General features: G+C 23.7%; 2 protein-coding genes across 2 annotated transcripts; both read right to left on the minus strand.

Moving 5' to 3' along the window:
• Positions 1-24,762: 24,762 nt before the first annotated feature.
• LOC122501073 (transcription factor Sox-21-B-like) lies at positions 24,763-27,017 on the minus strand. The gene has a single exon (XM_043610322.1). The coding sequence runs from the start codon at positions 26,559-26,561 to the stop codon at positions 25,587-25,589; it is 975 nt and encodes a 324-aa protein (XP_043466257.1). The 5' UTR covers positions 26,562-27,017; the 3' UTR covers positions 24,763-25,586.
• A 19,954-nt stretch (positions 27,018-46,971) lies between these two features.
• LOC122501071 (peroxisomal multifunctional enzyme type 2) lies at positions 46,972-58,723 on the minus strand. Its single transcript, XM_043610319.1, has 16 exons — positions 58,291-58,723; positions 57,774-57,911; positions 57,546-57,698; positions 54,625-54,897; positions 54,338-54,454; positions 54,140-54,270; positions 54,010-54,066; positions 53,820-53,877; positions 53,587-53,750; positions 53,260-53,383; positions 52,836-53,008; positions 51,385-51,561; positions 50,630-50,747; positions 49,893-50,090; positions 47,867-47,961; positions 46,972-47,770 (listed from the first exon to the last, which is right to left on the minus strand). Exons 1-16 carry the CDS (start codon positions 58,346-58,348, stop codon positions 47,651-47,653), a joined length of 2,154 nt encoding a protein of 717 aa, XP_043466254.1. The 5' UTR covers positions 58,349-58,723; the 3' UTR covers positions 46,972-47,650.
• Positions 58,724-60,948: the final 2,225 nt, after the last annotated feature.

The following is a 60,948-nucleotide window of genomic DNA, read 5'->3' on the forward strand; positions in this document are numbered from 1 at the left end:
ACTAACTTGTGTTATATATTGTGACTCTGAGCACTTCACCTGCTCTATTCGATATTATAGGTATAATTTCTTCAACTCTACTCTTGTGATTTTGGATCTTCCCCTAAATATATACACACTAAGGAGAAAATTTTATTCTACATTTCAGAATTTATCTTGAGTTCAAGAATTGAATTCAATTTTGAAGAATTGTAATTTATTTATGTACTGCCCATGGAAAAAGCTCTTCTTTAATAAAAAAAAACTCCAATTTGATGAAGAAAAGCCTAAATTTGATATTCGACTTTAAAAATTGTGAAAATAAATTTACAAGACCGCAGCGTCGTTTTTCAAGATACCTTTCTGAATCGGAAATAAATTTTTAAAAAATTCTGAGTACCTCCGTGTTTCGGAAAACTCTCTTATTTAATAAAAAAAGCTCCAAATTGATTAATAAAAGCCCAAATTTGATATTCGACTACAAAAGTAGTTTTAAAAAAGTTTACAAGACTCAGAAACTCCGTGTTTCAGAAAAAGCTCTGATTTAATAAAAAAAAGTTCTAAATTGATGAAAAAAGTTCAAAATTGATATTCGACTCCAAAATTTGTTAAAAATATTTGTCAAGACCAGCGTCGTTTTTTAAGATAGCAATTTTTTCTAAATCGGAAATAAGTCCCAAAAAAAGTTCTGAATAGTTTAATAAAAAAAGCTCCAATTTTATGAAGAAAAGCCCAAATTTGATATTTGACTCAAAAAATTTTGAAAATAAATTTACAAGACCAGTGTCGTTTTTCAAGATATAAATTTTTTCGGAATTGGAAGTAAATTCTAAAAAAAGTTCTGAGTACCACCGCCTTTCAGATAAAGCTCTTCTTTAATAAAAAAAAACTCCAATTTAATAAAAAAAAAAGCTCAAATTTGATATTCCACTTCAAAAATTGTTTTTAAAACCATTATTAAAACCAGCGTCATTTTTCAAGACATAAATTTTTCTGAATCGGAAATAAATTCTAAAAAAGTTCTAAATACCTCCGTGTTAGTCTATAATTTTCAACTAAAATTCTTCTTCCATTAAATTTTTTTTTAAATAATTTTTGAAAAAGATCTTTGTAAATTTTCAAATTCTTTTGTTTCTTTTGTTTAAAAGTTCTAATAAAAAGTTAAAATTTTCAAAAATTTTAACTTGAAATTCATTTTTAAATCAATATTTATTAGAAAATTCTACAAGAATTCAATTATTTAACTATAAAAATAAATATTTTATTAAACAATTAAATGTTTCTTAAAATTGAATTTTCATAAAGAATGTTATCAACAAATTTTTAAATACTTGATTTCTCTTGACAAATTTAAATTTTAATAAAATTTTTAATGATAATTGTATTTTTCGAGAAATTTGATGAAAATTGTATAAAAAATAATTGAAAATCTGCCAAAAGTTTTATTAAAATTTTTGAAAATCATTGAATTTCGGAGCAAAATTTTAATATTTAAAAAGATAATTGATATTTTGACGAGAATTTTCGTAAATTTTTTAACATAATTGGATTTTTGCGAAGAATTATATTACTTTTGAAAATAATTGAATTTTTGATACGAATTTTACTAAAATTTCTTTTTAAATAATAGAATTCTTTTAACGAATTTTAATAACATTTTTAAGAATTTTACATATTTCCAAGAATTTGATTAAAATTTCATAAAAAATAATTGAAATTCTGAGATAAGATTTATTATTTTTGAAAATAATTGAATTATTGCAAAGAAATTCAAAAAAAAATTGTAAATAATTGACTTCCTGTAAAATATTTAATATTTACGAAAATAATTAAATCTTTGAGTAGAATTTTATCAAAAATTTTTAAAAATAATTGAATTCTTGAGATGAATTTTACTAAAATTTATTTTTAAATAATTGAAAAAATTTAAATTAAAAAAAAAAATTGAAATTCTGCCAAGAATTTTATTAAAATTTTTAAAAATAATTGAATTTCTGAGAAAAATTTTAAAATTTATAAAGATAATTGAAATTTTGACGAGAATTTTTGTAAATTTTTTAACATAATTGGATTTCTGCGAAAAATTTTATTAAAATTATTTTGAAAAAAATTGAATTGTTACGCAAAGAATTTCATTAAAATTTTTGAATATAATTTTATTCTTTAAAGAAATTTAATTAAAAATGTATTGAAAAATAATACTTAAATAAATTCTAATAAATAAACTGTAGCAAAGGTTATTAAAATAATTAAATTTCTTTGATAAATTTTCATAAAACTAATATTCAATATTCTTTTAGGAATTTTTATTAAAGTAGTAGATATTAAGAATCATTGAATTGAGGAAAGTTTTTGAAAATAATTAAAATTTTGTTAAGAATTTTATTAAAATTTTTGAAAATAATTGAATTTGTGAGAAGAATTTTACTACTTTTGAAAGTAGGTAATTGGATTTCTGCAATTATTTGTAATTGCTTCAAAATTCAATTTGTTTTAGTGTTTTTAACTAACATTCTTCTATAAATCCATTATTTTTAATAATCAATTAAATATATATGTATATTAAAAAATGTAACTAATTTCAAAAGAATTTTAGTTTTAAAATTTTTTTTTAAATCTAAGTTTTTTTATATTTCTAATTAAATTCATTTAAAATTGAAATTTTACAAAATTTTAAATCAAAATCTTTCGAAATTCATCTACTTATGAAAAGTGTAAACGCAATTCTTTTAAAATTCAATTATTTTTGAAATATTTAAATGAAATTAGATTTCAAGAATACTTTTGAAAACAACAATAAATTTTCCAAGATTTTGATCAAAATTCTCTGACTTTTCCAGGTTTTTTCAAAGTTTATAAAATTCCTTGACATTTCCAAGTTTTCAGGTTGCGTAGAAACCCTGCTTGTTTAATAAAAAAAAACTCCAATTTGATGAAAAAAAGCCCAAATTTTGACATTTGATTCCAAAAATTGTATATTAAAAAATGTAAATATATTTGTTTAAATAGTTTTTGTTTCAAATTATTTTTATTTAAAACTGTTAACTTGGAAGTATCAAATTTCAAGCCTCGGGTTGCATTTTGCATTTCCCTGACCTTTCACTTTGTATCGAGAAGTCAATTATTTAATTATAAAAATTAATTAAATCAAAAAGTATTTTCCTACTGAAAATAGAAATATTAAAATTCTTTTTTCTAAATCAACTTGTTTTTGAAATTGTACAATATTTCTATTATTATACGAAAGGGTTAGTGCTGTATATTTTGTCTATTTAAATTTACAAAAATGACTTTTATACCCTGTGGTTTTCCATACACATAATATGCAGAATTGTTGAAAACCTTAAAGGATAATAATAAATATTTATGTAAATTTCTATTCAATTATTTCTACGAATTTTTCTCGAAAACGACTAAAATCATAAATTATGGTAAATATATTTTTTTTCTATGAAAACGTATATATATGTATAGAATTTAATAATTCCTCCTACGCTTATATTCTATTGTTGCATTTAAATTTTATCTAATATATATGAAAGAAAAGAAATCAGCCATATATACTTCTCCGAAAATTATCATCTAGAAAGTTTTAAAGGGACTATTTTTACAAATATTATATAGACGCATTCACAAAATGTAATTCTAAGTTAAAATTGATCACCCATTGTTAGACTGCGCACAAACAATACAGAAGGAACAATGCGGAAAACTCTTTAAAATTGTAGACATTGAAATTAAAAGAATAGGTGTGACAAATTTGTTTGGAACATTATTCGCATATCTATTATGTATGCGCGTTAGGAAGTCTTTATTTAAATATGGGTGGATATATTTTAGACCACATTCTTTAAAAAAGATGTATACATTATTTTAAATATAATTTTTTTAATTTTTGTAGTTTTGTTCTTATTTATTATTACTACAGTTTTATTTTTTTATAGTTTTAATTTTCAAAATTGAAATTGACTCGGAGTGATCGCTTTCTTCATGTTTTATAATAATTAAAACTTGCTACTTAGTCACTATAACTTCTTCAAAAATTATTTCCATCATTATACGATTATTAATTTCTAGAATTATCAACTAAAATTATTCTTTAAATCAATTTTTTTTAATAATTTTTGAAAAAGTTCTTTGAGAATTTTCAAATTCTTTTTCTTATATTTTGATTATGGACATTCTTCAACTAAATATAGATATATTTGAAAATAAAAACTAAAAATAATAAAAAAAAAAAAAATTCAATTAAACTTTTAAAAAAAAATTAATTCTACAGAATTGTTAGATAAAAGTATGAAAAGTTCAAATTTTCAAAGATTTTAATTTAAGATTTTAATTTTTAACCTTTTAGAAATTTCAATTATTTCTAAGAATTCACACTATAATGCTTTTAATATTCAATTATAATAAACAATTTTAACTGACATTCATTATTAAATCAATATTTAATAGAAAAATCTACGAGAATTCAATTATTCAAATTCAAAAATAAATGTTTTATTAAATAATTGAATGTTTCTTAAAACTGAATTTTCATAAAGAATGCTATCAACAAATTTTTAAATAATTGAATTCTCTTGACAAATTTTAATAAAATTTTTAAGAATAATTCTATTTTTCAAAAAATTTGATTAAAATTGTATTAAAAATAATGGAATTTCTCCAAAGAATTTTATAAGTGTTTTAGAAATTAATTGAATACCTGTAAAATTTGTTATTATTTATGATAATAATTAAACGTTTGCATAGAATGATATTCAAAATTTTTTTTAAATAATCGAATTCTATTGGGAATTTTTTTTAAAGTAGTAGATATTAAAAATTATTGAATTTAGGAAAGTTTTTGTAAATAATTGAATTTTGACAGGAATTTTATAAAAATTTTTGAAAATAATTGAATTTCTTTTTAAATAATAGGATTCTTTTGACGAATTTTACATTTTTCCAGGAATTGGATTAAAATTTTTTAAAAAATAATTAAAATTCTGCAATAACTTTTATTATTTGTAAAATTAATTGAATTCCTCATTAGAATTTTCTTATTACTGAAAATAATTGAATTATTGCCAAGAAATTTATTAAAAATTTGTAAATAATTGAATTCTTGTGTAATTTTTAATATTTATGAAAATAATTAAATGTTTTAGTCGAATTTCAACAAAATTTTTCTAAAATAATTGAATTTTTTAGACGAATTTTACTAAAATTTATTTTTAAATAATTGAATTCTTTTGTAAAATTTCATTGAAATAGTTGACATTAAAAAATAATTGAATTTTAACAAATTTTTGAAATTAATTTAAATTCCACGAAGAATTTTATTAAAATTATTTTTAAAAAAATTGAATTGTTACAATCAATAATTTCATTAAAATTTTCGAAAATAATTTAATTCTTTGAAGAAATTTGATTAAAAATGTATTGATAATAATACTTAAATTCTATATAATAAATAAAATGTAGGAAAGGTTTTTCAAATAATTGAATTTCTTTGACGAATTTTAGTAACATTTCTTAGAATAATTACGTTTATCAAGGAATTCAATTAAAATTGTATTAAAAATAATTAAAATTCAACAACAAGTTTTATTAATTATTAAAAAAATTGAATTTCTAAAAAGAATTTTATTATTTATGATAATAATTGAATTATTGTTAAGAAATTTATAAGAAATTTGTAAATAATCGAATTACTGTGAAAATAATTAAATGTTTGCGCCAGAATTTTATTAAAAATAATTTGAAATAATTGAATTCTTTTGGAAAACTTTATTAAAATAGTGGATATTAAAAATCATTGGAATTAAGGAAAGTTTGGAAAATAATTGAAATTTTGACTGGAATTTTATTAAAATTTTTGAAAATAATTGAATTTCGGAGAAAAATTGTATGATTTATAAAGATAATTAAAATTTCGACGAGAATTTTTGTAAATTTTTGAACATAATTAGATTTCTGCGGAGAATTATATTATACTTTTGAAAATAATTGGATTTTTGAGACGAATTTTACTAAAATTTCTTTTTAAATAATTGAATTCTTTTGTAAAATTTTATTGAAATAGTAGACATTAAAAAATAATTGAATTTTGACAAATTTTTGAAATTAATAAATTTCTACTAAGAATTTTATTAAAATTATTTTGAAAAAATTGAATTGTTACAATGAATTTCATTAACATTTTCGAAAATAATTTAATTCTTTGAAGAAATTTAATTAGAAATGTATTGAAAATAATACTTAAATTTTATAATAAATAAAATATATTAAATTGTATTAAAAATAATTGAAAGTAGGGTCATTTGGGGTAAATGTAAACAAGGGGTAAATGTAAACAGTAGATGTTTCAGCTAAATTTACAAATTTAAAAATAAGTACGACGTCAATATTTTTACCTCAGCTCACCTACAAGATGTTCTGAGTATTGCCAATATTTTATTTTGACAATTGGCAATGCCATAGTGTAAGTTATTTTTTAATGCAAAAAAGATTGAAAATCAAAATTTTACTGTTTCAGTATTTTGTCTCGCATTTGCATAAAAATAAATTTAGAAATCAAACAAAAATATGTAATTCTTCCTTATTAATGCCCTAACAAAAATTGACTTTGATTTTTGATTTTCGTCAATTTAGTTAATAAATAATTAAGTGTTTACATTTACCCCGAGAATTCGAAAACTCGGGGTAAATGTATAAACAGAACTTGAACTACATTTTAAAAGAAAATAATTGAATAAATTTGCTTCTATTTCACAATTTCATTAATTTGGCAATGTAAATATTACATAGAAAAGGAAATTAGGTCCTCTTTGAAAAAAAAATTTGATAAAAAAAAAAAATTTTTTTTTTTTAAATTTGATCAATTTTTAAAAATATTTTTAGGTTCATCCGCCATTTTGAAAATTTAAAATTTGACTTCAAATTCGTATTCAGCGACCTCAAAAATCCCCTAGTAACCAGATTCAAACAAATTTGATATCAATTTTTAAAAATATTATTTTTAGGTTCATCCGCCATATTGGATCCACCATTTTGAAATTTAAAAATTCGATTTTAGATTCTTATTGAGCAACCTTAAAAACTTCTTTTTACCAAGTTGAATGAAAATCTATTAAAATTTGTTCAAGTTATTCAAGTTTTTACATTACTAGTTTTGTAATGGTTGATTGTTTATTTATATGATACATTATCAGTCAACTGGTTGATTTACTATACATCTACGAAGAATTTTTTTTCAGTTTTTCCATCCCTTAAAACAGTAGTATACTTGAAATAACTTGTTTCTTAAACCTCGCTTAACTACAGTGGTGTTTACATTTACCCCGAATTTTAGGAAAATTTGAAAATCTCGGGGTAAATGTAAACAGTCAGTTTTAGGCGATTCAGGTGCATCAATATTTCTTTGTACCTCATAAAATTTTTCTAGGAAACACTAGCAACAAGTTCATGCAAAAGAAATCCGTCCGTTTTACCTTTTAACAAAAAAAACTAAAGTTTTTGGTGAAACATAGATATTTCGTTTACATTTACCCCAATTGACCCTAATTGAATTCATGTCAAATTTTTATTATTTATGAAAGTAATTAAATGTTTGCTGGGAATTTTATTAAAACTTTTTTTAAATAATTGAATTCTTTCGGGAAATTTTATTAAAATAGTAGATATTAAAAATCATTGAATTGAGGAATGTTTTTGAAAATAATTGAATTTTGAAGAAGAATTTTTTTACTTATATAATAATTGGCATTTTGTCGAGATTTTTTTTGTAAATTTTGAAATTTTGAATGTAATTGAATTTTGAAGAAGAATTATACTACTTTTCCCTAAACAATCTCTCTAAACCCTTCCCAATTTGTATATGATAACAATTAATTATATCGACACCAGCAGCAGCAGGTAAAGACGCCATAGTATCAAACTCGAAAATTTATTGCAATTTTTCGGCATGGAGAAAAAAGTAAAGAATAATTCCCTGTGTACATATACAATCTCAGAAGGGTGACAATATGATGCGCAACTAAGCATTTGGAAAATTAGCGGAAGAATAGTATGGGGTGATAGTGGTATATGTATATATATTTTTGGAGGGTGAGGAACTCACGTTTTGTCTCCGTCTATAGGGCGATGATTAATGATGTGGTTAATGGCATTTTATTATTAGGGACACTTGAAAATTTCAATATGCGTCGCTCGACTATGAATTATAATTCTATTCCAATGTTACTTATTAAAATTACATATCATTGTCTCGATTCTCTTCTATATGATCATTAGCAATATATAATATATGACTTTTGTGTTTTGCTTTATAACGTTTAGACTATTGTTATTATCTATTGTTCTCAATGATTATTTCCTGTGTATTATTCTCTGGTTTCTAGTTAAGTGCGAAATTTTAATCTATATTTGCAATAATAGAATCAAAAAATTTGTATAATACTGGTTTCTTTTTTTTATTTTTCTCTTTTATTTACTATTTTAATTTTCCTTCTTTATTTTCTATTTTGATTTCCTTTGTTGCCTATACTATTTATTTATTTTATCTACGATTTTTAATTCCTTTCGCATTTAATTTTTTGATTTTCTTTTTTTATTTCCTTTCTTACTTATACTTTCGGATTATTATTATTTTATTTTTGTTTCATTATATAAATTACTCTTTCAGTACAAAAAAAATAAAATACTTATAGTGCCAATATTGTAAAATAATTCTTTATTTAATTCTAGGTGATAATTATTTCTAAATGTAATACGAAACAAAATAAAAAATGTTTCTAAAAAAAATTTAGAATTTTTTTTGAACTTGAGAATTATTACTGGGTGACTTGTACAACAATTTGTTAATATATACAGCAGAGAAAAGTATTCAGTCCGTCAAATGAAAGGAAAGTATTCAAAAAAGTTGTCTACATTTTTAAGTTCTCTTTTCTTCAGTACTCGAATAATTTTTTTTTTTTTGTTTGAAGCAATGATGATGAACTACGTTATGAATAGCGGATGGCTTTTATTTTTTTTCCTTTTTAAATATATAATCACCACATTTCTTTCATTCTTTCTTCGATAAACATCATATAAATGTTGATTCTCCATTCAGTATAAAGAGAAAGAGAAAAAAACTTGACTTCTTCTTTATAAAACTCCCATGTATAGAGAGAAAAAGTTAAATAATGACGATTTTGAGTGAACGAAAAAACGCGGACACTTGTAGCATTTCTTATATAAATTCGTGAATGCAGCATCCTTTGACCCTTGAAAGTGCGCGAGAGAATCTTTTAATGGGGGTCTCTTCCGTATAAAGAGAATATCTTTTTTTTTATTCAGAATTTAAATTTACGAAAAGAGAAAAATTTCCCTATGGAAATGAATTTTTTTTGTATTTTAATTTTCTTTCTCTTATTCTTCTTCTTGTTTTAATTTCAGGCCTCGGACTCACGCGACAATTGATACTTTTTGACAATTTTTTTCATCACATACAACTATTTAACTTTTTCTTGAATAACTTAATTCTTCAAGAACAATCATAAAATTATTACTTAGAAATTATTTAATAAATAATTGACTTTTCTTCTCCAAAATTCAATTATTTTCAAAATTCAAAAAAAAATTCTTGGCGAAATTTCAATTATTTTCAAAAATTTTGCTTAATTCAATAAAGTTTAATATCTACTATTTTAATAAAATTTTCGAATTTTCCAAAAGAATTCAATTATTTAAAAAAAATTTTGATAGAATTCAACGCAAACATTTAATTATTTTCATAAGTAATAAAATTTTGACAGGAATTCAATTATTTACAATTTTTTTTATTAACATCTTCCCAATAATTCAATTATTATCATAAATAATACAAATTTTTAAATAGGGATTCAATTATTTTTATAAATAATACAAATTGTTATAATATAACAATAATAATTGAATCCCTATACCTATTATTGGGATTCAATTATTTTCATGAATAATAAAATTCTTTTTAGGAGTTCAAATTATTTTCATAAAATAATTAATAATTAAATTATTTACAATTTTTTTATGAATTTCTTTGCAATAATTTAATTACTTTCAAAAAATTTTATTAAAATTCGTCAAAAGAATTAAATTATTTGAAAAGAAATTTTAGTAAAATTCGTCTCAAGAATTCAATTATTTTCAAAAGTAATATACCTAATTCTTCCCAAAAATCCAATTATGTTCATAAATTTACGAAAATTCCCGTCAAAATCTCAATTATATCTTTATAAATAATACAATTTTTCTCCAAAATTCAATTATTTCCAAAAAATATAATAAAATTCCTGTAAAAATTTCAATTATTTTCAAAAACTTTCTTTAATTCAATATTTATTTTTAATATCTACTACTTTAAAAAAAATTCCCAATAGAATTCAATTATTTAAAAAAAAAATTTGAAAAAAATTCTATGCAAACATTTAATTATTTTCATAAATAACATAAATTTTACAGGTATTCAATTATTTTCAAAAATACTTATAAAATTCTTTGGAGAAATTCCATTATTTTTAATACAATTTTAATCAAATTTCTCGAAAAATGAAATGATTCTTAAAAATTTTATTAAAATTTGTAAAGAGAAATCTATTTTTTCTATTATTTAAAAATTAGTTGATAACATTTTTTAGGAGAACTCAATAATTGTCAGACACATTTAGTTATTAAATAAATTATTTATTTTTCTATTTCAATATTTAAATTCTCGTTGAATTTTCTAATAAAAAATTGATTTAAAAGTGGATTTTAGTTAAAATTTTAGTTAATAATTGAATATTAAAGGCATTACAAACTGAATTTTTAGAAATAATTGAATTTTGAAAAGGTTTTATTTTAAATCATTGAAAATTTGAATTTTTCATATTTTTAACTAACAATTCTGTAGAATTAATTTTTTTGAAAAAGTTTAAACGAATTTTTTTAAAAATTATTTGAAGGTTTTTGTTTTCTAATATATATTTAATGGAAGAATTTACGAATAATCGAAATTTAATTAAAATTTGTAAAGAAATGGATTTGAAAATTCTCAAAGAACTTTTTCCAAAATTATTCAAAATATAATGGATTTAAAGAAAAATTTTAGTTAAAATTTCTAGAAAATAATAATTGAATGTAAATTATAAAAATAATTTTGAAGAATTTATATATAGTAACAATATTTTTGTAATATAAAATAATGATTTAATCACTCGGTCATCTTTAAATATTATTATAAGTTATTAAATTTCAAAAATGTTTTTCATTTCAATTATTTTACAATGTAAATATAAAATCTGAAACCTAACTATATTTTCCTTCTGTGTTCTTAAATATTTCTTTCTTAAAAAAATATAGGAATTTTCCTGTAATTTTTATTTATTTATTTTCTGTTTAAATTATTTCTTTTTATTATTTTCTTTTGCTTAATTGGATAAAAATTGCTTTTGAAATTCGCCGACAGAAAATTTTTTCTTCCGCATAATAAGTTAAAAACATAACTTTTCCAAACGATTTGATAAAATCAAAAATGCAGACCGTGTTGGGTGGGGGGGGGCGAGGGGGAATAATGTTTGTTGTTAAATACAGAAATAGGTATTTTCATACGTGCCAGGTACTTGTTCAAAAGCCTTTTCTTTTCAGGCGACTAATTAGTTTCGCAACGTTTCACTTTACATCAGAAGTACGTGTATAGCTACTCGGGTAGTTTCTCGCGTCGCAACCCTTTCAGTGCCTTTGAAGCTGCGGTGGACCAAGGTCCTGAATTAAGGACAAAAACAAGTATTTATAAGCAACCCCCTCCCACCCTCTCCAATTTAACCACTGAAGCCCTTCGCGTGTCGGCCCGAACGTTGTTAATTGAAAAACCATGAAAATGAACAACTGCCTATTAAATAAATTAAAAGTCGCGTATTTATATACAATTTGAATTGCGCACACGTATTGTGTCTTAAAAGCAATTACTCTCGAATGAAAAAAAAGAATTTTTTTCCGAATTTAATTACAGGGGATTTTTATGTATATATATATGAGAAACGATGTTTTTGTTTGTTTCTTTTTGTCGAATGGAATTAAATAACAATTTAATTTAAAATTATGAATTATTTATTATTGATTACCTGATTTGAATTATAATCGTTTTCAATGAGAATAATTAATTTAAATAATTATTATTTTTACCGATAGTTAATTTAAATAGGTAATTATTTTTTTACCGATAGTTAATTTAAATAATTATCCAGTCCGTTATTTTCGCAATTTATTTCTGTACTATTTAACACTTTGTCTGAGGTTCACCCATATATATTATACGTTATTGAGTCAAAAGAAACTTATTCTTGAATGAAAATGGAAAAAGCTTGTTTTTAAGTTAAAGACTCGGTGAGTCTCGAGTAAAAAGTGGTTTCTGATTTTCGCAGAAAGTTCCCTAATCAAAGAAACAAGCTTGATAAATGTGATTCATTGTGATGCGTCCACAAGAGTAAGTGGATTTCTTAATTAGTTCTTCTTGATTGTCGAACTGTTTTTCTTAAATAAAGAGAAAAAAAACTTTTCTTTTCACAAAAGAAAAAATGGGAACATTCTTTGATAAATGCTATTACTGCAATTAAAACAAGTATCTTTCGCTTTAATTAGTAACTGCATACAAATTAAATTACTAAACTATATTCCTATTAATATACATTAATTATAAAATTACCGCTTTCTTAGATAATAATAATAATATAATAATAATAATTTTAACTGGAAACATTCGAATTAGACAAATATTTTGTAATCAAATTACTATTTCCTGGAATTAAAAAAGTATCTTTCGAATTAGAATATTTTTCTTATCAAAATACAATTTTTTAAAATTAAAACTTATAGATATTCGAATTATGTAGAATATTTTTCAAACTAGAATATTCTTCGAATTAGAATACCATTTTTTTGGAATTAGAAAAATATTCTTCGTATTAGAATACTATTTTTTTTAATTAGAAAAACATTCCTTGAATTAGAATTTCTTTCATTCGAATCAGAATACTACTTTTTTGGAGTAGAAAAACGTTTTTCAAATTAGACAAATATTTTTCAATGAAAATACTATATTTACAACTTAGAAATTTGAATTAGAATATTTTTCGAACTAGAATACTATTTGTTGGAATTAGAAAAATCTTCTTCATATTAGAATACTATTTTTTTTAAATTATAAAAACATTCCTTGAATTAGAATTTCTTTCGAATCAGAATACTATTTATTTGGGGTAGAAAAATGTTCTTCGAATTAGTCAAATATTGTTCATTAAAAAATACTATCTCTTGGAATTAAAAAAGTATTCTTCGAATTAGAATGATACTTTTCGAAATTGAATACTATTTCTGTGAATTAGAAAGAGATTCCTGGAATAAAAATTTCTTCGGGAATCAGAATACTATTTCTTTGAATAAAAAAAATGCTCTTCGAATTAGAAAAATATTCTTAGAATTCAAATATTAATTCTTGGAATTAAAAAAAAATTCTTCGTATTAGGATACTATTTCCTTGAATTAGGAAGACATTCCTGGAATTAGAATTATTCTGTACTTCGAATTTCCTTCAAATTTATTTATTTAAGGTAGACAAATTTTCTTCCAATTAGACCAATATTTTTCAATCAAAATACTATTTTTTGGAATTAAGAAAGTATTCTTCGAATTAGATTATTTTTTGTATTAAAATATGATTTTTTGAATAATAATTTATAAATTTGAATTACAATGCTATTTTTCGAACTAGTATATTTTTTTTGGAATTAGAAAAATATTTTTCGTATCAGAATACTATTTCTTAGAATTAGAAAGAAATTCCTTATAAAATAGACTTTCTGTCTTTCGAATCAGAATACTATTTATTTGAGGTAGAAAAATGTTATTCGAATTAGACAAATATTGTTCATTAAAAAATACTATTTCTTGGAATTAAAAAAGTATTCTTCGAATTAGAATGAAAATGAATTACTTTTCGAAATTGAATACTATTTTTGTGAATTAGAAAAACATTCCTGGAATAAAAATTTCTTCGGGAATCAGAATACTATTTCTTTGAATAAAGAAAATGCTCTTCGAATTAGAAAAATATTCTTTAAATTAAAATTTATTAATTCTTTGAATTAGAAAAATATTTTTCGCATTAGGATACTATTTCTTTGAATTAGAAAGACATTCTTTGAATTATAATTATTCTGTCCTTCGAATTTATTTATTTAAGGTAGAAAAATGTTCTTCGAAATAGACAAATATTAGAATTACAATGATATTTTTTGAACTAGAATACTATTTCTTGGAATTAGAAAAATATTATTCGCGTATTAGCATACTATTTCTGTGGCGTAAAAACATATTCCTTGAATTAAAATTCCTTTTTTTTAAATCGAAATACTATATTCTTTTAAGTTGAAAAATGTTCTTCGAATAAAACAAATTTTTTATTAGTAAAAATACTATTTCTTGGAAGTAAAAAATTTTCGAATTATTTTTCGGATTAGAATGATTCTTTTCAAAATTAAATACTATTTTCTTGAATTAAAAAGACATTCCTTGAATTAGAAGTATTCGGTCCTTCGAATTTCCTTCGAATTTATTTATTTATGATTGAAAAATGTTTTGCGAATTAGATAAATATTTATAATTAAAATACTGTTGTTTAGAATTTAAAAAGTATTCTTCGAATTAGAATATTTTTTGCATCAAAATACTATTTTTTTTAAATTAAAACTTAGAAATTTGAATTAAAATTATATTTTTCGTACTAGAATACAATTTTTTTTTTTAATAAGAAAAATATTCTTCGTATTAGAATACTATTCCTTTGAATTATAAAAACATTATTTGTATTAGAATTTCTTTTATTCGAGTCAGAATATTATTTATTTAGGGTAGAAAAATGTTCTTCGAATTAGTCAAATATTTCTCAATCAAAAATACCATTTATTGGAATTAAAAAAGTATTCTTCGAATTAAAATGATACTTTTCGAATTTGAAAACCATTTATTTGAATTACAAAGACATTACTTGAATTAGAATTAATCGTCCTACCAATTCATTTATTTATGGTAAAAAAATGTTCTTCGAATAAGACAAATATTTTTTAATCAAAATACTGTTTTTTATAATTAAAAAAGTATTTTTCGAATTAAAATATTTTCTGCATAAAAATTTGGAAATTTGAATTAGAATGATATTTTTCGAACTAGAATACTATTTGTTGGAATTAGAAAAATTTTCTTCGTATATAAGAATACTATATTTCTTTTAATTAGAAAAACATTCCTTGAATTAGACTTACTTTCTTTCGAATCAGAATACTATTTCTTTGAATAAAGAAAATGTTCTTCGAATTAGAAAAATATTCTTCGAATGAAAATATTAGTTCTTTAAATTAAAAAAATATTCTTCGAGTTAAAATATTTATTTTCGAATCAAAATACTATTTTTTAGAATTAGAAAACTATTCTTGGAAATAGAAAAATATTTTTATAATCAAAATACCATTCTTCGTATCAGAAAACAATTCTTGGAATTAGAACACTATTTCTCAAATTACTACACAATATTTTATCAAACAGTTGTGACACTTTTTAAAACAAATGACTTCATTGCAATGAATAAAAGTCCCACGGTTGTCTTTTGCGATTGATTTTTGAAAAATGTTATAGAAAATCAGAGAGTAGTGTTAGGGGGGAGGTGAAAGGGGGGTACGTGCGAAGCCCAATATTAATTTTCTAGACATATGGGCGTGCATTCATAAGTTGCTCTTGACGTCGCTCTTGTTTTCTCTTAGGGTGCCCTTTATACTGCTTTTGAGTACTGGGAGTGTTAATAGTGTGTTATGAATACCAGGTTACTTGCAATACAATATATAGTGGTAACTGGAGATCAGAGGGTGACTCTATTTCACCCCTAATTTTTATTCTTAAAACAGAATTAAAAAAAAGAAAAAAAAACCGCCAAGTTTCAAATAAAGTAACAACAGTCATTAGTTTCTTGTGTTAAATAAGAATATCGTTTCAAAAAAAAAAAAAAAAAAATACAAAATGCTTTCCTGTTTTAAATATATATATACAATTGTATATGTATAAGAAAAGCCAAATAATAAAAAAAAAAAAAACGAGAAAGAAGAAGAAGAAAAAAAGGTAAAAAAAGGAAACATTTATACAGCCTATATTTTCCGCTTCTTATAAAACTGTTAGTGTCCAACACTGCAGTTAGTCAGGGCAAAATGTACAATTCATCTCAAAGAAGATGAACGTCTCTTAAAACTTTTGTTACCTCACTTTAAGCTTTTATTGGGGTGAAAATCTCGGGAGATTTATTACTCAGAAACAGATGGTTTTATGAGGAGGGACCTCTTTCTCTCTCTCCCTTTCCATCTCTATCTTTGCGGATGCTGTTGAAAGAAAATCTGGAAAATCGCCTGGGATAAACTTGAAAATATTTTCTTGATTCTTTAAACACAGCTTTACGTAATATGAAGTTTTGGCCAAAAAAGAAAAAAATTATTTTATAAATGTTTTACTCTGGAATATTCCAGTGGAATATTAATTACATTCCCTACAAATAATCCTTTGAATTATTAATTCATTATCATTATAAATTATTATTTATTATCATCCTAATAATTTAATTTTTTAAATGTCATTTTCATGGCCTGTCCAAAAATCTGAAAAACTAGTTCATAAAAGTTTTTTAAATCAATTAATTTTCTTAATCACTCGTTCTACTTAAATTAATAATTTTTAGTAGCCAGAAATTCTAGAAAAAAATTTGACAGAATAATTAGTTGAAAAATATCAGCGGTGTCCCTTTGCTGAGAAAAAATTTGTTTAATCCAAAAATAAGTAGAAAACCAAAAAATTATGTTATTGAATTAAACATATTTTATAATTGAATTAAACGTACTTTCTATGGAAACAAACTTAGCTTTCATTTTTTCTTCTTCTGACAATAATTTCTGTTTAAATAACTTAATTCTTGAAGAACTATCATACAATTATTACTCATAAATTATTTAATGGATAATTTTACTTAAATTTATCAAAATAAATTGAAATTTTTAATAGAGTTCCGTTTACAATTTTCATAAATAGATGGACTACCAAAGGTTTTGATCAGAAATTAAAAAAAATTTCAATTTTGAATGAATTTAATTAGAAATTTTAAAGAACGTAGATTTTTGAAAAAGTTTAATAATAATTCAAATTCTTCTAAAATTAGTTAAATTTTTTAATATACATTTCATTAATTATTAAAAATAATGGATTTATAGAAGAATTTTAATTACAAACACTAAAAAAAATTGAATTTTGGAGAAGTTGAAAGTGATTGCAAAAATTCAATTATTTTCAAAAGTACAATAAAATTCTTCCCAAAAATTCAATTACGTTAAAAAATTTTTTTAAATTCTTCTAAAAATTTCAATTATTTTCTAAAGTAATAAAATATTCTTCTCCAACATTCAATTATTTGAAAAAATTTTAATAAAATTCTTGTCGAAATTTCAATTACTTTCAATTCTTTTATAAATTTCTTCGCAATAATTCAATTATTTTCGCAAATAATAAAAATTATTAGGTACAGAAATTCAATTATTTTCACAAATTATAAAAATTATTACAGAAATTCAATTCTTTTCATAAATAATAAAATTCTGCTCAGGAATTCAAATTATTTTCATAAATAATAAAATTCTGCTTAGGAATTTAAATTATTTTCATAAATAAATAATTAATAATTTAATTCTTTTCATAAATAAATAATTAATAATTCAATTATTTTTATAAATAATAAAAATTTTAACAGGGATTCAATTATTATTGTCATAAATAAAATTCTTTTTCGGAATTCAAATTATGTATTTTTATAAATAAATAATAAATAAGTTAATTATTTACAATTTTATTATAAATTACTTCTCAATAATTCAATTATTTTCATAAATAATAATATTTTTACAGATGTTCAATTATTTTCATAAATAATAAAATTCTTTTTGGGAATTCAAATTATTTTCATAAGTAATAATATTTTTTACAGATGTTTAATTATTTTTACAAATAACAAAACTTATCGCAGAATTTCAATTATTTTTAATACAATTTTAATCCAATTCCTGGAGAAATGTAATTATTTATTATTTAAAAAAAATTTATTAAAATTCATGTGAAAAATTCAATTATTTAAAAATTTGATAATGAAATTCATTATGAGAATTCAATTTTAAGAAACATTCAATTATGTTAATTATTTATTATTATGTTATTTATTTATTTAAATAATTGAATACTCGAAGAATTTTCTATTAAAAATTTATTTAAAAATTAATTTTAGTTAAAATTGTATTAAATAATAATTGAATATTAAAAGAATTATAGCCCGGATTTTTAGAATTAATTGAATTTTGAAAATATTTCAAATTAAAATATTTGAAAATTTGATTTATTCATATTTTTAACTAACAATTCTGTAGAATTAATTTTTTTAAAAAAATTTTATTGAATTTTTTAAAAATTATATTGAAGTTTTTATTTTCTAATTCATATTTAATTGAAGAATTTCCGAGGAATCGAAATTTCTTAAAATTGAATTGTAAACAAATAGATTTGAAAATTCTTAAGGAACTTTTTTAAAAATTATTAAAAATAATTGATTTAAAGAAGAATTTTAGTTAAAAAATCTAGAAAATAATAATTGAATTGAATTGAAGAAAATAATTTTGAAGAAGTTACAGTAACAATATTCTTACACAAAAATAATGATTTTATCACTCGGTAATAATTAATTATTATCGATAATATAATATAATAATATTCTTTATAAGTTGTTGAATTTCAAAAAGGTTTTAATTTGAATGTTTTGAAGAATTTCAATTTCTATGGAAAAATAATAATTCAATATTTTTATTTATCGTGTATTTATATTTATTTTTAATTTTTTATGATTTTCAGTTATTATTTTATTATTGATTAGACGCAAAAATTAATGACGTTACTCTTTTGGACCAAAAATCTCTGGGAATATTTTCCTTTGGATATCGAGAGTTTTTTCTTTATTGTTTAAAAATCAAAGCATTTGTGCAGTGGTAAAAAGCTCTTGTTTAATAAAAGAGAATTCAGAATTTTTTTTTTATTGAATCCTTTAGTTAAGGAAGTTTAGAGGAGACCTCTTATCATCGTTCTTCAGAGTTATACTTTTCTCTGTAACTTATCGAAATTTTTTTTTCTTTTTGATCCATCATATCGAGTATAGTTTGAGGATCCATTGTTTTACGGCGTACATAATGTATTCGACTCGAAACAATACAGTTTATAAACTGAAAAAGAATCGAGTGCTCTTGATCCTAAAGTCGAAAGTAATTCATCTTTGTTTTGTGAATTAACTGCAATATTGTTTTACTACCATGGATGCTGTGAAAGGAACAACAAGGAAACTAAAATTCACGTCAAGCACTTCACTTTTTTTTCCAGTTGAATTTTACTTCTCGAATGTTTATCCGTATTTTAGAATTTTTTTGGTATTTTTTAATTTTGCAGTGAATGAAATTTTGAAATTCTGTTATAATTTTATTCTTTCGTATTTTTTAGTGTATTTTTCCTCTTGTTATTTTTATCGAATAGAATTCTTCTTTTTAGGAAAAACTTGAAAATAAAATTCTATACGAAATTTTGAATTCTACCGAAATTTTTTATCTCTGAACGTTGGGGAGGATCGAACCACTGACTCTAAATTCGATTCATCTAGTTCACGTGCCTTAACGACTACGACCATCGCCAATTATATTCTACGGCAATTTTGTAATTCTACTAAAATCCAGGAAAAAGAAAATTTTTATTTTTATTCTATTCGAAATATTCCAAATACTACAGACATAAAAAATTTTAACTTCCATTCAACAAAAGTTAATAATTAGTTTTTAGAACCAAAATTTAATATTTACTTAAAAAAGAAAATTTAATAATTGCTTAAAATCAAAATTTAACGACGAATTAAAATCATTACTCAAAAAAGGAAATTTAATAATTGCTTAAAATCAAAATTTAACGTTGAATTAAAATCAAATAGTTCTCATCACTTTTCCCTGAAATAAAATTTTTATTTATAAATATTATGGTACATATTATACTGTTGAATCAATTGTGCAAGAGAAACAATATTTTGGATCAACACATGGTTTTGAAAGAGAGGCAAAAAAAAAAGAAAAGAAAAAAAAAACCGAAAATTTCGCACCACGTGAGATTATAACAGGCGTTTATAACTCTCACAACTATAACAATACAATCGAATTTTGTGACCTCAAATTTCCTTGGAGCGACATTTGAAGCTACCCATCAAAGGCATCAACGTCATGTCCTCGTCAGAACAAGGCACCCTTTTTTTCAAATGAATAGAAGACTATACTGAAAAATCTCACCTCGTTCGTATACATATATCGAAGGTGACCACCCTTTTATACCCCCTCTCTCTCTCTCTCTCTCTCTCTCTCTCTTTTTCTCTCACCTCTCTTCTTCTTCTTCTTCTTATTTTTCCATTCCAACAAATTTTTTTTCACCTCCCACCCCATCGACGTATTGCATTTCGCTATAACTACCCTCTGTTTAGAGGCCAATTGTACTAACGCGGAGTCTTTTTACTCTTTTCAGTGCCCTGAGAAACCCCGCTGGCTGTTTTCTAAGCATAGGGTGAACTCTGCACCATACTTACTGTATATTCTCTTATTGCGTACTTGTCCCGCGCGCCTATTTCTCCCTTTTCAATTTCCAATGCCTTTTATTCTCTCTCTCTCTCCACATCAATAGTCCACTTCGTTTTTTTTTCATTTCTATTTGTTTTCTTATATTTTTCAATCACACTTTTCATTGACTTTTTTTGATATTTTTCGTAAAGGTGATTTTTATTTTTTCTGCTTCTGATGTATGCAAATAATTTTTTACTTTTTTTATCTTTATTTAAAATTTTTCATGATAATAATAATAATAATAAATATTATTTTTTTACACATTTTGGCAAAATCGTAAAGTGTCTCTACCCCATCAGGTGGGGCAAAAAAGACACTTGCAGTCCTATAGAATTAAAAAAATATCCTTCAAGAATTTTGAAGCTTAATTCCAAACTTTTGCAGAGTTGTCAAGCTTTTGCTCATTTTAAATTCCCTGACTTTTCCAGGTTTTCCAGGTTAAAAAACAAAAATTTTTCCAGGTCTTTAAAACGAAAATTATTCGAAGACATCAATAAATTCATTTTTAAATAAATATTTAATCATTATTTTTTTATAGAAACTAAGATATTCGAAAATTTGAAATTCCATAACATATAAGAATAATAAAAATAAAAAAAAATTAATTAATTTAATAAATTAATTTATTTATTTAATAAAATAATTAAAACATGCTACTTTGTTACTGTAACTTCTTCAAAAATTATTTGCATCATCATGATTATTCATTTCTAGAATTTTCAACTAAAATTGTTCTTCAAGTCAACTTTTTTTAATAATTTTTGAAAAAGTTTTTTGTATATTTTCAAATTCTTTTGTTTACAATTTAATTTTACAAAATTTCGATTATTCTGACATTCTTTAATTAAATATATTAGAAATTAAAAACTTCAAATAATTAAAAAAAATTCCATTAAACTTTTTGAGAAAAAATAATTTTACAGAATTCTTAATTAAAAGTATGAAAAGTTCAAATTTTCAAAGATTTTAATTTGAAATTTATTTTTAAATCAATATTTATTAGAAAATTCTACGAGAATACAATTATTTAACTATATATATAAAAATAAATATTTTATTAAACAATTGAATGTTTCTTAAAATTTAATTTTTATAAAGAATTTTATCAACAAATTTTTAAATAATTGAATTCTCTTGACAAATTTTAATAAAATTTTTAAGAATAATTGCATTTTTCGAGAAATTTGATGAAAATTCTATTAAAAATAATTGAAATTCTGACAAGAATTTTTGAAAATAATTGAATTTCGGAAAAAAAATTTATTATTTATAAAGATAATTGAAATTTTGACGAGAATTTTTGTAAATTTTTAAACATAATTGAATTTTTGCTAAGAATTAGATTACTTTTGAAAAAAATTGAATTGTTACGCAAAAAGATTTTCATTTAAATTTTTTTAAACTTTTGATCATAATTTAATTTTTGCAAAGAATTTTATTACTTTTGGAAATAATTGAATTCTTGAGTCGAGTTTTAATAATATTTCTTTTTAAATAATTGAAGTCTTTTGTGAAATTTTATTGAAATAGAGTATAGATATTGAAAGTAATTGAATTTTGATAAATTATTGAAATTAATTAAATTTCTAGGAAGAATTTTATTAAAATTATTTTGCAAAAAAAAAATTGAATTGTTAAAAAAAATTTCATTAAAATGTTTGAAAATAATTTAATTCTTTCAAGAAATTTAATTAAAAATTTATTGACAATAATACTTAAATTCTAATAAATACATTTTAGGAAAGCTTTTTAATTGAATTTCTTTGATGAATTTTAATAGGAATTTTAAGAATAATTACAATTTTCGAGAAATTTCATCAAAATTGTATTAAAAATAATTGAAATTCTGCGATGAGTTTTATTATTTATGGAAATAATTGAATTATTGTGAGAAAATTTGTAAATAGTAGAATTCCTGTGAAATTTTTATTATTTAATATAGAAAAACTGGGTGAAAAGCTGCTCGTTAATAGCGAAAGTTACGAAGAATGCAATTAATAAATGTTTTTTTTAAAAAATTATAATGAAAATCGTAAAAAATCAATAATTTTTCCAATTAAAAATTTTTTGTAAAAAAAAATCTTTGTAAATATAAATATTTATAATAATATAATTTTATAAATTTTTCCTTATTTGTGTAGAAATTTTTATGATATTAAAAATAATTGTAGCTCAAAAACTGCATTGGTGGGGTGTCCAGTCGAGTGACACTCCAGTTATTTACAAAATAATAGTCAAGAAATAATTAATGTTATTAACGTAAAATTGTAAATAATTTAAAGAAATGAAAAAATGACTTTTTTTAGTCAGCAAAATTGTTAGAGTTTGTTAAAATTAATTTTTATGAATTTTGATTATTTTTAATTAATTTTTAGTTAATTTAAATTATATTTTATTAATTTTAATTATTTTTAATTATTAAAAAAAAGAAATACTTATTTTCTAATTGCTTATATTTAAAAAATGAAAGGTATTTGTAAAGAAATGCAATTATTTAAATTGTATGAACAGATAATAACAATTTATTATAATAACAAACACAATTTACAGTATTGAATTTCCAGTTTGCGAAGTTTTTTTTCAATTGTTATTCTTCCTGTTTTTTTTTATTTATTTCTTTATTCATTAACTCAATTGTTTTTTTATATTAAACATAAATTTTTTTTTTCATTTTATTTCTTTCGTTTTTTTATTATTTATTTTATATTTTACACTACTGCGAATACTGACTTTGTGTTCGTATTTGGGAATGCCATACATAATCATTCATTATAATTACAATAATTATAGAATACAAACAAGATTTTTTTTCATAACAACAGAAAATTAAATATTCCTATTTGACAAAAAAAAATTAATTTAATAAAATACAGGCTAGAAATTAATTTTTTCTTCTTCTTCTTCTTTTATACATCATGAGAAATAAATACATCGCTTATAGAATATAGTATAAAGTCCCTACAATATTTTATTGCACAGCCATAATGAGAAAAGGAGGAATTCAATTAAATAACAAAAAATTTATAAATCTTATTGAGAATAAATAAGCAAAAAAAAATATAAAATAAAATTCACCTTTTATATATATAAACTTTTATAAATTTGTCATAAACATTCATATAAAGTTTTAGAAACTTTAATAAAAATTAATTTTTAAAATTTTTTCTTATATTTATAAATTTTTACAAACAAAGTTAGAAACGTTTTATTTTGTAAACTAACAAGTAAATTGTTTGTATTCAAGTAGTAAACAATTTTTTCTTTCCCAATTGAAAATTTTGTTTTCAATTTTTTATAAATAGTATCAACAGGGAAAATAATTTTATTAGAAAGAAAAAAAATTCTTTCCTATAAATTAATATAAATTTTTACATTACAAACATTGTAATATATTAAATATTGAGAAAAAAATATGAAAATTTATTTTTCTCAAAAAAGAAAATTTTAAGTTCACAAAAATTATCCCTTTTATAGTTTACTGCTCTTAATTATTATTTTAGAAACTATATTATAGTTTTTGTAAACTTAAATTTTCTTTTATTTATTTAAAGAAGCAATAATAGAAAATTAAATTAGAAGTAGAAAAAAATATAAAATTAAATAGTACTTTATAAAATTCATTATACACTAGTAGAAAAAATAAAATAGAATATTTTCAATGTTAAAAAAAAGTCAATTTATAAATTCGAAATAAAATTCGATCTCTCTCATTAAAATGGCAGTGCAGTAAAATTTGAAGAAAAAAAGAAAGAATGATTTACTTGGAATTTTTAAAGTATTTTTGGAATTGGATTAATATTAATCTATTGTATAAAGAAAAGTTCTTTTTTTCTTTAAACTCTTTTAGAGAAATATTGATCCTTCTTAATTGTTTCAAGTGTATCAATCTTTTTTTTTTTCCTTTCCTTCGCATGAATATTTTAAATGAAGATCTAATAACGTCTATGTTATACACACAAGTAGCACATTTACAACGATTGTAATGTGCTATATACTTTATACAGACATACACGCGTTCTTTTTTTTTTTTCTTTAATTCTTGCAATTCATTTTCATTATCACTATAAGTCAATTAACTTACTTCATGCTTACATATTAACGAAATCACAGTTAATGGGAAGCCACTTCAAGGGCAAAATACAAACATTTTCCTTTATCGGTTCTGATCAAAATTTGGAATTTGAAATTTGGTCTCTAATTTAAAACTTCCACAAATTCGAATCCACTTTTTCCAAAATTGAAAATTTCTATCGAATCACATTTTTTATCAAGAATCTATTAATTTATTCGCTTTTGATTATCGAATTATTCCTGAAGTATAAACAAAATTTAAAAACAAGAACAAAATTTTCTCAAAATATACCCAAAATTTGATTACAAATATTCGCCTATTGATTGCAACACACTCGATCAGAATTGTTTCGTAAACGCAATAATTACAAAATTCTTTAAATACAAATTGACAATTTCTATATTATATCAATTTAAATACTGTAGAATTTTTCTAAATCGAAATCAGTTGAAGAATCTTTTTCTTGCTTTAAGGTCTATTCAGTGATCACGTGTTCTTACTATGGAAAAACGTGACACTGAATAAAAAGATCTTAAAGATGAAATTAAGTGATCCAAAGATCACCCGATCAACTGATTTTTTAGAAAAAGAAATAGAAATATGTCGAATGATGAAAATGCATACCCTGTACATTATTTTTTTTCATCTCTCTTTGCTCTCTATAAAGTAGTCCCAATAAACTCAAAAACCCGTAAATCTACAACAAGACTAATAAATACAAAACAACAGTCTTTACAACACTTCTCATCTCCGATGCAAAGAGAACAAAAAAAGTGAATGAAAAATTTCTAAAAGATGACAGAGACGGGTCGTCGAAGTTGATCGAGATCCAATGATGGTGTCGTGGGTGTTGAGGCATGGGAAATTGGCGTTGACCCGGGACTACTGCCAGGACTACTTGAACTACCATGATGAAGTCCCATACCATTAGCTGCCGCCGAATTCGAGAACATCAACGATGATGCACTTGTATTCACTGAATGATGATGTGCACTCGTGAACAATGGATTCAAATGTGATGCACCATGGCCATAAGGTGTCTTGCCAGTATTTGTGCTCGGCGGGTAGAATGACGAATAAAAACTGCTGACAACAGCAGCGGCCGATGCATTATTATTAGCGGCATCAGCTGCCGCCTGACTTGCCGTTGCTGCCGCTGAATTTGGATGAACACCACCGGACACCAATTTACCCAAATGAACAGCGTCGAATGCCGAACCAAAATAGCCAGAGAGCGGTGGATATTCCAGTGGATGTGGTGCATGATGCGGATGATGATGATGAGTCACCGCTGATGCTGGACTCGCGAAATATGGTGGCAGCGGGAAACTTGGGAATCCAGCTGGATTCATTGAACCGGCCTTACCGCCGGGCACCACTGACATTGGTACTTTGGGTTTTCTTCTTGGTCGGTACTTATAGTCGGGATGCTCCTTCATGTGCATTGCTCGCAATCGTTTAGCCTCGTCAATGAATGGTCGCTTCTCGGATTCGGTGAGGAGTTTCCATTCGGCGCCAAGACGTTTCGATATTTCGGAATTGTGCATTTTTGGATTGTCGAGGGCAATCTTTTTACGTTGAATACGCGACCATACCATGAAGGCATTCATTGGTCGTTTAATGTGTTGCTCCTGTGATGAGACTTGCGATTGATGCTGCTGATGTGCATTGTGAGTCATCTCCTGCGAGACATGATGCATTGAATTCAAATCCATGCCTGAGAGAAATCCATAGGCTGGATGCTGTTGATGTGAACTCAACATTTTCGATTCTTTTCTTTAAAGATTCAACGTACACTTTTGTTCGAAATGTTCAATCACTACCGATTCACTTGGTTCGACACAAGTCTATTAACTTTGGAGTTGAAACAATTGTTCCTAAACGAACAATTTCCCAAAGTTGATTTTAACTAAAGATTGCTTAAACCAAAGTTGATTTTAACTAAAGATTGTTTAAACCAAAGTTGAATTGTAACTAAAGCTGATTTTAACCAAAGATGGTATTAACCAAAGATGGTATTAAAAGACAGTTCTAACAAAAGTCGCCTAACTTTAAGGAGTCCAAACTTCACAAGACACTAGACTTTTTTTTCACTGTACTGACATTTGAAACGGGACACGAGAGATTTTTCGGTAACCTGCACGTTGAGAGTACCGAATTCGACTGAAAGACTAGTTGCCGCTGTTTGAGTTGACGAACCGGTTTGAGGATCTGAATACCCTCGGGGTATTTCAGGGCGTATCCCGTGACTCCATCAAGGCCACACCCCCGGATCCATCCCTTCTTTTGCGATTGGTTGTGTGTGAAAAAGAACTCGAGGTACTAACTAAGATCTCTGCGCACACCTCGGCCCACAATTATTATTATCGATTACCCACGATATATACGAGGGAGTACAAATAGTACATAGAGGCATTATCGACTGGCACTCTTCACTTGTCGGAGGCGCTAACGACCAGTTACGCTTAAAAGGTGTCGTAACCCGAGTTGCGGCACTTCTTCGACTTCTTTAGTTGATCAACCCTTATGTACATAGAGAGGGAGTGAGAGAGAGAGAGAGAGGGACTTGTTTATTTGCAGGTGGTTTGATGTTGATTCGTTTTCCCCAGATTTCGAGGAGCTTAAGTATTTGATTGGAAAATAGACGAGCTAGTAATGGAGTATAACATTTGTGATGAAATGAGATTTTACCCTTATAGAGTGCGCATGTTCTCTTTTATTTCTGTCTGCATGCGGTAACAGTTTAAACTCTCGTTAAGAGATTGGCAATATATGTGGGGCTTTCTCCGCCTGTGGGATTATTATTGCGGTTTGGAGACTTTAAGAATAATCGATGTTGTTTTTAGAGGCGTACTGTGAAACCTCGATAAATGTATATATTTTTGTCGTTTTTATGTTCTTGTTGCAAGGAGAAGTATTATTTATAGACGAATCGAAATATTTAGGATGGGATTTTCTATTTGATGATGCAGTACACTCTCGATAATTGCTACGATTTTTTATGGAATAGTCGGGATATTAAGAATCGGATTTTCTATAACTAAATGCATAGTATACCTTCGACAATTGCTATACAAATTTTTATAGACCAGTCGGAATATAATTCAAATAGGATTTTTCATTACAAGATGATGCAACATACCCTCAACAAGTACGAAAAATTTTTAAAGAAAATTCGGAATATTTAGAATGTGAATTTCTGTAACTAAATGCAACATACCTTCGATAATTGCTACAATTTTTTCTAGAAGAGTTGGAATATATTTGGGATCAGATTTTTCATTACAGAATGCAGTGTAACCTCCATAATTGCAACAATTTTTTATTGATATGTCGAAGTATATTTATAATTGAAATAGTAGGTACACATTAAAAATAATTGAATTTTGACAAATTTTTAAAATTAATAAAATTTCTACGAAGAATTTGATTAAAATTATTTTGAAAAAAATTGAATTGTTACAATGAATTTCATTAAAATTTTTGAAAATAATTTAATTCTTTGAAGAAATTTAATTAAAAATGTATTTATAATAATACTTTAATTCTATAATAAATAAAATGTAGGGGAACATAGTCTAGGTCGGCCACCTTTTTGACTTTTGTTTATAACTTTTTTTTAAAAATGAATTTAGACAATTGAAGTATATGGTTGGAAAGTCCTGTTTAATAGGAACATTTTTTCTGTACAAAGTAAATTGACAGGTTTAAAAATGAAAAAGTTATAAAGATTTAAAAAAAAAAAAATTTGTAGTCCAGGTTGGCCATTACAGTCAAGGTCGGCCATGTTTAAAATTCAAAGGGCATTAATCGTTAAAAAATAAAATAACATGTTTGGAGTTACGGAAAATTGATTCTTTATTGTTTACAGTTTGTAACTTAATGAAATAACAAAATAATAACAATAAACAATATAAAAAAATAAATATAAATAAAAAAAAGTTTTGCACTAAAATATTAATAAAATTAAATAAAAATATTAATAAGATGATCAATTATATTATGAGTTATACAGAATTGCAGTTTTTGCAAATGAAGTAGCTCGTCCTCAACTTTGCGCATTTTAAACACATAGTGGCCGACCTTGACAGTAAGTAACATTACCGAATTGTTGTAACCATAAAGAAATACGTTTCGGGATTCGATTTTTTACTTTGTTTTCCTTTCAACCATGAGTCCCACAAATTTTCTGCATACTTGCCTTGACGATTCAATTTGTTTTTTATCTTTTATTAATGGTTTTTCACATTATGCACAAAACTTTTTTTCAGCTTTTTTTGTACCGACGTCACAGAAAACACAATTTTCGATTTTCCGAAAATGTAATTGAACAAAAAGTTAGGTTTCACTAAGACAAGCTACGACAAAAATGCGCGTAGGTGTCGCTAGTGAACTTGACAAAAAAACGCGAGTGGCCTACCTAGACAGTAGGCCAACCTTGACTACATTCCCCTATAGCAAACGCTTTTCAAATAATTGAATTTCATTGATGAATTTTAGTAACATTTTTTAGAATAATTACATTTTTTGAGAAATTCGATTAAAATTGTATTAAAAATAATTGAAATTCTGTGATGAGTTTTATTATTTATGAAATTACTTGAATTCCTATAAGGGAGCGTTCGTAAAAGATGTCAAGTTTTTGGGGGGAGGGGGGGTGTCTGCTAAACGTGACCCAATGTATTTTTACATGTGAAATTGCATGAAATTGCGTGACAGGAGGGAGGGGGGGTCTAAAATCCCGAAAAATTGCGTGACATCATTTATGAACGCTCCCTAAAAAGAATTTTATTATTTATGAAAATAATTGAATTATTGGGAAGAAATTTATAAAAAATTGGTAAATAATTGAATTTCTGGGAATGTTTTATCATTTATGAAAATAATTGAATGTTTGCATTAAATTTTATTAAAATTTCTTTAAAATAATTAAATATTTCTGGAAGTGAGGAAAAATTTTGAAAAAAATTGAAATTTTGACAAAAATTTTATTAAAATTTTTGAAAATAATTGAATTTTAAAAAAGAATTTTATTGTTTATGAAGATAATTGAAATTTTGACGATATAATGTTTTCTAGTTTTTGAACATAATTGAATTTCTGTGAAGAATTTTATCACTTTTGCGAATAATAATTAAAGTTCTGCAATCCTTAGTAGCTTTCTCAAAATTTAATTTTTTTCAGACTTTAAATAAAAGTCCCTCACTTTTTCCTGACTAATTCTACTTTCCCTGAATTTCCTGACCTGTGGCGACCCTGTATAACTAATAGTTTCCTCTCGATTTTGGTCAGATTTCTCTTTTTTAATCAAATTCTTTCTGTCCTTCTCCTTCTGATCCTTATGCTGATCAGCGGAATTTCCTTTTTAATTTGAATATTCAATTCCAACATCCATTTACACCTGTTGATCATCATATTTCTATTCACTATTTCATCTCCTAATGAATCCCATATACTATTAAATCTCGTGCACTTGATCCTTTTCTCTAATCTCGCATATATATGTCAATCACTATTTTTCCTTGACAATCGCAATAATATTATTTACATTATAATGCGTTATTTATTTTATCGCACTCAATCGTTATTTAATGACTGTCATGAAATCACACAATACCCAATGAGACAATGAGAAAATAATACAATATATAGTGTGTGACAGGTTTAATAAATTTCATAAAGACCGATAAAGACTATATTTCTATGAAAATAAAATAAGAATGATATTCAATTACCAAGATATTATAATGAAGAATGGAAATAATGAAAGTAAATGGAATAATCACTTGATGTATAATATAATACATGCGCTGAATGGTAAATGCGAAGTATATATAAGGAATGTAATATATAGGAAAAGGGTTATAGAGGACAAGCGATTAATATAGTCACGGATTCAGGGTGGCATTGTTCTTTCAAATATTGCTCTCTCTCCTGCGCGAGAGTCCTGTGGGAGAGCTGTAGTGGTTGAGATTGAGAAAGGGGCATAACGTTCTTTTTTTCCTTGTGTTGTTTTTCATTTCGAATCCAAGTGGCCGACGTCGAGATTTTGACTCATTGTTGAGCAGATTTCCCAAAGGAAAGAGTCAATGGCTTTCGCCTGTATTGTTTTGCGAAGGAGCTTCTGTAAAAATCCCATAGTTCCCTCGCGGCATTCATCAACTCTGATTATTCTTGAATTGTTCAACTGCGGTCGATAGAATTCTGATAATAATCTACAGTAATGAATATCTTTATTTATTTTCATTTTTGCGCTTTATTCGCTTATTATTATTATTATTATTATTATTATTTATTCAATTATTGTCATTATTTTACTTCTCTTTCGCCTTATCATATCGCTTTCTCCTTTTTCTTCTTCTTCTTTTTCTTCGTCTACTTTTTCTATTTATTCTACAGGGTTGCCACAGGTCAGGGAAATCAGGGGAAAGTCAGGGATTTTCATTGAAAGTATACTTTTAATTAAAAAATTAAATGTTTAGAATTTATAAGAAAATTCTGAATTTTTGTGTTTTTGCTTGTCTAATTATAAAATTACCACGAATTTGAAAAAAAACCTTAAATCTTTTCTATTTCTGACAATAATTTATTTTAAATAACTTAATTTTATTGAAGAACTGCCGTAAAGTTATTATTTATAATTCATTTAATGAAGTATTTTTTTAAAATACTTTAATTTCAATTCAGTTGAAATTAGTTTCAATTTAAAAAATTTTAACGCAATTATTTGAAAGAACTTAACTATCTTAATAAACATTAAAATTCTTTCCAGAAATTAAATTATTTTTAAAAGTTTTTAAAAATTCTCGTCAACATTTTAATTATCTTTATAAATAGCAAAATTCTTCGCCGAAATTCAATTATATTCAGGAATTTTTATAATATTCATTGTAAAATTCAATTATTTTCATAAATGTCAATATTCATCACAAGCATTCAATTATTTTCAAAATTAATCAAATTCTTCGCAGAAATTCAATTATTTTCAAAGAATCCAAAAAAAAAGTTGTCAACATTTCAATTATCTTTATAATTGAATAGAAATAAAATTCTTCGACAAAATTCAATTATATTCAGGAATTTTTATAATATTCATTGTAAAATTCAATTATTTTCATAAATAACAATATTCATCACAAGAATTCAATTAGATATTTTCAAAATTAATAAAATTCTTCGCAGAAATTCAATTATTTTCAAAAATAAAAAAAAAATTGTCTTCAACATTTCAATTATCTTTTTAATTAAATAGAAAAATTCTTCGACAAAATTCAATTATTTTCAGAAATTTTAATAAAATTCATTGCAAAATTCAATTGTTTTCATAAATAATAGCATTCGTCACAAGAATTAAATTATTCTTAAAAGTTATAAAATTCAGTTATTTTTAAAAATTTTAATGAAATTCATAGCAAAATTTCAATTATTTTCAAAATTTTTTCATAATTCAATAATTTTTAATATTCTACTATTTTAATAAAATTACTCAAAAGAATTCAATTATTTAAAAACAATTTTCATAAAGTTCTAAACGAATATTCAATTATCTTCTAAAATAATGAAAATTTCACAGGAATTCAATTATTAAAAATAGAATTTGCATACATTTTTTCGAAAAAAATAAATTAATATATTGAAAATCATTGAATTCTTGCAAAGAATTTTATCAAAAAATTTGAGAATAATTGAATTTCTTCGAAGAATTTTATAATTTATGAAAATAATTTACTTCTAGCAAAGAATTCTATTAAAAAATTTGAGAATAATTGAATTTCTCCGAAGAATTTTATTATTTATGAATATAATTGAATTCTTGACGTGACAAGAATTTTATCAAAAAGTTTGCGAATAATTGAATTTCTTTCAAGAATTTTAATATTTATGAAAATAATTGAATTCTATTAAAGAACTCTATTAAAAAATTTGAGAATAATTGAATTTCTCCGAAGAATTTTATTATTTATGAACATAATTGAATTCTTGACAAGAATTTTATTAAAATTTTTAGAAAATTATTAAATTTTTCTCAGAATTTTATTACAATTTTCTTAAATAATTTAATTAATTTAAGGATTGCACTGTTTTGAAGGATTTTTTATAATTTTAGAAAATAATTGAATTCTTTTGAAAAATTTTTATAACAAATTAAGAAAAAAATTGAATTATTTCGTGAAATTTTATTGAATTTTTCCAAAGATTTTATTTTTAAAAAAAAATTGAATTGTCTCGAAGGATTTTTAAAATTTTTAGAAAATAATTGTGTTAAAACTTAAAAGTAATAGAATTTTTGCAAAGAATTTTACTATTTAAAAAAAATTGAATTGTTTCGAAGGATTTTTAAAAATTTTAGAAAATAATTGAATTCCTTCGTGAAATTTTATTAAAAATTTAAATAAATATTCTTTTATGAAATATTTTTAAAATTGTGTTAAAAGTAATTGAATTTTTGCAAATAATGTTACTATTTATAAAAATAATTGAATTGTTTCGAAGGATTTTTAAAAATTTTAGAAAATAATTGAATTCATTCGTGAAATTTTGTTAAAAGTTTTAAAAAAATTGAATTTCGGCAGAAATATTTACTATTTATAAAAATAATTGAATTCTTTCAAAGAATAGTCCAAGATGTATATTTTGTCATTTTATTCGTCTGATCATGAAAATAATATTTTATAAAAATTTTTTTAGCTTTCGCTCCACGACGCAGAGCCTCCTCAGAATTTAATTCTGTGAAAAAAGTAACAAAAATGAAAAATTTTTGTCATTTCACAATATCAAAGAATTAATTATCAATAATCAAAGAAACAATAATCAATAATCAAAGAAACTATCTTTCAAAGAATGTTATTATTTATGAAAATCATTAAATTCTTGTGAAAAATTATATTTTAATTTTTGAAAATACAAACAATAATAATTTATGATATGTACTTAATAAGTATTTTTTTTAATTTTGATTATGATTATAATTATTATAAAACTTTATATTTGAAAATAAAAAATTTTATAATATGCATAATAATAGGTTAAATATCTCATTCCGCACGTAATATTTGCTAGTTTAGTAATAAAAAGGAAAATTGTATATATATTTTCTTTTAATTCTTTAATTTTCTATTAAAATTAAATTTTTTGACTTTTGAAGAATATTTTTTTTATGAATAGGTATATGTCAATTTTTATAAATTATTAGTATTGTAAAATAGAAAATTTAAGAAATACTGTAATAGTTTACTATGTACATAACAATTTGGGAAAAGGAGAAATTTGCGAATATATTTACGAAGTAGGTCATAAATATTGCAATAATTGTAAAAGTGCTGCTATATACTTTTATTACCCCTTTGAAAATGGGGTAAAAGTTTCTAGGATTTAACACCACCCACGACATATGCGACAAGCATAAAATTTACGACTTTTCAGAAACTATGAATCAAAAAATTTTTCCCAAACATTTTCCTATTGAAAATATATGACAGTTTTTCAAAAATAATAAATTTAGTAATACAACAATAATAAGTATAATACCTACTAATATTTTTAACTATAAAATATTCGTTTTTTTGTTGAAACCATCTTTTGTAATTAGTTTATGTATTAAAAACGCTTAAATACTAAAAAATGCCTTTTTATTACAAAATAATTTAAAATTTTAATATTATTAATAATAATAATTTATTTATATTTATAATAATAATCAAAGTTCCTAGGACTAAAAATAATAATTATAATAATAATAATTATCGGTTATTTGAATAAAATAATTTTTCTCAGTGAAAAGTATTTTTAATAATTTTATTATTCAACTGTAAAAACTTCAGATTCGATTAAAATATTAAAAAGAAAGCATTTTTTAACTTCTTCAAAAATACAGTCAAACCTCATTAAGAATACAATTGAATCTCGTTAAGAATAGAGTCAAATGTCATTTTGATAATGAAATGACTGTAATTCTTAAATCTGCATCTTGTATAGTGAAAAATCCTATTCGAAATATATTCCGACTCTTCTATAAAAAAAATTATATAGCAATTATCGAGGATTTACTGCATCTTGTAATAAAAAATCTCATTTCAAATATATTCCGACTATTCCATAAAAAATGATCGAACTATAATCAACACTCGAGAATAAACAAATTAATTCAATAATAAAAAATACTCATCACACTATGTATATAGAGAAAAATGATCAACTCCACAGTAGCGAAAACAAAAAATCAAATCGAAATAAAAATCCATCTCTATCTACAAGCAACGAAACGAAAGAAATATACAGAAATTCGTGAATTTCTCGAAAAGACGAAAAAATGATGAATTGATCTTGCAATAATGTTTTTGATGCGCGAAATAAGAGTAGAATAGTGAATATAATGTAAAACTAGAATGGAAGGCAAATTAGTATACTGAAAAAAAAATCTCGAAGTCAATTAAAACTCTAGGTGACAAAGGATTCGGTGAGACAAAATACCAATTATTTCGTGTTCTCCTCCCTCATTGCTGGAAGGGACGGGCGGATGCCATTGGCGCTTACAAGAACTCAATTCCATTAGGCATTGAAGTGAGTAAAACGAGGTAGCTCGATGTGGATGGGCGATGCCTATATACGCACTCGAATCTCTCGCTTATCTACCTAATAAAGGTCCCAATTCTCCCCTCGCTCGGCTTCTACTTCTGCAATAAAGCATGTGCCAGTATGAGGTGTCTGGGAGACAATCCCCTGAGTTCACAATGCTTATATGCCACGTAATACGTATAGGTTCCTATATAAGGTAATTTAAGTATGCCTCATCCTCTCATTCTCTCATTTTCTTCTTCTCCTTCTCTTTCTCTTTCTCTATAATATTCTCTCTCTCTCTGTCATTCGCTCTCTTTCTATTTTTCTCTCTCTATTTGTATATTTCCTTCTCTTCCTATTTCTCTCTCTTTCTCTTACTATCTCTATTTTTCTCTCTCCTTCTCTTTCTTCTTCTGTATCTTTCCCTCTCTTTACATTTTACTTCCTCTTTCTCACTCTTTCCATAATATTTTTCAGGGTTGCCACAAAAAATTAATTTTGTTTTTCCCTGATTTCCAAACAAAATTTTGACTTTTTCCGTCAGCAATATTCTGGATTCACTCTAAAAATGATTAGATACTCAAAAAAAATGTTTTATTATATTTATGTAAGAATTTTTTTTATTGTAAATTATTCGAAAACATCAATAAATTCTTTTTTAAATAAACATTTAATCAGTATTATTATTCCATAGGAATTAAGATTTTCAAAAAATTCAAACCTTTTTGAAATTCAACAACTACACTGTTAAAAATTTTTGTTCCAAATTTTATACAAAAATGTTTGAAGCAATTATCATATACAATTTTGAAAAACTACAACACACATTTTTAAATTTAATACAAATTTTCTTATTAAATTTTAAAACACATTTCTTTAAAATTTTCAAATTATTCTTTGGAAAATTAATACAAAGTGTTTGAATGAAATTTCAAATAGTTTTGTTTGAAACTTCAAACAGTTTTGTTTGAAATTTCAAACAAATCTGTTTGAAATACCAAAACGATTTAAATATTTAAATGAAAAATCTAAACTGTTTATATTGTGTTTTGCTATGTTACAATAAATGTAAATTAATTAAAAAAAAAGTTTTATTGGCATTTTTACGGAAATTCGACACTACGATTTGAACCCTTAGTCGTATATAGTGTTGTCTGTGTATAGTGTGTCTTGTATGGAGCCATCAACCTTGGGAGCTGCGCCTAGACGCGCTCGACCAAGGGAGGCTATGAAAATCTCTTGCAAAGTATCAGCAGTAAGAAACATGTGGACCATTCCCTTTTTTTGACTTCTTCTAAATTTCTAAAGATTCAATATCTTTAAAATTCTTCACCAACCGATTCTTGTATTCTTTACTTTTTTTCTTTTCACGTTTCTGTTAAATTTATGATATGTATTAAGATGTTTAAGAAATATTTAAACAATACTTTATGAACAGCAGATTTTTTATGGAAAAATATTTTTCTATTTAATTTATCAGTTTTTAAATTTTAATCTGTACAATATAACTAACTATATTAATTAATTATATTATATCATCCAAAAAGCTGTTTTCCTCTTAACAAGTTTTGTCAAATTTAACTAATTAAACTGATTAAAAAAAATTTTAGTTATTTCAACATTTGAAAATGTATTTACTTATAAATAATGTTTTAAACTAATTTAGAGAATTATTAAACACATATGTTTTAAGCAATTTCGTATAAAAACTCAAAAAAATTTTAATTAAGTACTTTTTAATGAAAAAGTTGTAAATTTACTTACAATATTTTAAAACATATGTGTATTGAATTATTTTACACATAAATTTTTCAAACACTTTTTTATGAAAAGGTTGTAAATTTACATATTTTTCAAACTTATGTATTTGAAGTTAATCCATACAAAAATTTTTGAAAATTTCAAACACTTTTGTTTGAAAATATTGTAAATTTACAAATCTTTCAAACATATGTATTTGAAGTTAATCCATACAAAAATTTTTGAAAATTTCAAACACTTCTGTTTGAAAATATTGTAAATTTACAAATCTTTCAAACACGCGTTTTTGAAATTATTTCATATACAAAATTTGTAAATTTTCAATCACTTTTTGTATTAAAGTGTTGTAAATTTACAATCTTTTTTAACAGTGTATAAGAATATTATTATAAAACATGAAGATATTAATTACTCCGAGACTTCGACTCGGAGTGATCGACTTCTTCATATGTTTTAAAAAAATAATTTAAATCTTCATAAAAATTTTCAAAAACAAATTAAATTATTTACAAAAATTTTAATACAATATAATTGAATTCTTACAACGAATTTTATTACATTTTTTTTTAAATAATTGAATTCTTTTGAAAAATTTTATTACAATAGTAGATTTTAAAAGTAGGGGAACATAGTCTAGGTCGGCCACCTTTTTGACTTTTGTTTATAACTTTTTTTTAAAAATGAATTTGGACAATTGAAGTATATGGTTGGAAAGTCCTGTTTAATAGGAACATTTTTTCTGTACAAAGTAAATTGACAGGTTTAAAAATGAAAAAGTTATAAAGATTTAAAAAAAAAAAAATTTGTAGTCCAGGTTGGCCATTACAGTCAAGGTCGGCCATGTTTAAAATTCAAAGGGCATTAATCGTTAAAAAATAAAATAACATGTTTGGAGTTACGGAAAATTGATTCTTTATTGTTTACAGTTTGTAACTTAATGAAATAACAAAATAATAACAATAAACAATATAAAAAAATAAATATAAATAAAAAAAAGTTTTGCACTAAAATATTAATAAAATTAAATAAAAATATTAATAAGATGATCAATTATATTATGAGTTATACAGAATTGCAGTTTTTGCAAATGAAGTAGCTCGTCCTCAACTTTGTGCATTTTAAACACATAGTGGCCGACCTTGACAGTAAGTAACATTACCGAATTGTTGTAAACAAAAAGAAATACGTTTCGGGATTCGATTTTTTACTTTGTTTTCCTTTCAACCATGAGTCCCACAAATTTTCTGCATACTTGCCTTGACGATTCAATTTGTTTTTTATCTTTTATTAATGGTTTTTCACATTATGCACAAAACTTTTTTTCAGCTTTTTTTGTACCGACGTCACAGAAAACACAATTTTCGATTTTCCGAAAATGTAATTGAACAAAAAGTTAGGTTACTCTAAGACAAGCTTCGACAAGCATGCGCGTAGGTGGCGCTAGTGAACTTGACAAAAAAACGCGAGTGGCCTACCTAGACAGTAGGCCAACCTTGACTACATTCCCCTATTTAAATTTCAGCGAAGAATTTCATTATTTGTGAAATTTAATTGAATTCTTCCAAACATTTTTGAAAATAATTACATTTTTCGAGGAATTTATTAAAATAAATTATTGAAATCCAATGAAAAATTTTATTATTTATGAAAATATAATTGAATTCTTACAACGAATTTTTATTAAATTTTTGTTAAATAATTGAAATCTCGTGTACAATATTATTATTCAAAAAATAATTAAATAATAATTGAATTCTTTTGAGATATTTTATTAAAATAGTAGATTTTGAAAATATTTGAATTTCAGCGAAGAATTTCATTATTTGTGAAATGTAATTGAATTCTTGCGAACATTTTTGAAAATAATTACATTTTTCGAGGAATTTATTAAAAATAATTGAAATCCTATGAAAAATTTTATTATTTATGAAAATAATTGAATTCATGTGAAAAATTTTATTATTTATGAAAATAATTGAATTCATGTGAAAAATTTTATTACTTACAAAAATAATTGAATTCTTGCAAAGAATTATATATTTTCGTAAATAATAAAATTCTCTACACGGAGAAAAATATAAAGTAGCTTTTACTATACTTTTATACACGCAGAAAAATCCGATTGAAAATTGTGGAGTTCAGCACTAGTAACTTAGATTTCATTCTTAAACTTGTCTACCTTTGCGGCTCCAGTATAGAAAACAGGGAAATGAATCGTAAAAGGTTTAAAGCACGTCAGTAGGCTTAAAATGTTTTCGTTCTTATGCACACTTATACGCGGAACAAAGCAAACTGAACACATTGATAGGCGCTTCTGGGCGGAGTCCAAGGCAAATCTAGTGCCGAGTCCCATACTGAATATAATGTGAGCAGATCTTCTAGTGACCTACATTATTACTTTTATTTGTCAAAATATTTACTTTTATTGGAATATTCAATTTGAAACTAAATATAAAATCTAAAAATGAAACAACTGAAAATATTAGAATACTTTGAATTTTATAAAACTTCTCACTGGGATTTTTATTATACTTTAGATATTTAAACGTCAAATCTCTTTAAAAATTAAATACAAGTCCTTTGCCATTTTTACTAAAATGATTTGTTTTAAAACGTTTAAAGAAAGAGATTATATTTAAATATCTACAGATTAAATAAAAATCCCAGTGCGAAGATTTTTAAAATTCAAAGTATTCTCTATTTTTTACATATTATTTCATTTTAGACTTTACATTTAGTTGCCTAAATTGAACATTACAATAAAATATAATAACAATTAGGCATTGCACAACCGGCTAAAAACAAAATAAACACACACCTAACATCAAAATGAGATCAAACATTTCACATAGATATTCTTCCACATTCATTTGTAACACTAGAACTTTATTACAAAACTGCACTCACTATTATATTTAAAACTAGAATTTTTATTAATTGAAACAATTAATACACTACGAACTACACCGAGACTTCCGTGTATATATCAAAAACGAAGAAACTGAACAAACGCGGGCGCAGGCGCGCCACAGAGTTTCGCATTCCTAAAAACTGTTTGGGAATGAATCTAAGGACTCTCGCACAGAACAGTCCCCGTTTAAGTGAACGTTGATACAAAGTTTGTAACAATTGAGTAGCTGAATTAAAATAAATGCAAATAATAATAATTGTACCTAATTCTTTTCACCTTTGAATTAATTACGGAATCTGATTGCACTTGTTGAAAGAAGACTATTGGCGTTTATTAAGATATTTAGCATTGATCTTCATTGAAAATCATTCCTAAACTTTTTGGGATTGAAATCTAAAATTTAATATTCCTCCCTACGATAATAGAAATTACTCAAATGATTTTATATTCAGTCCGAAATCTGAATTTTCATTTTTCTCCGTGTAGTAAAATATTTCTGGTAACTTTTACTAATTTCGCAGTAAAATTTACTTCGAACGTAGCAAAATTTACCACGAAATTAGTCAAAGTTACCAGAAATATTTTACTATAAAAGTATAGTAAAAGCTACTTTATATTTTTCTCCGTGTAGAGAATTTCAATTATTTAAAAAAAATTAATAAAATTCGTTACAAGAATTCAATTATTCTCCGAAATATATAGGCGCATTCCACGCCAAGTCGGACACCTTTTGACTTTTGCATCTCCGATTTTTTTCAAATATTTTTTTTCTTTTAGTGCTCGTTGAAATGAGCTACCATGATTTTTTTCAAATTTTTTCATCAAGCGGTTTAAGAGATACAGGTTTTTGAAAAATCACGTTTTTTACGTAAATTTTTTTCTGAAATGCTTAAACTCGGACAAAAATTGATCAATTTTGACGTTCGATATATGAAAATTTTTGTTTTTACACGTAGTTTTTGATAAAAATATTAAAAAATTTTTTTTTTAAATTTACCAAAAAAAATTTAAATTTTAAAAATAAAATTTAATTTTTAAGAATGTATGTATCGATCGATTTTTTTCAAAATTTTTTGTGAGAAACTGGTACTAAATTAAGAATTTTTAAGCATAGTCTGATGATGGGCAAACGATGGGATCTATTTGTTTCTGATTTTTCAATTTTTATATTTATAGCTAAAAGTATGAAAAATGAATGAATTATCGTAAGAATGCGATAGAGAAGGAAAGACAAAGCTCCTGTCCTCTTCTATCTCATTGTTTTGTTATAAGTTCACGTCTTAAGATTTCATTGTGCGTTGGCCTTTTTCTATTTTACGCGCTGCGTTCATCCGCTACATCTCAAACCTTTAAAATATTTAAACGGTCACGAAATTAAATGTTTTTCTACATATGAATATGCTTTCTCAAAATTACAATAAAGTAATTAATATCCTGAACGTCTTGTAATTCATTTTTCATACTTTTAGCTATAAATATAAAAATTGAAAAATCAGAAACAAATAGATCCCATCGTTTGCCCATCATCAGACTAGGCTTAAAAATTCTTAATTTAGTACCAGTTTCTTACAAAAAATTTTGAAAAAAATCGATCGATACATACATTCTTAAAAATTAAATTTTATTTTTAAAATTAAAAATTTTTTTGGTAAATTTAAAAAAAAAATTTTTTTAATATTTTTATCAAAAACTACGTGTAAAAACAAAAATTTTCATATATCGAACGTCAAAATTGATCAATTTTTGTCCGAGTTATAAGCATTTCAGAAAAAAATTTACGTAAAAAACGTGATTTTTCAAAAACCTGTATCTCTTAAACCGCTTAATGAAAAAATTTGAAAAAAATCATGGTAGCTCATTTCAACGAGCACTAAAAGAAAAAAAATATTTGAAAAAAATCGGAGATGCAAAAGTCAAAAGGTGTCCGACTTGGCGTGGAATGCCCCATAGTAAAATTCTGCACAGGATTTCAATTATTTTTAAGACAATTTTAAAAAAATTCCTCGAAAAATGTAATTATTTTTAAAATTTTTTTGCCACAATTCAATTACATTTCACAAATCATTAAATTCTTCGCTGAAATTCAAATATTTTTAAAATCTACTATTTTAAAAAAATTTTTCAAAAGAAATCAATTATTTAAAAAAAAATGTAATAAAATTCATTGCAAGAATTCAATTATTTTCATAAATAATAAAAATCTTTACAGAATGTCAATTATTTAAAAAGCAATTAATAAAATTTGTTGCAAGAATTCAATTATTCTCCTAAATAATAAAATTCTTCGCAGGATTTCAATTATTATTTATACAATTTTAAGTAAATTCTTCGAAAAATGTAATTATTTTCAAAAATTGTATTAAAATTCTTCAAATAGGAATTCAATTATCAATTTTTTAAAATAATTTTTGCAAAAGTTCCTTGAGAATTTTCAAATCCATTTGTCTACAATTCAATTTTATGAAATTTCGATTATTCGGAAATTCGTTCAATAAAATATTTAGAAATTAAAAACTTGAAATAATTTCAAAAAGGAAATTAAATTAAACTTTTTCAAAAAAACTATAATTCTACAGAATTGTCAATTAAAAGCATGAAAAATTTTAACTTTCAAAGATTTTAATTTGAAACGTTTTTAAAATTCAATTATTTTTAAAACTCCATGTTATAATGCTTTTAATATTCAATTATTATCTAAAATTTTAACTGCAATTCATTTTTAAATCAATTTTTATAATAAAATTCTACAAGAATTCAATTTCAATTTCAACAAATTTTTAAATAATTGAATTTTTTTGACGAATTTTAATAAAATTCGTTCAGGAATAATTACATTTTTCGAGGAATTCGATTAAAATTGTATTAAAAATAATTGAAATTCCATGATGAGTTTTATTATTCGTGAAAATAATTAAATTACTGTAAAAAATTTTTATAATTTATGAAAATAATTGAATTATTGAAAGAAAATTTATAAAAAATTTGTAAATTGTTGAATTCCTGTGAAATTTTTATTATTTATGAAAATAATTTAATGTTTGCTTAGAATTTTATCAACATTTTTTTTTTAATAATTGAATTCTTTTGAAAAATTCTATTAAAATAGTATAAATATTAAAAATCATTGAATTAAGGAAAATTTTTGAAAATAATTGAATTTTGGAGAAATATTTTATTATTTTTAAATTGAAATTTTGACGAGAATTTTTTTTTTTAATTTTTGAACATAATTGAATTATTGCGAAGAATTTTATTACTTTTGAAAATAATTGAATTTCTGCATAATCATTTGTAACTTCTCCAAAATTCAATTTTTTCCAGTTCTTTAATAAAAAAAGAGAAAGAAAAAAAGAGAGAGGCAAATATAGAGAAAGAGAAAGAAAGTAAGAAAATGAGAAAGAGAGAGAGAGAGCTCGTTGTTCTTTCCCAAAAATAATATACATATATGGCCTCCGGGCCCTTTTACTGCGACGAATACTGTTAATGTGTGCGCGCCAGTTCATCACTATATCGCTATCATTTTTTCCCCCAGATCCCCATTGTCATCCAATCGTTCGTGTATATTTAGAAAAAGCCGCATTTCTGATTCAATAGCAGATTTTTTTTTAATTAATCAACCACAATAAGCTTATTATATATTCCATTTGTAATGTACATATTTCTGTGAAATCCCTCCATTTGGATCGTCTTGTGTTTGAGATTGTATCGTATATTTTTTTTAATTCTCATGCGATTTGATGAAAAGCTGATGAAAATTTTTATCTATATTATTTTCTTCTCGTAATAATTATCTTCTGATGACTATCATTTGATTATTATTTTTTGATGATTGTTTATTAAGATTCGGACTTTAGATATTTATTATGCAGAAATGATATAATTTATTTTAATTGAGAAATATACAACAGGTCCAAATTTATTTATTTTTCTGCTTTTTCAAATGAAAAACAAAGATTTTATATAAAATTTGTAAATTAGGATGTCTTCAAATTTTTTTTTTTGTATAAATTTCTAAATAGAATTTATAAATAATTTCGTTAGAAATTGTGATTAAAAAACTGAAGTTAGACAAATTTTTTTTTTCTAAAAGAATCTAAAAATTTTGTATCCAAAGAATGTTGACAAATCAATATTATGAAAATTTCTTACTTTTATTTTATAAAAATCTTTTTAAAAATTATTAACAAATACAATTTAATCAATAAAATTTTGAGAAAATTAGTATAAAAAAATTATCTAATTAAAATTAGAAATATTAGTAGGTTTCAAAAATAATTGGAAAAAATCTATACTCGAAAATTAAAACAAAAATAATAATCCTTTTGGTATACTGTTATATAATAGATATGATATATAATAATTTATCAAGTAATTCCAAAATATTTTCCCCGAACGTCATTAAATTAAATTTATCGTAATTAATTTTCATTTAATTATTATAATTGGCAATTAAAAACGACAAAGAAAATACTTAAATCGCTTAATACGTTTGGAAGAGTATACACAAATAAAACAGATTTTACAAAATTAGAACTAAAATTAAATAACAAAAATCCAATTTAAAACAAAACAATAATAAACACAAATAATTATTTATTACTCATTATTTTCTATTAATATTTATAAACATTAATTTATTATTATTTTTTAAAATTATTTTGTAATAAAAAGGTCTAAAACCCTAAAAAAATACTACATCCTATTATTATATTATTTTGTTATTATTATTAGATAAATATTTTCTATTTTAGAAATCTATTTTATAAAAAAAGTGAAAGAGTGTTTTTTCTTTCACCTTTTACACATAAATATCTTTCAAAAATCGAAAAAATAATTTTTATATTATTATATTATATAATTATTATTTTTTTATTTATTATAACATATAGTTCATACCTTTCGATTTTGAACGTGATTGTAATATTATAATATATAATTATGAAGATAAATTATTTTTAAAACGAAAAAAAGAAAAGAAAAAGAGAATTTTCAATCTAAATTAAAATCGATAAAATTAAATAACGAATAAAAAATTTACGATTAGTTGAGAAATTGAATTTATAATAAATCGCATTCCAGTAGGGATTAGGCAATTCCATTTAATTACAGTTGCCATTAATTAAATTGACATCTATAAAATAATCACGGGGATTAAGGTACTTATATACTTGTGTGTTGTACAAAGTGAATTTTAAAGAAAGAAAATAAAATGTTAAATTAGCAAAGAGGAACGATACTTTATATATGTATATGTATGTTACCGGTAAAACCCGAAGTCCAGGCATTTTGCGAAATGCCTAGACAAATCGGGAAATACCTAAAATCTTAGGTATTACTCAAATTTCCTAGACATTTTTAGGTATTTTCCGAATTGCCTAGGCATTTTCGTAAATTTCCTAGGCATTTCGCGAAATGCCGAAGTCGATTTAGGCAAATTGAAAAATTTATTGAAACCTTAATTGTGAACATATATTTTTTGCTGGTTATTTGTTGCAGCATGTCAAACTTACGGGATTTTCGCCGTAGATTACGAATCTGTAAGTTAAATTGTCCCATCACGTCTCAATTTTGAGAAAAACGGGGTCCAAGTGTCAAAATATCCCATTTTTAGCACTTTTTGAAGCACTATAAAAAAAAGAACGCGACGTGATAGAAAGCTCAAATATGTCTTAAATGAGAGCTCGAACCCTCAACTTTAAAATCTAAAAACAAAAAACTATGTAGAAATAACTCAAAATTGTGGTGAACAACTTTTTACCGCGTGCGCGCCCATCAGCTATTATTTTAGTTAGCGATCATATAGGGTAAATTAATAAAAAGTTGTTCCCCACAATTTTAAGTTATTTCTACTTGGCTTTTTGCTTTTGGATGTTAAAGTTGAGGGTTCGAGCTCTTATTTAAGACATATTTGAGCTTTCTATCACATCGCGTTCTTTTTTATAGTGCTTCAAAAAGTGCTAAAAATGGCATATTTTGATACTTTGACCCCGTTTTTCTCAAAATTGAGACGTATTCTTGTAGCAATATTTTGTCGAACAGTGTAATAGACTAATAATTTTGTAAACAATCTGTTTACATTAGTATGCGCAGCTTACAAATGATCAACTTTTCATTTTGCCTAAATCGACTTGGGCATTTCGCGAAATGACTAGGTATTTCGCGAAATACCTAGGCAATTTGAGAAATGCCTAAAATTTCTAGGTAAAACTCGAATTTCCTGGCCACTTTTAGGTATTTCCCGATTTGCCTAGGCATTTCGCAAAATGCCTGGACTTCGGGTTTTACCGGTAACATGTATATATAAAATAGTCCTGGGGATATTTTTGACCAGGGAGAATTCAAGCTTCTTGTTCTGTTAATAAAATCAGTCGCTAATTACGCAAAGCGTTCGAGCGTATTGCGTTGGAGTGCTAAAGGCACACCATCCGCGTAAGTTTTGTTTTCTCCCTTCTTCAAAATTGCCCACAAAATCTCTCTCGTTTCTTTCTCATATATATATACATGTAGACATAAACTCACACATAAATTGCGCATTCATTTGTAGAATTAACGCATAAAAAAAAGGAAGTGAAAAAAAACATTACGCTCGTCATATTACTCGCTTGCTGAACTTGCGTCAATTACTTTAATCCCCCCCAGGACCAATTGCTGATTAGAAGGATTTATGCCGCTTATATGGATCGCTCTTTCATTAAACTATGCAGAGAATTCAGTGAAATTATTTTTTATCTCAAAAAAGTTTAAATAAATAAAAATAAATTAATAAAATAATAATTATATAGTATTGAATATTTATTGCATATTCCGTACAATAAAATATAATTATAATTTATAATCTACAACTTATTTAAAAGTTATGAAAAATTATAATAAAATTAGAATTCAAGGATATACACTATTTCTGGATAATTGGTTCGGTGTTTATACACAAATGACAAAAATTATTTATATATATATAAAACTCTTTTATTTCATTATGTATAAAAATTTCCCCCTTTATATGTGCAATAACACCTTAATAAACAAACGATAATTGGATTATTCGATAATTTATAATTCTCGATCATCCATTAAATTTCTGACATAAAATTGATTTCTATGCTTCAATATTTTCTTCCGTTTATTAAACAAAAGGATAAGTGTCAATAAGCTTTCCATTAATCCTCGAATTGTAATCATAATATTTATTTTCTATAAGCATTCTAATCGCACAATGAGTGAAAAGTTCAGACTAGTATTTAAAAATATTACAGAATTGGAAGACAATTCGGAAAAATTGTTCCAAAATTGACATTAACTTTTTTCCAATGTAAAATAATAAATAATAATAATATAATTGACCCAATAAAAACATTGGAGTCAATTATTTAAATATTATCCCAATTTTATTTTTTTTTTCTTGATAAATCGTAATTTGTAAATAAATTTACGTTTACTTTTTTTAATTCTATCCAAATTCATTGACACTCAAACTTTAGTTTTATTTTTTCTTCTTGTTTTTGAAGAATTTTGAATTTAAATCAAGAGATATAAAATATCGACATATTATTTTGTTGATACTTACAGATATAGTACAAATATATATATAAACATATATATCAAAGAGGCAGAACTGGAATAAATTTACAGTTTTGGTCGATTAGCATCGAGTAAAGTCTTCAATTTTTGAGTCAACATAATATTGCCTTTTATTTTGAGCTTTCCTTGCATGAATGCGACTTGAGGATTTAACTTTCCAAGCGTCTGTACAAAAAAAAACAAATTTACAAATTAATATAAATATTCGTATAAAAATAGGAGTTAGAAAAAAAATTTTATTTTAGAAGAAAAAGAAAATACCATTTGAATCATATCTTTATCATCGATGGTGAGAGTTGTGTCTGCTTTCGTTTTGGGTTCACCTCTGTACACTTCTCCCTTCTTCAAATCGATTGCTGTAAAAATAAATATTACATTTTTATATTTATCGCAAATTTATTCAAAATAAAATTATTTTTAAAATAAAAAGTTGAAGTCTGATTTATTTTATACATTTTTAAAATGAAAATGGCAATTTATATTTATCAGAAAATGTTCTGAACATTCAAATGAACGAAAGTCTTCGACTCGGAGTGATCGCTTTCTTCATGTTTTATAATAATTAAATTTTGCTACTTTGTTACTGTAACTCCTTCAAAAATTATTTTCATCACTTCGAATTATTCATTTCTAGAATTTTCAACTAAAATTCTTCTTGTCAATTTTTTTAAAATAATTTTTGAAAACGTTCTTTGTAAATTTTCAAATTCTTTTGTTTTCAATTTAATTTTACGAAATTTCGATTATTCTGACATTCTTCAATTAAATATATTAGAAATTAAAAACTTCAAATAATTAAAAAAAATTCCATTCAACTTATTGAAAAAAATTAATTCTACTATAGAATTCTTAATTAAAAGTTCAAATTTAAAAGTTTTAAAAGTTCAAAGATTTTAATATCAAATTCATTTTTAAATCAATATTTATTAGAAAATTGTACGAGAATTCAATTATTTAACTATAAAAATAAATATTTTATTAAAGAATTGAATGTTTCTTAAAATTGAGTTCTCATAAAGAATTCATTCATTTTATCAACAAATTTGTAAATAACTTAATTCTTTTGACAAATTTTAATAAAATTTTTAAGAATAATTGCATTTTTCGAGAAATTTGATGAAAATTGTATTAAAAATAATTGAAATTTTGACAAGGATTTTATTAAAATTTTTGAAAAAAATTGAATTTCAGAGCAAAATTTTATTATTTATAAAAATAATTGAAATTTTGAAGAGAATTTTTGTAAATTTTTAAACATAATTGGATTTCTGCAAAGAATTTTATTAAAATTATTTTTAAAAAATTGAATTTTTACGTAAAGAATTTCATTAAAAAATGTATTGAAAATAATACTTAAATTCTAATAAATAAATTGTAGCAAAGGTTATTAAAATAATTAAATTTCTTTGATAAATTTTAATACAATTTTTAAGAATAATAACTTTTTTCGATGAATTCCATTAAAGTTGTATTAAAAATAATTTAAATTCAACATTGAGTTTTATTATTTATAAAAATAATTGAATCCCTGTAAAAAATGTTATTATTTATGAAAATAATTGAATAATATATGAAAATAATTTGGAAATAATTGAATTCCTGTGAAATTTTTATTATTTATGAAAATAATTAAATGTTTGCGTAGAATTTTATTAAAATTACTTTTAACTAATTGAATTTTTTTAAGAATTTTTATTAAAGTAGTAGATATTAAAAATCATTGAATTGAGGAAAGTTTTTAAAAATAATTAAAATTTTGCCAAGAATTTTATGAATATTTTTGAAAATAATTGAATTTCTGCAATCAATTGTAATTGCATCTGTTTATGATTTATTTTAATTTCAATTTAATATAAAATTGATTATTCATTATTTTATAATTTTTTTAATTGAAAATTGCAATTTTGTATTCCATCTATTTACGGAATATTTAAATTTTAATTTAATATAAAACTTAATACAAATGTTATGTGAACATTAACTTAATGTAAATGGTTTTTTGTTTGTCACATAAATGTTAATTTAATATGAATGTTAACTCAATAAAAATTTAATTCTCTAATGTGATATAAATTCTATTCCTTAAAGTATAATATGAATGTTATATTCTATATAAATTTTGAGCATATTCACAGTAAATTTTTCCTCTTAATTGAATCTATTTTTGAAATACTTCAGTCTTTAATGAAGGCAATTTAAAAATTTTGTTAAATATTTTACTAAAAAGTGATAAGAGTAAAAAAGCAATTAATTTCAACGATTATTCCACTGCTTTGGAAATACTTACTCCATTGGGCTGTTGGTTCGCCTTTCGATGTCACTACATAGTGAAATATTCCATTTATTTTCTTAACTTCTTCCGTGTGTGACTTGACATAATCATTAATTTGCTCAAAGACTCCATCGCTTTCGAGATTTACTTTAGCCGAGCACAAATTCTTCATAACTGTTGGCTGCTGAACTTGTTTCAAGTCAATATAAGCACCTAATTTAAATAAAATAAAAAATTATAATTCAGTAATTAAAAAATATGAGAAATATACATATATTAAAATTTTTAAATATTCTATTAAATTATTAAATTATCAGTTATTTTATTCTATTTTTATTTATTAATTTATTCTATTCTATTCTTAATATTTAATTATTAAATTATTTTAATTTCTAATTTTTAATTATCCATAAATTGAACGTTCAAACGAACGACGATTTTTTCGTTAAAATTTGAATTTTGTTAAGAAACATTTGTTTGCTATTTCAGAAAATTAATTCCTTTCTATAAACACTGGTTTTATTTTATTTTTAATTTTATTCTGCGGTAATTTTTAAAAATATTTACAAAGAAAAAGTTTCGTTCATTTAGTAAAATTTAATTACAGAGAATTTATAATTAACATGAATGAAATCGTGTTCGAAAAATAAAAATCATGTATGTTAATCACAAGAACAAAAGAAGATAAAAATGATGATGAAATAAGCAAAAAAAAATTGATAAAGTACTTAATTAAAATTGAAAATATTCACCTGTAATGACTGGAGTTTCAGTTTCAACTACTGTTGTCTCGAAGTGAATTCTGTTTCCCTCTTGCCACATATCAGTACGTAATGTCTGTCCTGGATAAACTGGCTTTGTAAATCTTACCTGTAACAATTGAAATTAATTGAAAATTTACAAATAAATTACTGAGAGAATAATTAAAATGGCGTATACACAAGAGAGAAAACAAGAAAACGAACTGACTCAACAAAATTCTTTAATACTCTTTTGCCATATCATTCATTGATTCTTGTCTGTCCACTACTATTCCGCTTCGTGTCCATTACACACATTACGTAACATTCAGTATCAATGACGTAACGCCAACTTCGATTATTTTACATCGTTTATTTACATATAAAAAAAAATTTCATATTTTAAATAAAGTCAAAGATCAAAGATATTTAAAAGCTACAAAATTCAATTATTCACAACAATTTGCTATTAAATTTATATTATTAATTTACTACCTGATATTAAATATAATTAATCTATTTTTAGTTTATGTATATTCAGATTTATTAAATTCCGAATTAGTTAATTAATTCATTTTTAAATTCATTTTTAAATAAAAATTAATTTTATTACATAAATATTTTTAATTTCATTGTTTTATTTTCAAATTAACAGTAAATAAAGTTAATAAATGCACTTTATTCAAATTTCAATTTGACTCAGTTTTCTCATTTATAAATTTATAATTTCTTTCAATTTTCTTGGAAAATTTAATTAAATTTATTACCTTGATTGCTTTGAATAAATCTGAATCGCCGCCAGCGTACGTATGAAGCACGTGACGAGTTGAAAATCCAAGTGAGCATAATCCATGTAAAATAGGCTGCGAATATCCAGCTAAACTGGCGATCATTGGATCAATATGAAGTGGATTATAATCGCCACTTAATCTATACAATGCTGCCTGTAAGATTAACAGATTTTTTTATCAAAGTAAATAATGCAACAAAATCTATATTTAATATTGATCTTTGACATTTCATGATTATTCATCATTTAGACCTTGATGTTAATAAGCCTTTTCTTTAAATATCAAATTGGCGTTTAATTTTTTACAAATGTAGAGTAAAAATATATTTTTATTTATTTTATTTTATATTCATAAAATTAATTTCAAGGTAGTTTTTTAATTTTTTGCAATGAATTCAAATGATTATAAAATTAAATGGGTCAGAAAATATTTTGACCTCTTTTGAATTTTTATTTTTCTTAAAAACTGGTAGATTTTGAAATCCGTGCGTAGCTTTGTAGAAAATATGTTTTTGTATCCACAAAAAAATTGCCGAATAAAAAGTTTGATTTTTACTATTTCTGCAGAATTTTTTTTTTTGAAAAAAATTGTTTTTTTTATCGAAAAGTTGCAATTTTTATCTTTGAATCTTAAATAATAACATAACTGACTCTTAAGTTATTTGTCACCTTCCAAGAATCGAATTTTAATCTTAACCAAAATAAAAATTATTTTTATGTTAAAAATACTAAAAAAATCCTATTGCTATTCAATTTTTGTATTTGAAAATTCATTTTTTTAACTAATTTTAGAAAATAATTTTTTTTTACATAAAAAAAATATAAAATATAAAACAAATTACAATAAAATACAAATGAATTTTCAAAAAAAAAAACTTGAATAATAATGATATTCATCAAAAAATTATTATATGAAAACAATTTTATATAATTTTTAAATGATTTTCTTGATACAGTTGATATATTTTTAAATATTTTTTATTTTTTATATAAAAAAATTATGATATGAAATTAGTTAGAAAAATAAACTAATCAATTTTCAAATAAAACAATGAATAACGATAGTATTTTTAGTCTAAAACCAATTTTTTGCCATTAAAAAAAAATTAAATTAAAAAAATTCTTCAAAAATTCATAGTAAAAATCCAATTTTCCATTCAACAACTTTTGTGGATACAAAAACATTTTCTAGAAAATTACGCATGGATTTTAAGATCCATACATTTTTCGAAAAAAAAATTCAAAAGAGATCGAAACATTTTCCGATACATTTTATTTTATGGATATTTAATTCCTAACGAAAAAATTAACATAAATATAATTTTATGGGAGATTTAAAATATTTTCTTAATATTATGTAGTTAAAAATATCCCTTAACAAAATAATTTTTTACTATGAAAAGTAATTATTTACGAAAATATTTTTACCTGATCGATGTTAGTTTTTTGTTGAACTGACATGTCCGGTTTGCGTTTTGGATGATCAAATGTTGGAATAATGTGAGGTGAAGTTCGTTTACCGTTAAAACCACCACCTCCAATAACGAATACGGACATTTGAGTTGTTGTTAATTTATCTCCATTTTCGTCGAAGGATTCCTCTGCAAAAAAAAGTATTTTTGTTCACGTAATCTAATAGTATCCATTTTATTTAATAATTTCATTAATAATTAGTAAACAATCTATTAATAATTAATAAGCAATGTATTAATTATATTATAATATTTATTAAATTTATTAAATGATAGTAAATAATTTAATTCTTACGAAATAATTTATAAATATTATAGAGTAATTTATTAATCATTTCGTCAAAAATTTTCTTTAATTCAAAAAAATTCTATTTATTTACGTTCGACTAGAATAACGGCTCCTTTTCCCTTATCCATGACATCTTTAACACGGAAGCGAGATTCAATTTTTCCTTCTGTTGGGAAACGTTTAAAAACCTCCAAATATTGTTCACCGTGAAGAATCTGTAATGAAAAAAATATTAAGACTATACGAATAATTTAACAGTAACGACATTTTGTATCTTAATTAATTTAAGTGATTTAATATCATTATTTTTATATTTTAAGTGATTGAACAATATAATGAATTATTTTTATTGAAAATTAAGATTGAGAAATTAAAACTGAAAAATAATAATTTCTAAAAAAAAAAATATTAAACAAACCCTGGTTGGATCAAGTTGCACTCCAGGTAGAACATTTTCGAAAATTGAAGATGTTAAAAGTCCTCTCACTCCAAAAGTAATGAAATATGTTGGCAATACTGAGAAATTTTCATGGTTTTCGTACAGATAACGCATATCGGAAGATTCTTTTGTAGTCGCACCAACTACAAACAGTTTTTATTATTATTTAGCTATATTTCAATTATATTTATCTTCTTCTTCTTAAATCTTACCTCCGAGAGCGTAGAGAATTATGTCCCGTTTATCGTAATCGAGCTTATTAATCACATCCTGAAAAAAAGAATCAATTCTCAATTTTGTATAATTTATAAGTATTGCTTATACTGAAAAAGAATTTTTAAAAATGAAATTGAGAAATAAAATTCAAACTATGAAATTTTTAAATAGAAAATTAGAACTTACACCACTATTTCCCTCTCTCATTTTGTCGAGACTGTTAATAAGTTCGCCTGTTGCTTCCTAGAAAGAAGGGAAGATTCAAATAACACAATTCTTCATTATCACACTATTAAGAAAATTTTTTTCTAATTACTCCAATAGAATTCAAGTGTTTCGCTTCAGACATGTCGGTGACAGATTCCCAATTATCTCGGACAGCTTCGGGTGTTACCATTTCGTTTAAATTCTTGCGTAGAATGCAACCCGTTGAACGGACCACATGAGCTGTTGGAATAAATAGTTTATAAAATTTTTGACTTACAAAAAAAGGAAATTTAGGAAAAAAACTAACTTTTTCCTGCCCAGCCCGCCGCAGCATCGATAATAGATCCATTATCGGGACAATTTTCGTGACACAGCCACGCAACGACAGGTGCGATTAATTCCGGTTTCAATGCCGTAAATAAATCTACGAGAAAAAACACCTTATTAAAAAAGTTTGCTTTTTTAAATGTAATAAACGTTAAATTTAAAAAAAAAGTAAACGTAAAAAACAGTTCATTGTTTAAAGTTCAGCTTTCTTTGTTTTGTTTTTATTTTTATGGAGAATAATCTTGTGTAAAATCCCAGAAAAGTTACCTGGAGGGAGAATGTCTTCGGTGAGACGTGAAGCGGCTGTTGGTACAATAACATTCGTGTGAATATTGTATTTTTCTCCCTCGAGTGCCAAGGTATTTGCTAAACCAACTAAACCCATTTTTGCAGAACTATAATTCGCTTGTCCGAAATTTCCATAAATTCCACTGTGACTCGATGTCATTACCACTCGGCCAAAACTTTGCTTTCGAAAATAGGGCCAAGCGGCTTGCGTTAATTTTGCAGCTGCTTTCAAATGCACACTATGCACAAGATCTACAATTTTTTTTTCAAAAGTTAATCACATTATCAAGAATTGAATATTTTTATCAAAAATAACAGGGTTGCCACAAAAATTTAATTTTCTTTTCCCTGATTTCCAGATAAAATTTTATCTTTTTCCCTGACCCTAAAGAATATTCTGATTCGCTTTAAAAATTATTAGATACTAAAAAAATGTTCTATTTACGAATTTCTTTAATTGTAAAATTATTCGAAAATATTAATAACTTAACTTCTTTTTAAATCATTATTATTTTTTTAGAGGAAAAAAGATTTCAAAACTTTAAAATTCAAACCTTTTGAAATTCAATAACTTGAAAGAATATGAATAGAATTATTATAAAACATGAAGAAATGGATCACTTCGAGTCAAAGACTCGAAGTGATCCATTTCTGCATGTTTTATAATAATTAAAGGTGACCGAGTGATAAAATCATTTTATATTATAATATTAAAAATATTGTTATTGTAACTTCTTAAAAATTATTTTCATGGTTTCAATTCAATTAGTATTTTTTAAAATTTTTAAATAAAATTCTATTTATGATAAAGTTTTTTTTGAGAATTTTCAAATTCATTTGTTTAAAATTCAGTTTTACGAAATTTCGATTATTCGGAAATTCTTCAATTAAATATACATTAGAAAATAAAAACTTGAAATAATTTTAAAAAATTGCGATTAAGCTATATTTGAAAAAAAATTAGTTCCATAGAATTTTCAATTAAAAGTATGAAAAATTCAAATTTTCAAAGAGTTTAATTTTAAACCTTTACAAAATTCAATTATTTCGGAAAATTGCAATTATTAGTAACTTTTTCAAAGTTAAATCTAAAACTTTATATGAAATTAATTTTTAAATCAATTTTTATTAGAAAATTCTACGACAATTCAATTATTTAAATACAAATGTAAATAATTTATTGAATAAATGAATGAATGAATGTTTCTTAAAATTTAATTCTTATATAGAATTTTATCAACAAATTTTTAAATAATTGAATTCTTTCGACGAATTTTAATAGAATTTTTACATTTTTTGAGGAATTTGATTAAAATTGTATTAAAAATAATTGAAATTCTGCAATGAGTTTTATTATTTATGAAAATAATCGAATTATTGCAAAGAATTTTATAAAAAAGTTTACAACAATTGATTTTTTTCGAAAAAATGTATGCAAATTCTATTTTTAATAATTAAATTCCTGTGAAATTTTCATTATTTTAGAAGATAATTGAATATTCGTTTAGAACTTTGTCAAAATTGTTTTTAAATAATTGAATTCTTTTGAGAAATTTTATTAAAATAGTAGAATAATAAAAATCATTGAATTGAGAAAATTTTTTGATAATAATTGAAATTTCGCCATGAATTTTATTAAAGTTTTTGAAAATAATTGAATTTTATTACTTTTAAGAATAATTGAATTCTTGTGACGAATACTATTACTTATGAAAACAATTGAATTTCGCAATGAATTTTATTAAAATTCCTGAAAATAATTGAATTTTGTCGAAGAATTTTGCTATTCAATTAAAAAGATAATTGAAATGTTGAAATGTTGTTGTCGCAATGAATTTTATTAAAATTCCTGAAAATAATTCAATTTTGTCGAAGAATTTTGCTATTCAATTAACCCTCCATCCGTCGCATGGTGAGAATTTCCCTCACCCAGCTTCTTTTTTTATTTATAACTTTTAAAATACAAAAAATTATAATTTCATATTCTCAGTACCTTTTACGGCACTCTTCTTCTTTACATTAAAACAATTTTGGTGTTTTTTTATATTTTAATTTCTTTGTTATTGAATTTGAAAGCAGCAAATGTCGGGGATTTTTGACGCGAAGTGAGGGAACTTCTCACCATGCGACTGACCGCGTATACTCGATTTCATTTGTCATTAATTTTTTATTTAAATAATTAACAGAAAATAAAAGTTAATTTTACTGCCAATAGGTTGTTTAGAAATTCTATTGAACATTCAAAAAAAAATTTGGCATTTTAGAACAAGTTTGGAATAATTTATGAGGGTGAGAATTTCTCTCACCTGCGACGGATCGCGTTACAAAAAAAGGTGCGACGGATGGAGGGTTAAAAAGATAATTGAAATGTTGACGACAATTTTTTTTGGATTCTTTGAAAATAATTGAATTTCTGCGAAGAATTTTATTAATTTTGAAAATAATTGAATGCTTGTGATGAATATTGATATTTATAAAAATTATTGAATTTTGCAATGAATTTTATAAAAATTTCTGAATATAATTGAATTTCGGCGAAGAATTTTGCTATTTTAGAAGATAGTTAAAATGTTGACGAGAATTTTTAAAAATTTTTTGAAAATAGTTGAATTTCTGGAAAGAATTTTAATGTTTATTAAGATAGTTAAATTCTTTCAAATAATTACGTTAAAATTTTTAAAATTGAAACTAATTTCAACAGAATTGAAATTAAAGTTTTTCAAAAAAAATACTTCATTAAATGATTTATAAGTAATAACTTTACGGCAGTTCTTCAATAAAATTAAGTTATTTAAAATAAATTATTGTCAGAAATAGAAAAAATTTAAGGTTTTTTTTTTAGAATTCGTGGTAATTTCCCTGTCACCTGTGGCAACCCTGAATAAAAATTAAATACAAACCCCAGTCTGTATCCGACATTCGCATAAACGATTTATCTCGTAAGATACCAGCATTATTAATGATAATATCAACGCGTCCAAATGCGTCAATTGCAGATTTCACGACTTTTTCACCGTCGACGACAGAATCGTAGTTGGCAACAGCTTTTCCTCCTGAAAGAATCGGGAAAATTTAGAAATTATCATCTGAATTTAGGAGAATTAATAGAATTTGTAATGGAAACAAACCGTTTCTTCGTATTTCGTCAACAACAACATCGGCCGCTTTTTTACTGCTTCCATCGCCATGTCGACCTCCACCCAAATCGTTAACAACCACGCTGGCACCTCTTGATGCAAGTAATAATGCATAAGCTCGCCCGAGTCCTGAAAATAATTAATTTTCTCAAAAGAATGTCGAGATTTATTTGTTTACTCTCTCGAAGTCCACAGATAGATATCTTATCAATTTTTTCTTAATACAGAAATAAACTTTAATGAACGTAGGCTAAAAATAACCCCTAATACAAAAAAAAGAATACAAAAAATTAAAAGAATACCAAAATTACTGAATAATGTAGAAAAATTACAAAATGTGTAAAATAAGGAAAATAAGTATAAGTGAAAGTTAAGGTTATGTAGCCAAATTTGTTTAACGATCGAAAAAAACGAATAAACTTCTTTTCTTCTAACCTAAATGAAATAAAAAAAATTCGCATATATTAAGACACTAAAAATTAAATTATACGCATTAAAAAATTAATACCTGCTCCAGCACCGGTTACAATCGCCACACGATCATCAAATCTCACTTTGTTCGACATTATTAAAATTTCTTCAAGAACCTGAGAAGTAATGTCTCCAGAAACAAGTCCCAATAATCAACTGCTGAAGGAATTTATAAATGACACTGCAAAATGTTAAATTACTTTATCGGCGCAAAGGTCAACATAAAAAATAAAAAAACAAAAGATAAGTGTTATTCACTTATTAACATTGACACAAATACACTTTCCTTTTTCCAATTACACAACAACAATGTTAATTAAAGACGGTTGATCCTTGTGAACTGATTACAAATATAGAACTGATTAAAATTTTTGTAATCTTTACTGAAAACACATTAAAAATAAGATTGTTTATTTATATTCTTCCTTTTAAAACTGACAGGTTAATTTGACACGTCGGCCATGACAGTTTTTCTCAACATATGATCTTGACTTTAACAGGCAGTGCCACCTGCTTCACTATTATTCAACCAATCAAAAACCTTAGCGCGAAAATTCAAAGTTTTTGTTAAAAATAAATTTCAAATGTGCTCCGAAATAAATAAACAAACATATTTTAAACAATTTGAAATTTAATTATATCTAAAAATTAAAAATATAAAACTTAAAATTTTATTATTTTCAAGAATTTTTAACTAAACATATTCTTTAAATCAATTATTATTTTTAATAATTTTCGGAAACTTTTTCGAGAATTCAATTATTTAAGTAAAACAGTTGAATTTTTTTATAATAATTGTTAATTGCAACACCTCGCGCATTCCTTTTAAAGTTATTAAAAGTAATTGTTTAAAATATTACGAAAATATTAAAATAATTCATTTTTAAAAAATTATTATTTAATTAATTACCTACCTAATTGTTATAAATAAATGAATTTAATAAATATTATTATTTTTAAAAAATTCTTAAAATTAGTATTTTAAAAATATGTTTAAAAATAATTTTCGATTTAAAATAATTTTTTACTTAGGTACAAATTTTTTTCTATTTTTTAAATTGAAACAACATTTCGAAATAATTGAAATTTATAGTAAAATTTGTTGAAAATAATTAGATTTATTAAAAGAATTGTTTTAAAAAATATTAAAAAATAATCAAGTTTTTGAAAGATATTAAAATTAATTGATTTCTTCAATAATAATAACAAAACCAATAAAAATAATTAAAAATTAATTCTATTAATTTAGAATGTTAAGATAAAATTTTTTTGAAATAAACCAATAATTATAGAAAATGAACAAAACTAGACAATTTTTGAAAATTTCACTACATTATTAATTTTATTATAGAGCCATAAGTTTCACAAATTTCTTATAAAATTACATCTAAAGACAATTTTTTTATTTTTATTTTAATAATTCACAATTTCGCATTAAGTATTATTAAATATCTCAAGAGATAAGCTATAATATTATTGACGAAAATCGCAGGAGTATTTAAAATCTTCTCTCGGTAAAAAATTTGTCAAAATAATAATATTTAATAATAACAATTTATCGAGTCTTGTTTTCATTCTTTTTTTTTCTTATATATTTACGAGACTTTTTATTTTATTCTGTAAAGACACCGGTTATTGTAAAATTATAATATCTTTAACAAAATTGTAATTTTTTTTTCTAAAGAGAAAAAAAAGAGAGAAAATCATATATATATTATATTATAATTTAGTAAAATTGTAAATTATAATAATTTCATACATTGAGTTAAAAATTTTACAATTTTATTATATATATTATATTGTATAAATTACTATAATATATATATAGAACTTACGTATATAAACAGAAATAAATATCAACAGTGATTCACAATACATAGAACCAATCGCATGATATTCTAATTATTACATTTACAATATTTATATATTAATATTTTATTTGCGGAAAAATCTTAATTGCAAAAATGGTTTCTAAGGGTAAAAAATAGCAATTCTAGTTTTGCGTGAATATTTTTTTTTCATTCACACTATTAAAATACTGATTGTATTAAAATTATGTACTATCGTTTATTAGGTACTGTTTTTTTTTTTTATTATTATTTTAATAATAACAATTATTATTGCTTATTATTCTTACCATTATGCATTATATATGTACGAAAGATCTCATTTTTTTTAAATTTCGCCTGAATTTTACCGATTGATATGTTACACACTTATTTTAATTTATAAAAAGTACTTTCACTTTTTCAATATATACTCGAATCCAGTTTTGCCATTAAGATTATTTTCCAAACAAAAATCAGTTTATTGCAAAAAAAAAAATTTTTTCTTTCGTTAACCAATTTGTCTCTTATTGTTAACAATAATATACAATAATTCGTAACATACGTAAAAATACGTTTATTGTAAAACAAAATTATAATTGAAAATATTCTCACAAAATTCAAAGCTCAAGCACATTAAAAAAAAAGAATAATAATAATAATCCCTTAGAGGATTGAGAAAAATAAATGATTTTACAAATAATACAAAGCAAGCAAAATCACATTTTTATATATGGAATATTTTTTTATATTTTTCGTATTTGAAATTATTTTCCTTTTGTGATAAACAATACACAATATCAAATTCTCTGTGAAATGATGATCACTATATATATATTATATTAATGTGTAAAAATTTACTACTATAA

This window comes from Leptopilina heterotoma, unplaced genomic scaffold (genome assembly GCF_015476425.1).
Source record: "Leptopilina heterotoma isolate Lh14 unplaced genomic scaffold, ASM1547642v1 Lhet_199, whole genome shotgun sequence".
Classification (NCBI taxonomy): domain Eukaryota; kingdom Metazoa; phylum Arthropoda; class Insecta; order Hymenoptera; family Figitidae; genus Leptopilina; species Leptopilina heterotoma.

Coding starts and splice junctions, on each gene's coding strand:
- LOC122501073 (XM_043610322.1), bottom strand. CDS start 26,561: ATGTTGAGTTCACATCAACAGCATCCAGCCTATGGATTTCTCTCAGGC.
- LOC122501071 (XM_043610319.1), bottom strand. CDS start 58,348: ATGTCGAACAAAGTGAGATTTGATGATCGTGTGGCGATTGTAACCGGT. Junction 54,271..54,337: donor GGCGGGCTGGGCAGGAAAAA/GTTAGTTTTTTT, acceptor TTATTCCAACAG/CTCATGTGGTCCGTTCAACG. Junction 53,384..53,586: donor TGCAACTTGATCCAACCAGG/GTTTGTTTAATA, acceptor TTTTCATTACAG/ATTCTTCACGGTGAACAATA.